This window comes from Vulpes lagopus, chromosome 24 (assembly GCF_018345385.1).
Source record: "Vulpes lagopus strain Blue_001 chromosome 24, ASM1834538v1, whole genome shotgun sequence".
NCBI lineage: Eukaryota > Metazoa > Chordata > Mammalia > Carnivora > Canidae > Vulpes > Vulpes lagopus.
In genome coordinates, this window is record NC_054847.1 from 10583428 (window position 1) to 10655239 (window position 71812).

The 71812-nt window shown below is 47.1% G+C and overlaps 1 protein-coding gene and 1 long non-coding RNA gene across 2 annotated transcripts; both read left to right on the forward strand.

Moving 5' to 3' along the window:
• The first annotated feature begins 6598 nt into the window (after positions 1–6598).
• LOC121481913 lies at positions 6599–50119 on the forward strand. The gene is made up of 4 exons (XR_005985443.1): positions 6599–6699; positions 6843–7092; positions 41698–41854; positions 46572–50119. It is a non-coding gene; the product is annotated as an uncharacterized LOC121481913 (long non-coding RNA).
• A 6909-nt stretch (positions 50120–57028) lies between these two features.
• On the forward strand, positions 57029–59318 carry C1QL2 (complement C1q like 2). Its single transcript, XM_041739811.1, has 2 exons — positions 57029–58013; positions 58615–59318. Exons 1-2 carry the CDS (start codon positions 57312–57314, stop codon positions 58792–58794), a joined length of 882 nt encoding a protein of 293 aa, XP_041595745.1. The 5' UTR covers positions 57029–57311; the 3' UTR covers positions 58795–59318.
• The last annotated feature ends 12494 nt before the right edge of the window (positions 59319–71812 follow it).

A 71812-nucleotide genomic window follows, 5' to 3' on the forward strand; every position in this document is an offset into this window, starting at 1 on the left:
TAAGGTCATGTGACAGGACACTGTGGTCATCAGTGTGGACACCAGCTGCCACCACTGGCCCACTTCTGCGGTTGGGGGCAGCAATGCCACCTCAGGCTGTAGGCCTTCTGCCCTGACCTGCTTCTGGGTGTCATTCACTCTAGGCCTAAATTGCTGGTAGGAGCATCCATTGTCTGAACTTGAGGCACCTGCTGCTGTCCAGCTGCCCAGGCTAAGGAGAGCACATTCAGACCCCTGAAGCTCTTCTGCAGGAGGTAGGGCCACCCCTCCCCAGGACTCACCCAGCAGCCGATTCCTGGCACATGGGGAGGTGATCCAGATACGAGGTCCATCCTACTGTGCATTCTGTCCATTCCTGGCCTCCCTATGCCCACCTGTGTGGGCCGTGATCCAGGCCTCACAGAGCTCACAGCTCATGATAAGGCAGCTTGAGACTGAGTCCCCAGGAGACACCAGCATGGTCACTGGGCTGGTCTCTTTCATTCTGGGAGCGCTGGAGAGGGGAAGGTGGCCCAGTGCATCTCCAGAGAGTGTCTCAATGGGCGCTCTCACCTTGGTGCTCTGAAGCATCCAGAAGTGGCCAGGACCAAAAAGAACTTCATGAGGAAAGAAGGACATGCTACAAAGTAGGGGAGAGCTCACTCCACCCACAAACCCTCCAATGAACCTTTGAACCCTAGATCACTGGAGGGCCTGAAAAATCATACAGTGCCTTCTCTTCCTCTGTGCTGAATAAGACCATCACAAATGGTGTCGAATGATGTGTATGGATTTGCACCTTGCTTTTCCCCTCTTAGCACTGAGTACTGGAGATAGCTCCATATATTAGGGCAGTAAAACTCTCACTCTTTGTGATGGCTGCAAAATATGCCTTATTTATTTATTTATCTCCTTTTTGATGGAAAGTTCAATGATTTCCATCCTTTGCTTTTACAAACAATGTTTATGGGTTCTTGGGTTTTGTTTGTTTGTTTGTTTGGTACCTATATGTGACTCTATCTGCAGGATGAATTCCTAGGAATAGATTGCATGGATCAAGTGGTATGCACATTTGAAATGTTGCTAGATATAGCCAAATGGCTCTTGAGTAGAGGTTGTATCAGTGTGCATGCCCGAGAGCAACACACAAGAATGAGAGCACTTGTCCCACACCAGGGGTATTTGGAATGTGGGTGAGGTAGGGAAGGTAGAGTAAGTTTGCTAGTGCTCCTCAGACACCACCAAAATGGCATTGTCCTGTGTTTGCCTGGGGAAATATTTCATAATTCTTTGGCTGCATTATAAATGCTAATTTTCTGAATGCAAGCTGTTTTGTCAGGGCTTTTCCTTCCCGATGTCAGAATTGGTCTGGAGGGCCTCTGTTAGCCCTCAAGGTGAACGCTGTCAGGGTGATGGAGAGAAAGCAGAACTTTCCTCTGGCCATCCAGGTCTTGTATTTAAAGTTGATTGACCCTGTGGCAAGCTTATTGCTCAGCCAACAGGAAATAGCAGTAGAAATAGGCAGGTGATGCCACAACCGGCGTTCCTCCCCTTGCCCACTAGCTCCATCTGCCAATCCATGTAGCCACATATGCATATATGCATGCATGCACCCTTACATGCATCCAGCCATGCATGTCTGCAGCCACACATGCAACCATGCAGCACCTGGTCTGGGTTAAGCACTGTCCTGTGTGCTTGGAGAGCCAGGAGGGGAGGGGAAGAGGAGAGGAGATAGAAATGGAAATGCAAACAACGCTGTCATGTCTTCTGTGCTGACATGGAGGAAAGTTGGTCCCAATAGATCCCACTTATTGAAGATCCACAGTATGCTGGGCCCTTGCTAGGTACACGGGATGCAGAAGTGGTGAAAAAGTTGCCATCTCTCTCCTAAGGAGAGATCAGGGTCTCCTAGGAAGGAAGGACAGTCGTCTAAAGACCATTATCAGGAAAATGTACTCCATGCTGTGGGAGCACTAAAGAAAGGAATAAGTTCTTGCTGGTGGTGAAAGAATGTCATATTATTTTATCTGCCTTAAATCAGACTAAACTAGCTACAAGTCCCCATTTATCAGGATAGATGAGAAATCCCATCTGTCGTGTTTGGGGCAGGCCTCAGCCAGGGTGGAGACTCAGGAGAAAGCCTTCTGGTCTTCCACTCCCGTTGGTTACTCTGCTAAATTCCCATTCCAGCAGGTGTGGTCCCTCTGCTTCCATGCAGGCTGAAGCTGGAGGTCTTTACCAAGGTCGGGAGCCTCAGGATTTAAGGTCAGCCTCCCTCGGCATCTCCTATGTGAGGCTTGCCTATCTTACTTGCTGTGTGACCTTGGGCAGGTAATTTTACCTCTTTATTTTTTTTAATTATTATTATTTTTTATTTATTTATGATAGTCACACACAGAGAGAGAGAGAGAGGCAGAGACACAGGCAGAGGGAGAAGCAGGCTCCATGCACCGGGAGCCCGATGTGGGATTCGATCCCGGGTCTCCAGGATTGCGCCCTGGGCCAAAGGCAGGCGCCAAACTGCTGCGCCACCCAGGGATCCCTTTTTTTTTTTTCAGTTTTGTTTTTTGTTTTTTAATTTTACCTCTTTAAGCTCCACTTTCTGTTTATGTAAGTGGAGGGCAATAACCATACTTCATCTCTAGGGTATTGTAAAGATTAAGTAAGCTATGCAAGTGAAGAGTTTAGCATAGGATCTGACACATCATACACGCAGAGGAAACACTAGCCATTATTATTATATTTCTATGAGGCAGGTGGGGGTGGGTGGAAAGAACTGATGATGTTTGAACGTCTACTTTACAAAGACCTAATGTGTAATTCAGGACCCAGACCAAATGGGAAGATCTCCTGTTGATCCCTTATTTCATTTTAGCTTAGACTTGGCCTACCCCTCTATAGGCATCTTATACCCTGGAATGGATGCTGTGGGGCGGGGGGGTTGTATCCTTCGGACAGAGGCACTTGCTTCCTCAGCCACCATGAGTAGGGGCTGCAATGGTACAGTGGAGCAGCTCTCTCTGGCAATTGCCTTCAGCGAGAGGCAGCTGGCTTGCCCAAGCCCACACCCTCACCGGGAGCAGCCCACGTTCTAGGGGATGAAAGTGGGCCAGTCCTCTTGCCTCAGTCTAGAAAACTCTGAAGGGCCATCCAAGCTCAGAGCTCCTCACAGGGCTGGCTGAGGACTCTGTTGTGACTGCATCTCAGTTCCACTCTGCCCTCAGCCCAGTCTTGCTTACATCAGCTCCCTTCCACATGTCAACCTCTGGCATGCAGACCCAACCAAAGACACACCTCACATGTTCTCTCCTTGGCTATCAGTTTCCTCCAGTAACACTGGGGAACTTCATGAGGGCAGGAACTATACTGCCACTGTCCATGGCACATGGCATAGAACAACACAGCACATTAAGGTTAGTTCAGGTGCTATCAGAACCCACTGGAGAACATGCCCACAGGGGCCGTCCAGGATTGCCGTCCAGGGGGTGGCATTTTCTGAGCTGAGTCCAGTGCCAACCTCATGTGTACCAACTTGACTAGCCAGCTAAGTACAGAGGATTCAGCTCAGGTGAGGAGCTCCAGGAATGGTACCCATTGGGTGCTGCAGGTTCCTGAAGAGGGTGGTGATTCCAAGCTCCTGGTGCCTTTTAAGCTGCAACATGGTAGATGAGAATTCACAGGTCAAGAAGCATGGACAGTCGATTCCACAGTGAAAAGTTCGGTCATGTGGAGGGAGACAGGCTGACCCTAGGGTGTCCCACCTTTTAAGTGGGAAGATCGGCATGTGGTTATCTCCAATGCAGCTTCTGGTAGAGGATGTGTGGGACGGTCGGTGGGTGAAGCCTTTGCAAACACACCTCTGGAGCTGAGGAGAAGTTCCGGGACAGTTGGACTCAGATTGAACGGGCATAGGGGTAGAGATAAAAGCCAAAACTCAGGAAGCCAACTGGATAAATTCGAGTGAGGGGAGAAGCCTGAAGATCCACCCTGGGGCGAGGAGATGGGAGAAGAGTGTGATGTTGGCCAAGAAGGGAGGGCTGAGGAGAAGAGGGACAGAGGAGCACAGCCAAGGGGGTGTCCAAAGTCAGAAGGGTCAAACTTTGCTTGTATGTCAAGGGGCTGAAGCCAAGGGGAGCAGGGGTTTGATCTAGGGAGGCCTCCGGTGGCCTTTGGAAGGCTGGCTAGGGCAGTGATTGAGAGCACGGGTTTAAAAATCAGAGCTGGGTTCAGCTTGTTTTTTTAAGATTTTTTTTTAATTTTTATTTATTTATGATAGGAACACAGTGAGAGAGAGAGGCAGAGACACAGGCAGAGGGAGAAGCAGGCTCCATGCACCAGGAGCCCGACGTGGGATTCGATCCCGGATCTCCAGGATCGCGCCCTGGGCCAAAGGCAGGCGCCAAACCACTGCGCCACCCAGGGATCCCTGGGTTCAGCTTGTATCTTCTTTACTTGCTGCCTGTGTGACCTGAGCAAATCATCTAACCTCTCTGCTCTCTGTTCGAGACCAATACACTCACGCAGAGTAAAGGACCCAGAGCTGAGAGAGCAGTTGGCACAGAACCTTGCTGTGGGGAGTGGCAGTCACTGGCAGGTGGCATTACTGCAGGTAGAGCAGCTTCTGGGGAGGGCGGGGGTGGGGAGGTGAGGATACTTTAAAGAGGACCAGGGTGAGAAGGGCTCTGTGGGGCTGGGGGCTTCGTTTACGGCTGAGGGAGGGGCCCAGGAGAGGGTAGAGCTGAAGATTCAAAGGTGGGAAGGGGCAGCTGATCCTCGAGGGGTGGCAAAGGCACAGGTGCAGTGAAGGGAGAGCCTGGAAGCATCCTGGGTCCCTCTGGGCTCGGAGGAAGCAGGGCCCCTTGTTGGCAGTGGCACGAAGCCATTTCCCCTCATCATGGGTCTGCTCATAGCCATAAAATATGGAATGACACTGGATTTGGTCATTAAGTAAATGGGATAAAGAAATAATTGGAAAATGGATCCCTGCCCGGAAGGAGTAGAATTGTTCTCTGTGCTATTGTTGTCTATGCCCTCTGAGTAATCTGCAAAGCCAGGCAAGTAAGGACGTCAGGCTTAGGTGTGATGAGAAACTCCGCCTCGAAAAGAGTCTGAAATTACCCGTGACAATGGAAGAGCCTTTGTCTCCTGCACAGAATGAAGGGGGAAGAAAAAAACCCAAACAAACCTGAGTGTTTCCTGGAGTGAGAAGAAAGGGAAGGGAGGACAGGATAGCCATAAGGAGTGCTTGAATGTGAAACCGAAACCCCACAACTTCTCCCAGTCGGGCAAGGCAGTGCTCACCACCCCACCTGGGGGGTGGCCAGGGGGCTGGGATGAGGGGGGCGCTCAGGCCATGGGGGCGGGGTGGGGCTGGAGGAGGTGGCTCAGGCTTCTCGGCCCGGCCAGCAAGTCAATGTACCTGTCTCTCGGCCCCTGAAACTTTGATCCCTGTGCTCTGCTCTCGGCACACGCACCAAACCAGAGCTACTCCTTGGGCACTGTGGACAGAAAGTTGGCATTATGATTATCCACAACACAGCCCTGGGAGGAAGAACTGGTTTCCTTGCCGAGGGGGTGCTGGGAAGATAGATGGGAACCCTTCCCTTTCCAGGACCCCAAATCCTATATGAGGAACCCTTCCTGTTGTAAGAGAATAGCCACTCTGGCGTGCCTCTCTGCTCCCACCTCCAATTGTTAAAGGCCTTCGTGTCAGCAAGCGCTGAATATTTAAAATAAATTTAAATATTTAAATATTTTCTGTTTAAATCTTTAAAATATTTTCTGTTTAAAATTTTAAAATATTTTCTGTTCCTCCCTCTAGATAAAGTCAGGGGCTGCCCCCAGCAGAGCTTTCCAACTTTAGTCAAACACGCAGTACTACACCTCAGTCTTTCTTTTTTTTTTTTTTTTTAAGATTTTATTTATTTATTCGTGAGAGATACAGAGAGACAGAGAGGCAGAGACACAGGCAGAGGGAGAAGCATGCAGGGAGCCCGACGTGGGACTCGATCCGGGGTCCACCAGGATCACACCCTGGGCCGAAGGCGGCGCTAAACCGCTGTGCCACCTGGGCTGCCCCACCTCAGTCTTTCCATCTCTAGATTAGACCAGCATGTCCCTCGGGCTCATGGGCCTCTGCAGCATCAGGCTCACTTCATGTGCACGTATTCAAAATGCAGATTCCTAGGCCTCCTCCAGGGCCAAGAGCTGGAACCCCAGAACCAGAACTGTCGCTAAATAACTATATGCCTGACTTAAGGGGAAAGTCTCTGCTTAGAGGGAGAGGGTTGTGTCGCCTCCTAAAGACACGCCCTACACGAAACAGCCCCATGCACAAAAAGGGGCGAAATCGTCGCTGGCTTTGTGGAAGAAGTGAAAAACATTGAAATTCTCCAAATATGATATGCAAGGGTCCGCTCTTGGTAAACAGCAGGAGCAAAAACAGTTTACTGAAAAATAAAGATAAAAGCAGGACGAGCCAGCCAGTAACAGTTTTTCCCCGCCCGTGTCCGTTCGATGTCCATCCAAACAAATCGCTGGCCACGTAGCAAAAAGGAAAAAGCGCAATACGCTTGTGCAAGTGCATTACTGGCTTTCGGTACCGCACAGGAAGTGGAGGGGCAGAGAGCACATGGCAGGGGCATCAGCGTGTGGCAGACGGCTCCTGCCTGTGGCTGGGATGTCGCAGTTCTGCGCACACTCTCCCTGGGCAGAGGGGTAAGCTGGGCCTCTTCCACCTCCTTTATCTGTCCGAGCCTGAACCTGGGCTCAGTAAAGCTCTTAACTGAGAACCTCGTGCCTCTTAACTGAAAGCCTCACTGTAGAACCTCCTGCCCCTTTCACACCGTCCCTCTCCTCAGGGACTGTGGCCTGCGCTGGAACCTCCTGCTCTGCACCAGGGGAGCACCCGAGCAACATCGCCTGCTTCTGTCTCTCTAATGGGCTCTCCAGCTGGTTCTGAGACACATCAAGTTGGGGAAGCCGTGGACGTGACGTGTGAGATCTGTCTCAGGGTTTGAGGTTGCTGTTGTCTTTCCGGCGGAGCCCCGATGTGTCCTTTTGCCTAGTCCTCGCCCAGCCTGAGACCCCCTGCTACAGCTGCTCCGTATGGTGGGCCTGAACTGTCACCCTAACCCTCCTTTTTTTTTTTTTTAAATTTTTATTTATTTATGATAGTCACACAGAGAGAGAGAGAGAGAGAGAGAGAGAGAGAGAGAGAGAGGCAGAGACACAGGCAGAGGGAGAAGCAGGCTCCATGCACCGGGAGCCCGACGTGGGATTCGATCCCGAGGCTCCAGGATCGTGCCCTGGGCCAAAGGCAGGCGCCAAACCGCTGCACCACCCAGGGATCCCCACCCTAACCCTCCTAAGTCCCGCTGACCCAACTCCTGCCCCTTTGCTCCCAGGCTTCACATTCCTTTTATTCATCTTTGTGTTCAACACTTAACTACATACAGGAAAATCCACACTTTTCATGGCTCAGGAATTTTGACAAATGCATGTAGGTGTGTATTCACTCCCATAATCAATTTACAGGACAGCCCTTTCCTCCCCTAGCCTCCAGTCCCTGACAACCGAGGATTTGTTCCTATAATTTTGTCTTTTCCAGAATGTCATAAAATGTCCATGACATTTCCTGGAACGTCATGGAATCATATAATATGTAGCCCTCCGAGTCTGGCTTCTTTTATTCAGTGTAAGGCGTTGGAGATTGATTGTGTTGTTGCTTGGGCATCACAGTTCGCTCCTTTGTATTACTGAGCAGGAATTTCTTGTCTGCCTGGACTACCGTTCGCTTATCCATCCACCATTGGAAGGACATGGTGGGTAGTTTCCAGCTTTGGGTGATTATGAATACAGCCACTATAAACACTTGTATACAGGTTTTTGTGTGAACATATGTTTTATTTCTCTTGGATAAGTCCCAAGGAGTGGGATTGCTGGGCCATGTGATGAGTTATGCTTAACACTGTAAGACACTGCCAAGCTCTTTCCCACAGTGGCTGAACCATTTTGAATGGTTCACAAGACATGAGTGAAAGTTTGTGTGTATGTATATATAGAGGTACACGCGTATTTGTATTTGTGTGCATGTACACATAAGTAATGTGTGAGAATATTTCTGTATATACACACACGTATTTGTATGTATACATATGTATATATAAGCAGAGTATGAGAGTATGTACGTGCATATGTATGCACGTTTGCATTTGTGTGTACGTGCATACAAGAAATGTGTGAGAGTATGTATGTATATAGACACACATATTTGAATTTGTATGTCTGTATACACAAGCGATTGGATTGGCTGGGAACGCCAAAACAATGTTCAGTGGGAGTGGTGAGTGGACAACCTTTCCTTGCTCTTGAATTCAGGGTCTTCACTTGCGGTCTTTCACTGTCAGGCATGATGTTAGTTGTATGTTTCTCATAGATGCCTTTAATCAAGTTAAAGACGTCCCTTTCTGTTCCTAGTTGGCTGAGAGTTTTCTTTTCTCTCTCTCTCTCTTTTAGGTTTTTAAAGATTTTATTAATTTATTCATTTATTAATTTATCAATTTATTCACACCGAAAGAGAGGCAGAGACATAGGCAGAGGGAGAAGCAGGACCCCCATGGTGAGCCCAATGTGGAACTTGATCCTAGGACCTGGGGATCACAACCTGAGCCAAAGGCAGATGCTCAGCCACTGAGCCACCCAGGTGATCCCCACCCCTTCTTTTGAGAATTTTCTTTTTATCATGAGTAAGTATTGAAATTTGTGATATGCTTGTCCTGCATCTATTTTGATTAACATACATGTTTTCTTCTTTAGTCTTTTACTTGGTAAATTACTTTGATTTTGAATGTGGAACAAATCTTGTGTTCCTGTGATATATGCCATGTGGTCATGTTTGTCCTTTCTATATTGTGTTGGATTTAATTTGCTAACGTTTCATAGATTTTTTTTTTCATCTATGCTCTCATTCTTTCATTCCTGATATTAGAAATTTTTGTTCTCTCTCTCTCTTTTCTTTTTTGGTCAACCTGGTTACAGATTTATCAATTTTATTAATCTTCTCAAAGAAATAGCTTTTGGTTTCATTGATTGTATTGTTTTTAACATATTGCTTCAGTGAAATAATTTGGTTTTTGATCTGATTTTTATTATTTCCTTCCTTCTACTTGCTTTCAATTTAATTAGTCCTCATTTTTCTAGTTTAAGCTGGAAACTAAGATTACTGATTTGAGATCTTTTTTTTTCTCCTTAGTATGACCACTTAAGGCTATGAACTTCCCTTGAAATGTTACGTTAGCTGCATCTCCTAAGTTTTGATGTGTTGCTTTCTTCAATGCAAAACATTTTCAAATTTCCCTAGTGCTGTCATCTACAATGCAGGAAAAACTTTAGAAGTCTGTTGCTTAATTTCCAAATATTTGGGGGATTTCCCAGATATTATTTTGATACTGATTTTTAAAGTCAGTAGGTCAAAAGGTCAAAGAAGATTCTTTGATGTTTTCAATTCCCTTAGACTGTTTAAGATTTTTTTCCTCCCAGATGGACCAGAATATGTTTTATTGTGGTGAGTGTTCTATGTGCACATGCAAAGAATGTATTCTGCTATTGTTGGGTTAATAGGGTCAAGCTTGCTAATAATGCTGTCACTCCTTCTATATCCTTACTAATTGTCTATTTTTTCTCTTAATTACTATCAAGTCTCTGAATATAATTGTGCATTTGTGTATTTGTGTATTTAGTTTGATTAGTTTTCCTTGCATGTGTTTTAAAACTTTGTTTTTAGGTGCATGCACACTCCAGATTAAATGACCTTTTTTTTTTTTATCATTATATAATGTCATGTTTTGTACATGATAATATTCCTTGTTCTGAAGACTACTTTGATATGAATATAGTCACTCCAGTTTCTTTTGATTAATATTTGCATGACATATCTTTTTCCATCCTTTTGCTTCCAACTTATTTATATATTTATATCTAAATTTTCTTTTTTTGAAGACAGTATGTGGCTGGGTCTTTAATAAGAAAATCCAAGTCTGCTATTTGATTAGGGTTTAGGTCATTTACATTTATTTTTCTTTTAGATTTTTATTTATTTATTCATGAGAGAGACAGAGAGAGAGGCAGAGACATAGGTAGATAGAGAAGCACCTGTGGGGAGCCTGATGAGGGATACCAGGACCCTGGGATTACCACCTGAGCCAAAGGCAGACGCTCAACCACTGAGCCATCCAGGTGCCCCTAGGTCATTTATGTTTAATGTTATTTTTGATATGGTTAGATTTAGTTCAAGACATTTTTTTTTTAAGAGAGAGAGAGAGAGAGCACATGTGAATGGAGGAAGGGGTATAGGGAAAGAGAGAGAGTCTTCACTCCCAGTGCAGAGCCGGATGCAGGGCTCAATCTCACAATCTCACAACCCTGAGATCACCACCTGAGCTGAGATCAACAGTCACTTAACCGACAGAGCCACCCAGGTAACCCTAGTTCAACCATTTTATGATTTCTTTTCTGTTTATTCCTCTATTTTTTCCCTCTGCTTTCTGCCATTTTTTGATATATTTATTTATTTATTTATTTTAGTATTTCATTTTAGTTTGTTGGCTTTTTACCCATATCTATTTTTATTTTTTAATGACTGTGTTACAGAATCTAATATATGTAACTATTATTTCTTTGGGCTGCTGTAACAAGATACCATAAACTGGGTGCTTTACAAACAGATTTATTCTGGAGGCCAGAAGTCCAAGATCAAGGTGTGGCAGGGCCATGCTCCCTCTGAAAGCAATAGTGAAGGATCTATTTCACGCCTTTCTCCAAGCTTCTGGTAGTTCCTTGGCTTGTAGCTGCATAACTCCAATCTTTACATGCTGTTCTCTCTGTGTCTGTGTCTTTGTGTTCAAATTTCCCCTTTTTATAAGGAAACAGTCAAATTGGATTAGGGCCCAACCTAATGACCTCATTTTAACTTGATTACCTTGGCTCATACCCTATCTCCAAATAAGGTCACATTCTGAGGTCTTCAGCGTTTGAATTTAAGGGGAGACACTCTTCAACCCATAACAATAATTAACTTTTACAGTCTATTTAGAGTTAATATTTTACCATTTCATTTTTTAAGATTTTTTATTTTTAAATTATCTCTACACCCAACATGGAATGCAGATTCACAACCCCAAGGGCAAGAGTTGTATGCTCTACTGACTGTCAGCCAGGTGCCCCAAAATTTTACCACTTCAAATCAAATGTGGAAGTAACTATATAGGTCCCTTTACCCTCCCCCACCAGACTTTATCTTATAGTTGTCATATGTATTACATGTAATAATACACATCTTACATGAAAACTATTCCAGACACCATTATAATTTTTGCTTTGAACAGTCATAAATAAAGAACTTAAGAAAAGTATTTTATATTTACATAGATATTTGCATTTTTGTTGTTCTTCCTTCATTCCTGGCATTTCCAGTTTTCCTTTGGTATTATTTACTTCAGCCTGCAGAACTTCCTTTATCATTTCTTTCAAAGCAGATCTACTGGTGATGAATTCTCTTAGACTTTTTATTTTCTGCACCCTGTATTTGTTCCCCATAGTTTGTCAGACCTAGATCTCCTGGTCCAGATGTCCAGAGAAGGGAAGGCAGTTAGTTCAGGCCCATAACATAGTTCTGTGATTCAGCTGGCTAGAGAGTCTCAATCTTCCTTCTTGTCTCAAACTCACGCCCTTAAGTATGGACATCCTAGAGCATCTGGATCCAAATCCTTCTGCATAATTTGGATGTTGAGAATCCAGGTGAAGAGAGTGAATGGTGGTGGGAAGGGATTGTGAGAGGGAAAATGGGGAGGGGGTTATATATAGAAACACCTTACAATCACTTGGCCAGTCCCCACAGGGACTATCTCAGGCTACGTGGATATTCTGGCCCTGAGAATCAGAGAGTGGGTTACAGAGTCTAGAGGTTGCCAGAGAGTCCCAGGGGCTTAGTCCATGCCTGGCTGCTATCTCAAAGAAACATAGGCAGCCAAAAGGCAGCTTGTGAAGTTAGTACTCACAAGAGCCTAGTCATCTATGCAGAAGCTGGGAGCTGTGCTTGGACTCTGATTCAAATACAGCCAATCAGGGTTTCTAGCCATCACTATATAGCTGGTATTAGCTCTCTAAATTGATACCTTACCAGACAGGAACAAAGAACTTGACTTTTGGTTACCTTTGATGTTTTATTGTGGGCATGGTTTCCATTTATCTTCCTGAAATGTTAGAAATAATTTGTGGATATTCCCTCACTGTCTTCTTGGAACTATGGCATTGGGAACTACTATTGTAAGGGATGAGTCAAGGATGACTCCAAGATTTACAGTCTAGAAGAAGGAATGGTTCTCCTGAGAGACTGGCATAGGGTACAAGCAGGACTGGGGAAGAGTTGAGATTAGTTTTATTTTTAAAAATATTTTATTTATTTATTCATAGAGACACAGCTAGAGAGAGAGAGGCAGAGACACAGGCAGAGGGAGAAGCAGGCATCGTGCAGGGAGCCCGATGTGGGACTCGACTCCGGGTCTTCAGGATCACGCCCTGGGCTGCAGGCTGCGCTAAACTGCTGGGCCACTGGGGCTGCCCCGAGATTAGTTTTAAACATGGAAAGATTGAGACGAAGAGGGAACCTTCAGAAAGAAGCATATAGGAGGCAGGCAATTGGATTAGATTTTTATCTTCCAAATTTTAAGCAGCTAGATTTGCAAGATAAGTTCAGGCCTGGAAATAGAAGTTGGGGAGCCATTGCTTACAGGTGGAGAAAAAACTGAACTCCCTAGAAAATTTCCAGGAATTTATGATGCTGGGAAGGGATGCCAATGTCTGAAAAGAAAGAGTTGTTAGTGTTCTTAGTCCAGGCCCCCATCCAAATTCACCTTATTGTAACAATCTGAGTGCCAAGAAGATAAATATTTTAAAAATTGGAGGGTATTATGGGTTGTTTTGTGTCCCCCCAAAAGATAAGTTGAAGCTCTAAACCCTGGTATCTGTTAGTGTGATCTTATTTGGAGAGTCTTTGCAGATGTAATCAAGTTAGGATGAGGTCATGAGGATAGTTCTTAATTCAATATGTCCTTATAGGAAGAGAGAAATTTGGATGTAGATGCACAGGGAGAATGGCACGGGACAACAGAGGCAGAGATGGGAGAGACGCTGCCACACTGAAGGCTACATACAGGCAGCAAGGCAGGATTCTCCTCTACCAGGTTCAGAAGGAATATATCTTGCCCACACTTTGATTTGGGAATTCTAGCCTTCAGAATTGTGAGACAATAAATTTTCGGATGGTTTAAGCCATCTAGATTGTGGTACTTTTTAATGACAGCCCTAGAAAACTAATCTAGGTGGGAGACTTCCTTTTTCTGAGAAATGTTCTGGTCTCCTCCTGTGCAGAGTGAAATAATAATGGCCAACATTTATTGATCACTTACAATGTACTGGGCGCTGTTCTGAGCACTTCACATGATTAACTCAATCTTGTAATGAGATTATTCTCGGTATCCTCACTTTATAAATGTTAAATTTGATGGTAAGTGGTTTGTCTACAGTCCCCTAGCTGGTACTTGGCAGAGCTGGAACTTGAACCCAGTTCCCCGTGGTTCCAAATCCTTGCTATTTTAAGACCATCTTGACATTTTTCTCTCAGTGCTAGGCTGCTTTTAATCCCTGGACATTCTGCTCGACCCTATACCAGTTTAGCCCTGCTCTGTGGACACCCCTGGGCAGACAGGAGAATAAAAGTCAGAGCAGAAAAAAAAAAAAAAGCCAGAGCAGAGATGGGGCAAGATAGCAGTAAAGGGAAGATGAAGAAGAAAGAGAACAGAAAGAAAACTTTATACTCAGCTTCCTAAGAATCAGGAAAATAAACATCAAGGAGTGGTTGGACGCTGAATTGGGGAAACAAAACTTCAACAAAACTGCATGATGGTGAATACCTAAGAATCCTGCAGCAGAGGCAGGGAAAAGGCAAAGCAGAGAAGTAACTCAGCAGGGAAGGGCATAGGAAGAAGAAAGACCTAAGGTGATGTAGAAAGGGGCAAGGGCTGTGCCCAAATCCTCATCCTCTCTGGATATTTTGAAATGTCTGCTGGTCTTCAGGAGCAGCTAGTCATCTTCTCCATAAGGTCCAGTAACCATTCACTGATTTACTCAATAAATGTCTGCATTTCTTGTTCCTGAGACCTCAGATTAGTCCACGAAGTAAGAACCGATTTCACACCGGTCTCCTCAAGTCTCTCCAGGGTAGGAATCTCCAAGAGGTAAACTGTGTGCCAGTTACTTCCTTCCTCTTTAGCTGCAGACTCCTGAGCCAATGGCCCCAGTGTTGCTAATGCTCAGAATGGATATCTGGGTCTCAGTTCACTGAAGGCAGTTCCTGATGAAGAGCCCTGTTGGTCCTAGGGACTCTAGTGACCAAGCTGAAGGCATTCATTTTCCCCTGCCTGGACCACTATCATTGCTAACATTGACCATTGCACCTTTGCATCCTTACCAGTTATGGTGAACTAGCTCATCTGGTGTTTATACACTGTTTTCTTGTTTCACGTTTATTGAATGCTTTCTAGCATCAGATCCTGTGTTAGGCACTAGGAATTCATGAGTGTGTAAGATTCAACTTTTGTCCTCGTGGAGGACAGGGGATTAGATTGGAAAAGAACTTCCAGATTATTCAAGCTGTGTTCTGAACAATAGACATGGACTCTAAAGCCTTGTTACAAACTGTGATATGGGTGTTAATGTCCCCCATTTTCCAATAGATGAGGTCCACAAGGGTTGGATGTCTTGTCCAAGGTCACACAGCTGGTGAGCAGCAGAGAGGGTATGTCTGGCCACTGGATGTGCACCCACCCAGGCAAGACAATCAATACCCCCAATGTCATTACACTTTTGCAGAGCTGAACAAATGGGTTGTGGCCTTGCCTTCTCTTTCTCATTGATGGCAGAGGTAGCTTGATTTCTATTTTTTCATTAACTGTCTCCTATCACCACTTTAAAAGTAGAAGTTCTGCCATCTTTTGTGCCCTCCTGAGCTACCATCACCTTTTCATCCTTCACCTGCAGTTGGCCTCCACCCTCCATCCCCTACATGCAGGACCTGTTTACCCCAAGTGGTTTAAAGCAGAGTGGCTAGGACAGTGACAGGCACAAAGTGCTCCATGACTACTAGACATGACAGAAGAGCTTTGTCCTTGAGCTAGAGAGTCTGAAAATCAATTGTTTCAAGATGGTAGAGTGACCATGGGCAGACATCTTTTTTGGGGCCTAAGCAGAAAATAAAATAACAGAAAAATATAAAAGATGATGACTGCATGACTAGGCTTGAAAAGAAGAGAATTTTCTTGGTTCAGTGCATGTCCAGTGTCTCCATCAAAAGAAGTACATGGTAGGCCTCAGGAGCAAGCTTGATAGTATTTACAATTCCCTCTGCTTTTGGGGAATGTGTATGAAAAGGATATACATTTTTTTCAAACACATAGGGAATATTTACTAACATTGACTATACACAGGTTCCAAATCCAGTTACCCCAAACATGCAAATAAACTCAACACCAATAACATACAGACCAAGTTTACTGACCACACAAACACTGGAAGCTAGATATTAATAAAAAAATCCATTATCCTCACACCTCCATATATAAGTAAAACCACACTTTTAATCTCAACTGGAAAAAAATCCAGAATTTTAGAACTAAAGAGGAAAAATATAATTTTGGAGTTGAAGAGCTATAAAAGCCTTTGCGTTCTAAAATCTGTGGGTTGTACCCACATAAATATTTGCAGACTTAAAAACATTTATTAGGAACAAGAAAAATTGAACATTGACTTCTACTTTCAGACAAAGAATCTAGAATTGCACTGTTCAGTATAGCAAGTTACTAGCCACATGTAGCCATTTAAATTAAAATGAATTAAAATTAAATAAAATTAAAAATTCAATTCTTTGGTCACACCAGCCAGACCTTGAGGGCTCAATAAACACACGTGTCTAGTGGCAGATAGAGAATTTTTTCATTATGGCAGAAAGTACTGTTGGAGAGTACTGATCTAGAAAAAATGGAAAACATGATGAAGGAGAGAAGAGGAAAGTAACAGACATAAAAAGTAAAATTCAGCATAAAAACAAAACAATGGAGTTGCTTGATAAATCCAAAGGTTTGATCCTTAAAAGAGACCCAAATAGAAAAACCTGGAGAAAATACTATCAAAAAAAAATTAAGAAGTCACAGATAAATGAAAGGAATGGAAAAGGAGGCATAACAAATACAGAAGAGATTTAAATACTAGAGTATGATGAATAACTTGGTGCCAATAAAATTGAAGCCTAACTAAAATGATTTTGAGAAGAATAAAAGTTATCAGTTATCAGTATTGTCCTAAAAGAAAAGAAAAACTAAAAACATACCAATAACAGTGAAAGGAATTTGGATTAGATTCAGCCCTACCCTGCTAAAAGTTAGGTCATTAGGTTAATATCATTTATGGATAAATTCCTTTAAATGTCATAAAAAAAAATTCCTTTAAATGTTCAAGGAACAAGCAGTTTCCCAGAGTATGTAGAATCTATGGAAAGCTACCCAACTCACTTCAACGTGTTAATATACCAGACTTGATTAGGATAGAACAAGAAGAGAAAATTATAGATTATGATCATTGATGTAAACATTAAAAACCAAAATATTTCTACACTGAAACAAGCAACTCGTTAAAGTATTACTACATCATAATCAAGAAAGGTTTATCCCAGTAATATAAAAATGGTCCAATATTAGATTATTTGTCAAAGAAATTCTACATGTAATAGATTTAAAGTCAGGATAATGATATCCTCTATCACTACTACTACTGGATACTGTGCTAAATGGTGCAATAAGACAAGAAAAAGAAATACAGGAATAAAGAAATAAAAAGAAAAAGACAAAGTATCATAAGTATGGATGATAGTATCACCTACACAGAATTCACAACAAAAGAGCTGACAAACTGTTTAAACAAGTACAGGGTTTAAGATTAAAAGAGTAACCAGATATAAAACCAGCATACAAAGGGGCACATGGATAGCTCAGTTGGTTAAGAGTCTGACTCTTGATCTCAGCTCAGGTCTCAGTCTCATGGTCGTGAGTCCAAGCCCAGAATCAGGATACATGCTGGGCATGGAGCTTACTTAAAAACAAAAACAAAAACAAAAACAACATATAAAAACCTATATAAATATATCTCTATATCTATCTATCTATCTATCTATCTATCTATCTATCTATCTATCTATCATCTATCTATCTCCACACATACACACCAACTATAATCAATCAGTATCTATCTATCTATCTATCTATCTATCTATCTATCTATCTATCATCTATCTATCATCTATCTATCTCCACACATACACACCAACAATAATCAATCAGTAATACACTAGTAAAAAAGACCATCAGAACTATAATGCAAAAAATAATAAAAGCAAACAGCACCAAACAAACAAAAACCTATAATGTTCTTTGGAATTAACCTAGTGAAAAATATATAATACCTTATGTAAAAAATTATAAATTTTTTTGAAGAAATTGAAAGAAGACTCAGGTAAATGAATTGGAAAGCTTAATATTATAAAAAATAATTTTTCCTAAATTAATTTATAAATTTAGGAAATGTAATCCTAATGAGATTGTCAACAAAATTCTTAATGCAACCCAGGCAAATGATTTTAAAATTAACCCAGAAAGTTAAATGGACAAGAACTATGAAGATAATTCTGAAAAAGAATAATAATAAGTTAAAATAACTATCATATAAGAAGACATGCATTAAAGCTATGGTAATTCCAACAGTGAGGGTAAGGTAAATAAAAATATGGAGAGCCTATGTCGATACAGGTACTTGTTAGATGAAGGAACTTGATGTCATAAATCAATGAGGTAAAGAGAGACTATTTAATCAATAGTACTGGGATAATTGGCTAGTCATCTGGAAAAATTAAATTAGATCTTTACTTCATATTGTAAACAAACAAAAAAATTCCAAGTAGATTAAAAACTTAATTGTAGAATAATAACAGTAAAAAGTCTTAGAAGATAATATGGGGAAATATTTTTATGGGAGTAGGAGGGATTTAAAAAAACACATGAAGAAAAACATACAGCAATAAATTGATAAATCTGATATCAGAAGGAACAACTTGGACATGACAAAAGAAAACATGTAGTTAAAAGATGTGTAATAGAATATAATAGAATGAATTGGCCATAGATGTAACAGAGGTTTAATATACAGAGTATATGGAGGGCTCCTACAAATCAAAAAGAAAAAGGCACAATCCAGTAGAAAAAATGAACACAGGATATGAACAATCAATTCATAAGATAGAACATACAAATGGCCAATAATCATGTAAAAAAATGACCAACCTCACTAGTAATCAGGGAAACCCAAAAACAAATAGTGGTCAGAGAATTCTACTGTGATTATTGTATTGGTTAAAATCAAAGTTGGGCAGTATAAAATGTTGGTGACAAGTACTTTGTATCCTAATACAGGAAATGTAAATTGTGTAGGCAATTACAGAGGACAGTTTTACTTTTATAATGAAAAATGCTTATACCCGGAGACCCAGCATTCCATTTCTAGTAATCGAACTAAGAAGCATCGCCATTCATGAGCAAGGAGCATTAATAGGGCACATATACTGATAGAATGAATTAATTGGGCCAGAAGTGAAAGCACTGAACCAGATCAGTGACTCTCAAACTTCTTGGTCTCCGAGCCCATTTGCCATCTTAAAAATTATGGAGGACCTCAAAAAACTTTTAAAAAAATGTGTGTATAACACACATAGATATTATCTACCAATATTTATAGCATTATAAATTACAAGGCTGAGGAAGTTTAGAAGTATTTATTAATTCATTAAAAAAACCCCATTATAGTTGACACTTCAACAGGGCAGGGGTTAGGGGCACTGTTCCCCTGCACATTTGAAAATCCCCATATAACTTTGACCCCCCCCCCAGAAACTTTACTAATAGTCCGCTGTTGATGGAAAGCTTTACTGCTAAAATAAACAGCCAATTAACACATATTTTGTATGCCATATGTATTATATTCTGTATTCTTACAATAAAGTAATCTAGAGAAAAGAAAAAAATATTAAGAAAATCATAAATTTGGGCACCTGGGTGGCTCAATCGGTTAAGCATCTGACTCTTGATTCCAGCTCAGTCATGATCTCAGGGTAGGAAGATGGAGCCCTGTGCAGGGCTGGGCACTGGGCGTGGAGCCTGCTTAAGATTCTCTCTCTCTCATTCCCTATACCACACATTAACATAATATATATATTAATACAAATAATATTTTAATGAAAAACATACCTCCGTTTTCCAAAACAAAAATATTTTAGTGATGAGAACAGTATTTTGCATCTTTTTGCAAATCTCTTTTAACTTCTGGCTTGCTAGAAGAGAGCTGGATTCTCACATCTGCTTCTGCATATTACACTCCCACATATAATGTAGTTTCTTGAAAACTCCACTGTAAACTGACGAGAGAGTAAGAGTGAAAAAGACTAACTTCACTGTGATTCTGGAAATGGTTTGACTCCAGAAATGGTCTCAGGGAACTGAGTCCCCAGATCACATTTTGAGAAGCACTCAAATAGATCAATACAGATTTGTTTTTAACTATATATATTTATATTTATATTTATATTTATATAACTATATATATAGGTTGGGCTTATATATATTTTTTAGTGGTTGAGCTTGGGTTCCACCAAAGGCCTGAGACAAGGGATTGCATTCAGATAATGTATTTTGGTAAGTGATTTCTGGGATCAGGCATTGGAGATCTGACAAGAATAAAATGGGGAGGCAGGGAAAGCCAGTTGGGATGTGTGTTATTAAGCCAATAACTGCTGTGGGCAACTGGGACTGTTTAATTGGGGACCCCTGAGAAACTATGTAGAATATACCATAGAATTATATGCCTGAGACCTGTGAAGTGTGGAATATATTGATTAATGGGTTCCCACCTCCCATTGGTCCAGGATTGCCCCAAGGAGGGTGAACTCCTTGGCACTTCTGGGTTTACCAGTGCAACAGAGTGCCTGGGGAGGGGTGAAGACATGCAAGGTGCAGCTGAAGTGAAGCCATCAGTCTCCACCGAGGAGCAGTTGGTTACCACAGCAACTATGTGCAAGACAGGACAGGAGACTCTGAGATGGGGTGTAGTAGATATCCAACACACGATGTGGGGGAACAAGCTGCAGAATAACACAGCAAAATGCCATCTACATAAATAACAAAAGACCCATGTAATAGTATATATTTTCTTTTTTTTTTTAAAGATTTTATTTATTAATTTTTATTTTATTTGAGAGAGAGAGAGCCCAAGCAGGAGGAGGAGCAGAGGGAGAGGGACAAGCAGACTCCGTGCTGAGTGCAGAGCCCGTCGAGGGGCTCAATCTTAGGATGTTGAGCTCATGACCCAAGCAGAAATCAAGAGTCAGATGCTTAACCAACTGAACCACCCATGAGCCCCTATATTTTCTAAGCACACACATATAAATCGATTAGAAAGTATTGGATTTATACACAAGATTGCAAGGGAAGAGATCTGGGTTGCAAGGGGAGTCATTTAAGAGAATTTTTTTTTTTTTCTGTGATTTTTCTACCTTTTCTTTCTTCCCCAAGCTTTAAAAACAAAAGATTAGAAACTCAAAAAGAGAGTCACTGAACTTAATTTATAGAGTTTGTCTGTTCACTGCCTTTCTCCAGGCAGGACAAGATTCGAGGTTCACGCCCAAGCCAAGGAAAGAGAGAGGGGCACCTGGATAGCTCAGTGGTTGAGTCTGCCTTCAGCTTAGGGCGTGATCCCGGGTTCTGGGATTGAGTTCCTTATCAAGCTCTCCGCAGGGAGCCTACTTCTCCCTCTGCCTGTGTCTCTGCCTTTCTCTCTGTGTCTCTCATGAATAAATAAATAAAATCTTAGAATGAGAGAGAGAGAGAGAGAGAGAGAGAGAGAGAGAGAGAGAGAAGCTCATGGAGTACGGGGTTTCTGCAGGAGGGAGAGAATGGCATTTCTTCCATAGCTGAATGCTTGTCCCCTGGGGTGCCTGAGTGGTTGGCTAGTGAAGAAATTTAGGGTACTGTGTGGCCACAGTCCATGACAGTTTGAGACTGTTTGAGGATAAGCAGAGAAGGGCTTTTGCTTCCTCTCTGGAGAACTCTCCAGGTGGGAGACAGATCTGGAGCTGTGATGTAGGGTAAGGAGGGAGAGTCATTTGCTGAGATGGGCTTCCACTCTTGGGCAAGTCAAAGAGGCATACGTTTTCTAGGAACCAAAGGGACCCCCCAGAGTTTGGGCTTAAACTGTCTTGAAAGAAACCCACTCAAGAGACCTGCCTTCTGTAGAGGAGAAAGTCCCTCAAGGAAAAGGCTACGAAGAATCAACCACTGGGAGCTGGACAGAGGCTATCACAAACCATCAGTGCATCACTCACATTGAGAAACTCCTTGGGGAGGCAACAGGTCCATCCTTCATCCTGTGCCAGGGGTGGGTCCGAGCAGGAGGAAGGAAGAAGCTTATGCCAGATGGAGTCTTGCTCAGTGTAGACAAGACTAGCTGTGCTTTCATTGTTTGAAAATGCCACTGGGGTTAGGATAGCTCAAAGTGACAGAAAAGCCACAGGACTGCCTGAGCTGTCCTCTGGGACTAGGAGGGCGACACTGACAGAGCCAAACCAAAGAATAGCCAGGCGATTAAAAACAGAGCCATTTCTCATTTATTCCTAATGAGCTCTGCCCATCAGTCAATGAGATATTCTTTGTGTTTTAAAATAGGTATACTGTTGAAAACTCTAGAAACAAATATGTCCAAACGTTACCTGTGATTAGCAGACTGCTGATTGTGTATTTAACCTCAGTTACCTTGTGTGTTTCCTATGAAAAGCCAGTTTTGTTCAGGCACCAAGCTCTGTGAAGTCACGTGGGTCAGGAGCACTGGGTAGTCTAAGCCCAGTCTCAAAGGGGCTGCTGCCATTCCCTAAGTGTGTTCTGGAAACTGGTGGAGGCTTTGCAGGGAGGGCCCCTGCTATATGCACTGAAATGAGAGGGAACTATAAAATGCTAAATATCCCACCATATGTGGGACAGTCCTTCTTGAGAAAAGGTTCCCATGTCCCATGTGACTTTTGATGTGTGTGAGACATTCATACAGGTTAGAAAAGAACCAATCATTTCCAAGCCTAGAGCTTCATTGTATTTGACATTAAACTCCAAGTTTCTTTTTGCACATTTTTGGTACACCCTGACTTCCTTAGCGATGTAACTGCCATGTAAGTCAAGGGAAGATTGCATAGTGTATTGCTTGAAACTTTATCAAGAGTTCTTCACCGTTCTGGAAAATCGTGCTGTTCTGTGGCAATGGCCTTGTGCTAGTTGAGTCATCTTCTGCATCTGTCTGCATTTGTGGCTGTCACAGCCTTGGCATTTCCGTGTGTCGCTGCAAGCCGCTCATGACTCCATTCACTCTAGATGTATGTAGCCTGGGCATTGGCTTATTAAAAGGTATATTCATTTATTATAAGTTACTTTTAATTTCTCCTTTATGTTATAATTAAAGCATACTTTGGTTCTTTTTTGAAATGTGTATTTATAGGTAAATTATGTCATCTATGAATTTTGTTTCTGGATCGAAGGGGGGTTGTTTTAAAATAATTATTTTCAAGATGGCTAGTTGGGTCTGATGGGTTGAGGCCCACAGCTTGCTTTAAGACGACCAGAGTGGTCCTTTCCCCTGCCGGCACCTGGCTCAGGCATGGACATGTCATGTAATTCTGGCCCGAGGAGGTATGTAGGCAATGTTTGTAAAAGGGCTTTGGGAAAGGTTTCTTTACTCCTAAAAATATACCCCAGGAAGAAATGGCCTCTTTTCCACCTCTGGGCACTGTCCTATTTTATCATTTGTCTGACTCTTGTCGCCATGAGCTTAGGAATCCTGAGGACCAAGTCGACAGGCCGAGACGACAGAGCAGAAAGATGGAGAGGACTTGGTCTTTGGTCATATTGTTGAGCTGCTCAATAACCAGCCCTAAGGCCACCCCCCTATTTGCATTTAATCTGCATGTATATCAGTTGATATGAGGTGGCACCGTGGCTAAATGTCATTGTCATTTTTTTAATTGATAAAATTTGCTTCCTCAGACAAAACAAAACAAAAACAAGCTCCCCGTCCAGAGGAAAAAAGTAATAATGCACATGATAGGAAATGAAAGCGGTATGAAAGTATTTATCACGAAACATCAGCCTCCTTCTGCCCTGCTCCCCCTGCGTCCATCATCTGCTCAGCCCTTTCCCGGGGGCAACGCTTTACCAGTTCTTGCATAGCCTTCCAGAAATACCCTGTGCATACACGAGCGCACTTCATTTTCAAACATATCATCATATATTGTAGGTTCTTCCCTTCTTCTTCTTCTTTTCCTTGTCAAATGATGATAGAACTAAGAAAGCAAGTATCTGATATTTCCCTACAAGGAGGCTAATTAGGAAAGTGTTCTTCTTGGCATGGTAAAGTGGAAAACTGTGTAAATAATTCCTTCAACCCATTTTTGACTTTTATTTATTTTCTTATGCTGTCATCTTACTTTCAAAATTTGAGTATGTAATGCCCTTTATATAAATATAATCCAGAGCTTTTAAGAATATAAAGTTAAACTTCTTGGCATAGGGGGAGGTGGGCAGTGCTGTGGTTGGGAGCACCAGGCAGCCTGGAATGAACAACCTCCTGTGGGTGCCTCTACCCTAACCTGAGGCACCCAGAGGGTCTGCAGGGGGCAGGTGGTGTGAGGAGAGCCCTGGGTGAAGAGCTGCTTCACCCTCAGAGCCTCAGTGTCTCCCTCTGTGGATCTCTAATAGGCTCTTCCCCCCCCCCCCCAACTCTCCCATTTAAATAAATAAAAAAAAGATTATTTATTTATTTCAGAGAGAGAGAGGGAGAGATCCTAGGACCCTGAGATCATGATGTGAGTTGAAGGCAGATATTTAACTGACTGAGCCACCCAGGCACCCCTCTATCCTCCCATTTTATTTATTTTTATTTATTTTATTTTATTTATTTATTCATGAGAGGCACACAGAGAGAGGCAGAGACACAGGCAGATGGACAAGCAGGCTCCATGCAGGGAGCCTGACATGGGACTCGATCCCAGGTCCAGGATCACACCCTGGACTGAAGGTGGCACTAAATCACTGAGCCACCCAGGCTGCCCTCTCCTCCCATTTTAAATAAAATCAAGCAACACATTTTGCTTTGCTTCCTGACCTTCTCTCTAGCCTTCCCTAACCCGCCAAGTCTCTTGAAACATCTCCACTTTCTGTCTTGCCAACCATTTCAACCCTCCATTAGGAGACTGTCTGGGCTGCCTCTCTGGGGCTCGGGGCAGATGGGCCAGCCATATGGGGAGGGGGGGGCAGTTACAACTGGGCTACTGAGGCTGGCCATGGGAGACTCTATAGCCTTGCTTAGAACCGAGGCAGCATTAGTCTGGGATCGCCCAGGGTCCAGCTGGTGACAGGACACCAGCCCTGGTCTCAACCACCACCCCCTCCAAATCCAGGGACCGCATCCTTTGACGGATTCCAGGGGCAAGAGGAATTGGTACAGTAACAACCCACGGGGCACAGTTACCACCCATGGCAGGGTCCCAGGGAAAGGGGACGGTCCTCAGAGAATTCACAGAGAATAATGCTGCTGGAGAGTGTTCCATTTTTGTGGTGGTTGTCATTTGACACACACATAACATGAAGTTTACCATCTTGACTGTTTTTAGGTGTACAATTCAGTGGTGGTAAGTACGTTCACCTTGTTACGCAATAGATCTCTAGAGCTCTTCATCTAGCAACACTGAATCTCTGTACCCACTAAATATCTCTATCTGCCTCCCCCAGCCCTTGGGAACCAGAGGATCTCTATAGCCTCCTCCCCCTTTCTGTTTCGGTTTCTCCAATTTTGACTACTCAGGTGACATATGTAAGTGGAACCATACAGTATTTCTCTTTCTGTGTCCAGCTTATTTCACCTAGCACAATGTCTCCCACTTTCATCCACGTTGTCGCAAATGACAATCTCTTTCTTTTTTAAAGGCAGAATAATATTCCATCTATCTATCTATCTTTCTTTTTTTTTTTATCTATCTTTCTATCTCACATTTTCTTTATCCATGTATTCATTGACCGACAAGTTGTTTCTATATCTCGGCTATTGTGAATAATTCTGCAGTGAGGATGGGAGTACAGATATCTCTTCAAGGTACTGATTTCATTTCCTTTAAATATATACCCAGATGAGGCATTGCTGGATCATGTGGTTGTGCTATTTTTCATTTTTTTGAGGAACCTCCATATCCATAGTGGCTGCCCCAATTTGCATTCCCACCAACAGTGCACAAGTCTTCCCTTTTCTCCACATCCTTGCCAACCCTTGTTATCTCTTGTCTTTTTGATGGTAGCCATCCTAACAGGTATGAGGTGATATCTCGTTGTGGCTTTGATTTGCATTTCCCTGATGATTAATGATGTTGAGCATCTTTTTATGTGTCCCCTTTGGAAAAATGCCTTTTCAGTTTCTCTGTCTGTCTCCTTTGGAAAAATGCCTTTTCAGTTTCTCTGCCAATTTTTTAATCAGATTATTTATATTCTTGATATTTAGTTGTATGTGTTCTTTATATATTTTGGATATTAACACATTACCAGATACATGGTTTACAAATATTTTCCCCTAATCTGTAGGTTATCTTTCCATTTTGTTTGTTTCTTTTGTTGTGCAGAAGCTTTTAAGTTTGGTGCAGTTATGCTTGTCTGTTTTTGTTTGCCTCTGCTTTATTATTTTTTTTAAAGTAGGCTCCATGCCCAGTGTGGAACCCAATGTGGGGCTTGAACTTGCAACCCTGAGATCAATACCTGAGCTGAGATCAAGAGGCGGATGTTTAACCGACTGAGCCACCCAGGTGTCCCTTTGCTTCTGCTTTCTGTGTCATATCCATGAAGTCATTGCCAAACTCAGTCTCCTGGAACTTTTCTTCTGTGTTTTCTCCTAGGAGATTTTTAGTTTTTGGTGTAACATTTAGGTCTTTAATCCAGTATGAGTTAATTTTTGTATATGGTATGGGGTAAAGGTCCAACTTCATTCTTTTGCATATGAATATCCAGTTTCCCCAGCACCTTTTGTTAAAGAGACTGTGCTGTCTTCATTGTCTGGTCTTGGCAGCCTTGTTGAAGATGATCTGACCATATATGCAAAGGTTTATTCCTGGACTTTCTATTCTATTCCATTGGTACATATGTCTGTCTTTATGCCAGTACCACACTATCTTGATTACTTTTGCTTTGCACTAGGAAAGTATGAGGTTTCAAATTTTGTTCTTTTTCAGGGCTGCTTTGACTATTTGGTATCTCTTTAGATTCCATATGATTTTTAGGATGTTAAAAAATTCCTGTAAAAATTGCCATTGGGATTTTGGTAGGGATTATGCTAAATCCATAGATCACTTAGGTTGTTTGAGCCTTTTATAATATTAATATTATAACCTAATATCAATACTAGTGCTAATATTAATGCTAATACTCAGTAATATTAATATTGAGTCTTCTAATCCAGGAGAGGGTGTTCAGTTTTTCAATCTGATCTCCCAAGTGTGGTATGGGGGATAGTATTGTAGGTTGCTGGTTCCCCCATATGGGTGTCCATGGTGACATGTCTTTGCTCAAAAACAGTCTTGGAGGGAGTGGGCAACTCAGCTAGTTGGACCAGGAAGGTATTACAGTGCTGCCTGTGACCTCCAAATGGACCAAAAATGGGGCAGAGCACGGGTGTGGAATTCTCTTCTATTCCAGTTCTATGGAACACCAGGGAACCTGCCCTGACAGAGGCTTACCTGTCTTGCTTCATGGTGCTCCTATGATCTGGGAGCTGGTGGGAAGCAAGAATAGGGCCATCTATATGGGTTCCCCCCCCTCCCCCAAGCCCAGCAGTGTCCCCAGCACAGAGCAGAGTGCCTGCTGCATGGCAGGTTCTGAGAATGTTTTTGACTAACTGGCTGGGGATGGAAGCCTGGTGCTGGGAGTAGGAAGTTTGGTGGGGTGCTGACCCATATACCCCTTCTCACTCCCTGCCAAAGTGGGGAAGCCAGACATTGGCCATACCCTGGCACCTGATCCAGCTTTTTTCAGGGCTTGAGAATGCTCACAAGTCATGTGAGCAGGTTACCTGTTGCCTCACTCTTCTTATCCTCCAGCGCTTCCCCTGGTAGCCTCGACAGGAGGAATGGCCTTGCTCAGTTTTCTTCCCAGAACAGTGGCTCAGCCTGTTCTGGGTGCATTCCTGTTGAGGCAGAAATCTGGGCAGGCCAGTGGGTCCCCTGCATAGACGAGCAGAACAAGAGAAGGAAAGATGAAAGTCAGGTGTGGACAGGGCCTGAAGACATCTACCTGGGTGATGGTGGCCAGGGACCAGACTTAAGGGTGGCAAAAGCCAATGTCAGAGATCATGCCATTGAGTGTGAGAGCACAGTTCCCAGAGAGACAAGAGCTGGACCCAACAAATGAAGGAGTGACAAGGCGGAGGACCCAGAGACTAGAAGACAGGGAGACTCCAGTGGGGGCAGCCACAGAGAGAGAAGAGGACTTAAAACCAGATCAAGCGTGGGGGTCACTCTGAACCGCCGTCTCACTGGATAGGCCAGAAGGTATATCAGCAGCTTAGAGGACAGTGGAGTTGGCATTTATGTGAGGAGTGGATGGAGGCCAACGGTGCCTCAAAGAGATGGTGAGATGGGCAGCCCCATAATGGGGGCAGGAATTTGGAAGAAGGGAAGAGTGAGGATCCTGCCAAATAATCCAATGGACTTAGGAAATCTCTGTTCCAGGTTTGGCAGATGGAAGCATACTGTGGGTGTGCAGGTGGGGGCTAGGAGGTGTGGAAGGCTGATCTCTGTCTCTGAGAAAGTCTGAGTAGTCTGTATCCCAATGCATGACACTCCCTTATGCTCTGCTATGAGATAAACAATCATGATGCAAAGATATTTAGATGTCCAGAGAGAGATGTGGGAGATCTTTGTGTGTAGAGGGTACAAGAGACAGCTGGGAGCCTGGGACAGCTTATCAGATCACAAATGTCACAAAACAAAGACATTTTTAAACACTACTTGACCCTGTCCCAAGGGCTCAGGAGCCAGCCCTATCTTGGAGTCCCCCCTGACCAAATATGGGATTAATTTGAGCATGATTAATCCTAATAACTACAATGAATTGAAAACCACCTGATATACGTAACTCCGCGTGTTTAAAATGAGACTTCTGAAACAAAACCGAACTCCCAAGAAACCCAGATCTATTTGATCACTGCAGAGGATGCCAGTAAATGAATATATTGCATGAAAACTGGTAGATAAAGGGAGAGAATGAAGCACCCTGCCTCTCCATATAAATCATACCACCTGGTGACCAAACAGTAGATGAGAGAAAGTATCTCTTCATAAAAGCACATGAGGCAGAAACAGTAGAATTGGAATATCACCATGCTGCAACCTCTGGTGAAATAGAGATCTAAGCACTGAGCATCAATCACTTCTATCACCATAGTTAGGTACAACGTGCCTCCCTGTGGGGGAGAGCACCATGCCACCTTTGGAATAGTCTTGCCAAGAATTCCAACCCTAACCTGATTAAGATCCAACTGGTAATTTGCAGAAATGCAGAAGACAGGAATGAGTAATCTTCGCCGGGTATGAGGGAGGGTGGGGTGGGGGATTTGCAGTCAGCAAGATCCAGACTCTGGGAAATTTAAGAGGAAAATCAATCCAGTTTTTTTCAGCAGTTAAATGACAGCACTGAGAAAGGGAGATAAACAGAGACAGAGACAGAAAGAATTGAGAGTTGAGGGAACCCATAGACTAATAGAAGCTTAAAAAATATAAATCCAACAGCCGTGCATGGATCTAATTTCTATTTTGATTCAAACACACTGTGATAAGAATATGGCATTTGTGGAACAATTGGAAATTTGAACAGTGATTAAATATTTGATGACATTTAGCAACTATGGTTAATTTTTTAAGGCAAAATAATGGTATCGTGGCTATTTTTTTTTTTAAAAAAAGAGTTCTTATCTTTTAGGAAATTTTCCTGAAATATTCACAAATGAAATCATATAATGTCTGCAATTTACTTCAAAATAATACAAGAGGAGTATAGTGGGTGCCAATATATGTGAAACAAAATTGTCCACGAGTTAATCGTTGTCGAAGCTGAGTGAAGGGCACAGGAGGTTTTATTATATTGTTCCATTTTTGTGTATATTTGGATTTTTTTTCCTTTAGAAAAATCAAGAAATTCAAAAAGGGTGAGGTTGGGACCAAACTCATGCCCTAGTTCATAATCCTGCTTCTGTCACACCAGTCATGCAACTTCGGGCAAGTTTCTTAACCTTTCTGAACTTCCATTTTCTCATCCATAAGACAGGGATGTGTTATTGGTGAAAATTAAGTGAGTCAATATTTAGAAAGCATGTGGAAGTGTGTGGAACATAGCAGGCACTTAATGTTAGCTGTTTTGTTGCTATTTTGTTTCTCTAGGAGTTTTTTGTGGAGACATTAGTGCTTTTGTTTTTGTTTTTTAAAAATATTTTATATAAATTCAATTTGCGAACATATAGTATAACACCCAGTGCTCATGCCATCAAATGCTCTCCTTAGTGCCCATCACCCAGTTACCCCATCCCTACATCCATCTCCCCTTCTGCAACCCTTTGTTTCCCAGAGTTAAGAGTCTCTCGTGGTTTGTCTTCCTCTCTAGTTTTACCCCTCTCAGTTTCCCAGTGGAGACTTATTTGAATGCAGGAAGGTGGTAGCATCCCGGCTTGGGTCACCCTGTCAGGGAAAAGCACCCCCACTCCTTGACCATATGGTCTTATCAGCAGGAATCAGCAGAGGTGGGGGAGGAAGAGTCAACTACAGCTTGGGGTTGACGGGTCCAGCTGCCCCTCCTCAGTGGGAGCCTCCCCTCTACCTATCAGCAGAATCAATTCCTCTTTCTTGTACCACAGTGGGCCTGTGCACACTCTATGCTGGCATCATCTCCCTGCATCCTTTACCTCTGCGGGTCTCCACCTCACCTGGAGCTCCTTGAGACAGGGCCCGAATGTTCTCCATGGTCCTGTGCCTACTGCCCAGGGCAATGTGCTTTCCTGCAGCTGTTTAAGTCTGCAGGGGAGCAGAGGGGGTGACCTAGGGACTGAAGGTTGTGGGGCGGGGAGGAGGGGAGGGGAGCATGGACACCTGTGTGTAGAGGGAAGAGTGTAAAGGCCCTGGGGACAGCGACATCAAGTGGTCACAGGGCGAGAGCTTCCTCCCACTGATCCTTCACACCAGGACCCAGGCATGGGCAGGCAGCCCCAGGCAGTGGGACTTGGCCTGTTACCTTGGAAATGGGACTTCTGTGAGTAGAAGCTGGGTAACAGGGCTGCCTAGTGCTCTACTCTACACAGAACAGAAAATGTTGGGGCAGTCAGAACCAATCCAGGGTTTATTAACAAGGTGACACATTTGTCAAACACACTCTCCCGGACTCTGAAAGCAGAGATGGAGCTAGAGACAGGGCAGGTAGAGAGTGGCTGATCTGGGACAAAGTCATCCTGGAGAGGCTCCCATCATCCCTGCTCTCCTCCTGTGGCAAGGAAGTGGGTCTTGGCCTCTCTGAAGCCAAGGAGGGGCCCAGGAGAAGACATCTCAGCCAGTGGGGAACCTGGAAGCAGGGCAGGCCAGCACCTCATTCCTGGTGGGAGACAGGCGGGTGGCAAGGAGCTGGCTGAGGTGTCCTCTCTGGGATGGAGTGTGGGAGGGGCAGCAGAAGGGGCTCCACGGTAGGAATCATCCATGTCAGAGGATTCTGCAGCCATGCAGTTCTTAGAAAACCCATCAAAGGATCTGCTCATGCCCCAGAGAGTGGCATTAGGGCATCCGACACACAGGATGTGCTCACCCTACTGGCAGTACCTGGTCAGGAGGGGACAACCACTCTTCTCACTCCATCCTCTCAGCCCAACTCCCTGAAGGAGAAAGGGGAGGAGGAGCAGAGGGGAGATTGGGGAGTAACAGGCAGATCCAATGTCCCCACCTCCCACCTTGCTGTAGGACCCAGAGGCCTGGCCTGGACAATGGCAGAGGAAACAAGTGATTGACTAGAGGTGAGGGTAAAGTTATAAAGAGAACTGGACTGGACATTGGCCTAGAATGTCCTCCAGGGACAGCATCCAGGTGAAAAGTGACCAGGAGGGAGAAAGTAAGGCCATTTATGCTTTAGTGCAGTTTAGTCTGTTTAATAAACGAGTTCCAGTTATCATCTCCTTCATTTTGTAGACAAGGCAACAGAGCACAGAGCCGCATAGACACCTCCCTGAGCTCACACAGCTAGTAAGTGCTGCCAGAGGCTCCAAGACAGCCCCACTGACCTTTGCCTCCTGTACTCACCCATACCTGGGTCTCGTCCCACAGCTGGCCCTTGTGGCCGACATAGTGTAGCAGAAATGAGCAGAAGTGAGAGTGTGCGGCCTCCTAGGCTAGGTCAGGACAGGCCTTACCTCTTGTATCCCTTGCTCTGGGGGAAGCCATCGCCATGCCATAAGTTCTCTCAAATAGCCTGTGGTAAGGAAACAAGATGGTCCCCCCAAGCCTAGGGCCAGCACCAGCTTGCCAGCCAGATCATATATATATGTATATGAAATATGTTTTACTTGAGTATAGATGGCATGCAATGTTACATTAATTTCAGGTGTACAACATGGGGATTCAACTCCTCTATACATTACGCTGTGCTCATCATGAGTGTACCTACCATCTGTCACCATACAACGCTTTTACAATACCGTTGACTATACTCTCTATGTTGTCTTTTATTCCTATGACGTATTCATTTCATAACCATTTACAAAAATAAGCTCAAAATAGATTAAAGACCTAAATGTGAGACCTGAAACCATAAAAATCCCAGAAGAGAGCACAGGCAGTAATTTCTCCGACATCGGCCATAGCAACATTTTTCTAGATGTGTCTCCTGAGGCAAGGGAAACAAAAGCAAAAATAAACTATTGCGGCTACATTGAAATAAAAAGCTTTTGTACAGAGAAAGGAACCATCAACAAAACAAAAAGGCAACCTATGGAATGGGAGATGTTTGCAAATGACATATCTGATAAAGGGTTAGTATCCAAAATACATAAATAACATACAACTCAACACCAAAAAACCCCAAAGAGTCCGATTAAAACATAAGCAGAAGACCTGAATAGACATTTTCCCAAAGACGATGTCCAGATGGCCAATAGGCACATGAAAAGATGCCCAACATCACTAATCATCAGAGTAACACAAATCAAAACCACAATGAGATATCCCCCTCACATTTGTCAGAATGGCTAAAATCAAAAACAGAAGAAACAACAGATGTTGGTGAGGATGCAGAGAAATGGGAATCTTCGTGTACTGTTGGTAGGAATGCAAACAGTTCGTGTAGCTACTGTGGAAAAGAGTATGGAGGATCCTCAAAACCAGAATTACCCTATGATCCAGCAATTCCACTACAGGGTATTGACCACAAAGGAAACAAAAACTCTAGATCAAAAAAATATACACACCCTGATGTTCACTGCAGGATTATTCACAATAGCCAAGATATGAAAGCTGTTTAAGTGTCTACAGATAGATGAGTGGATAAGGTAGATGTGGTATATTGTCTACACAAATGGAATATTATGAAGCCATATTAGAGGATGAGATCTTGCCATTTGTGGTAACGTGGATGGACCTAGAGGGTATTATGCTAAATGAAATAAATCTGTATGTTTTTTAAACCGAAATAAGAAATCAGCTAAAAAATCTAGCTGATCAGAACGCATGCAGTTTCACACACTCAGGTAGGTCCATTGACCAAACAAACCTCCCAATGTAAGCACAGACTTAGAAAGGTGTCTGCAAAGTCACCAAGGACTGACCAGGGTCCTGACCAGGAGAGCACACACGAACAAAACGAAGGTGGCAGAGCTGACATTCCGCTCCTGGGAGGAACTCCAGACACAAGAAGGGGGAGAAGATGTGACCCACTAATCAGATCTGACATTTTCAATCACCTTGCTCTCACTGTGTTATTACTAGTATCTTTTAGTGAGAACATGAAAGGGCTTTTACTGAGTGCTATTAATGAGTAAAATGAAAACATTTTCTGGGAAATATTTATCTTATCAACATATCTTCCTCTTTAGTGTATAATTTTGCTTGTGCTTTCTAGCGTATCTATGTATTTATTGATGATCTACTTCCTATATAGAAAAATAAGCAAGTTTGCATATCTTGAGGGTGACCAGAAACATGCATAATTGTGAAAGGTGGGAACTCATGACATCATTCTGCCTCCCTTGAAAAGGGCAGAAGCACAAGGACACCACCATCCCAAAGAGAAGCACTTTAAGGGTGAAGGTGGGTAACTGGAATGTTGCAGAGCAGAGCTTCCCACTGGACGCCCCCAGTATTGCTGATAGGCCCTGATGGGTGGTATGTTGGTCCCCTGTGACCTTGGAGGAGGAGCTGGGGCAGGTCACCTCCAGGAGAGAGCAGCCTCGTCATTTGATCCTGGTGTGCTGTGACTTGTGACAGGTGGGTGCACCATTCAGAGAACTTGAGAGTCTGGATGTGTGCACTGGGCTTCCTTTACCTGCAAGTCTGATGGCCTTGGTGGGGGCCATGGCTATGTGTCAAGGGGCAGGAGCCACGTGGTGGGCTGAGACCAGAGCAGGGGGTGAAGATGAGACCAGCCCCTGCTCTCTGTGAGTTGGAGGTGAGTGTCAGGTGGGAGAGGCATCAGGTCAGGGCCAGGCTGGGGGCAGTCCCCAACAGGAGCCTCAGAGGGCCATTGTCCCCAGTCTAATAGGAGTAAAACATTGCTGACAGATTTAGATGTCCAATCTCCCCTGGATGGCTGAACACTTAGGTGGGTCCAATTTCTCATAATTATGTACAAGGTTGCAAGGAACTGCTTTAACAGATGTGGCTTTAAAAACATTTTAATCTCTTTTTTTTAAAGATAATTTCTGCTGGCCTTCTTAGTATCCAATCTTCTGCCCTTCACCCTGATTTTTTTTTTTTTTTGCCTCTTTTCTTGAACCTGCCTCTCCTTCTCCCTTCTTCTACAGGTGGGATTTGCCATATCCTAGTTATACAGCTCTCAGACAAGTCACTTGATCTTTCTACATCTTGTTTTACTTCTATCTTTAAAAATAAGAAAAATATAGTCAAAGCATGAAAAGTTTTTAGGGCAGGGAAAATAGTTTGTGTGATACTATAACAATGGATATCGGTCATTAAACATCTGTCCAAACCTATAGAATGTATGACACCAACAGTAAACCCTAATGTAAATATGGACTTTGGGTGATAATGATGTGTCAGCATAGGTTCATTGACTGTAACAAATGTACCACTCTGGTGGGGGGTGTTGATAACGGGGGAGGCTGAGCATGTGTGGAGACAAGGAACATATGAGAAATCTCTGTACCTTCCTCTCCATTTTGCTATGAACTTAAAACTGCTCTGAAAAATACAGTCTTTAAAAATATGCAAGAAAATACCAACCCTAAATGTCTCCACAGGTTCATTTACAAGGGTTAAATTTAGAAATAAGCCCCAAATCCATCAAAACAAGATTATATAAATCAAGTGGTAAATATAAATAAAACACGTGTAAGCCAATTCATACGCTGCAGTGTGGTGCTTTTGCTCAAATAATAAGGGTAGAGGGACGTCTGGGTGACTCAGTGGTTGAGGATCTGCCTTTGGCTCAGGGTGTGATCCCAAGATCCTGGGATTGAGTCCTGCATTGGGCTCCCTATAGGGAGCCTGCTTCTTCCTCTGCCTGTGTCTCTGCCTCTCTGTGTCTCTCATGAATCAATCAATAAAATCGTAAAAAAATATAAGGGTGGAAAAATGCACATGTGATCGTGCATGAAACTGATAATTAGCAAGAAAGTTGCCAAATCACATACATAGTACAATTCCCCTTTTTAATAATCATTTCCCTGAATATTAATGCACTGAAAATGGATATACAACATGGTGTACTTGGGTGGCACAACTGGTTAAGCCTCTGACTCTTGATTTTGACTTTCATGATCTCAGGGTGGTGAGATCAAGCCCCGGGTTGGACTCTGCACCCAGCGAGGAGTCTGCTTGTCCTTCTCCCTGCTTGCGCTCTCCCTTCTCTCTCTCTCTCTCTCTTCCTAAAATGAATATATGAGTCTTACAAAACAAAAGGATGCACAATAAAAGGATAAACTATTAATTAAATAATCCCCTGGGGACTGAGGAGGAGAAATATTTGGGGGTGTTTTTTCACTTCATATTCTTTTTTTTTTTTTTTAAGATTTTACTTATTTATTCATGAGAGACAGAGAGAGAGAGAGAGAGAGAGAGAAAGAGAGAGAGAGAGAGAGGCAGAAACATAGGCAGAGGGAGAAGCAGGCTCCCTGCAGGGACCCTCATGCGGGACTCGATCCTGGGACCCCGGTTTCATGCCCTGAGGTGAAGGCAGACGCTCAACTCCTGAGCCATGCAGGCATCCCTCACTTCATATTCTTACTTAAATGTTTTTAAATCAATATGTAACAGAAATAATTTGGGGGAGAAAAAACCTCGCTTGTCCTCTTCCCCAAGTGCTGAAACTCTGGTGACATGCTGTACGTGAAAGCTCTCGGGATACCATTTCTATCATACATAAATACGGAAGGATAATTTTTGTTTTTTCTTTTTCCCTTTTCATAGTTTTCCTCTGTAGAGAGTTTTTAATTTCTACCCTGTACCATGATTTCTGTCTCTGAGCCCCTGTGTCTTGTCTCCTTCCTCTGTAGTTCTCCTTACCCTTCCCAGCCTGTCCCTTCTTGTAGATAATATGTGACAGTGATGACAGTTTGGAGGAGGACGACTCTCTACCCATTGCAGTTCTCTGCTCCCCACTCCCCCAGCTTCACATTCGGCCCAGAGAAGGACTTGGCTAAAGACACAGACACAGACTCCCCGTGGCTGCCCTTATTACTGCCCCTCACCCGCCCCCCCCCCCCCCCGGGGCCCCATCGGCAGGTCTCTGGATGCTCCTGGCCTGCGGTGCATGGACTCCAGAGCCAGGACGCCCAGGACCAGAGCCCCCCACCCCCCAGCTGCCACCAAGAGCCCACTTCCCCAGAGCAGGGCAGGAGCAGCGCCTGGCATGGCCAATGCGGCCGAAGCCCTCAGGATTTGCTAGGAGGCGTTGTGCTCAGAGCTGACAGATGGAGTCATATGGGCAAACTAATTATATTTTTCTTTTTTTTTTTCCTGGGCGTTTGTGAGTCTGCAGGAGCTTAATTTATGTATTAATTACACCTCAGAGCTAAATGAGGGGGCTGGAGTGCCTCAGACAGCCTTTGCATTCATTAGGAAACATTGCACACACATTTGGCTTCGCTTGGAAACAGCTGCTAAAGCTTCCTTCTGGGGAGCGTGCACGGGGGTCCTCGGGGGAGCAGAACTCTTTGGGCAGCGCAGGTGGGTGGCCCAGGTGGAGAAGTTCTAGGCCGAGCTTCCATCCAGCCTTGTGACCCTCTGATTAACCTCACTCACCTCCCCACCGTGCCTTCTCCACTGAAGGGGGACAGATCCTTGCTGCGCTGCCTGGCCCAGCTGCCCTGGCTGCTGCGTGGGTTCCTCTGATTGGGTTTGGGATGGTTGTGTTGCACTGAGTCGCTGTCTCCCTGTTGTGGCCCTACAGTGAGGCCATCAACCTGTTGACAGAGGCTGGAAGGGAGCTGCTTCCAGCAGAGTGCCCCCCCCCCCACCTCCGTGAGCCGTATGCCTAAGGATGGGCCTCAGGTAGGCAGGTGAGAGGAGAGGGATGGGGCTGGCTTTCTCTTCTTGAATCTGTACTTGGTGGCGTCTGGTAGACTTGGTGTGGGGGCTCAGGCAGTGCCCAGTGGGGGCACTGGGTGAGACAGGGCCCTTGCAGTGGTCAAGAAGGTGGCAGGGAGCAAGCCATAATTTTTGTAGCTGGATTTTAAGGACTTGGGGCTCCTTAACTACCCCACCCCCCAGGCCCCCAGTTCTTTCTCAAATCTTGCTGCAGGATCCCTGTGTTGCTATCTCATGTCGTGGGTGGGGATTTGTGGGAAAGGTTCTGAGCCTACTTTTTGGCCAGTTTTCATGGAGCAAGCAGGCCTCATGGGGCACGGTTGGGGATTGTTGATATTAAGGTAACCAAGCAGAGGAAAGGATGGAAGCCCTTGGGGTGGGGACAGCAGCCTCCCACCTCTGAGATGCTCTCAGGGCCAACCTTGGAGGGTCTGCATCTGGAGGAAGTATTTTTTAAAAGGGCTCAAGAAAGGCACCAAGTAGGACGCTTGGGTGGCTCAGCAGTTGAGTTTGCCTTCAGCCCAGGGCATAATCCTGGAGTCCCGGGTTCAAGAGGGGGGGCAGGGAGGGCAGGAGTGTCCTTAGGAAGCGAGCTAGAGCCCTCTCACAGAGAGGCCTGTCATGTTCACCCAGTCATCACCCTTCTTTCGTCCACTCAACCAGGGGCAGTATGTCAGGTGGGGCGAAAGCCAGGTGGGGCTGGCACTGCTCTAACCATATCCTGGAATCAGATGCCCACCGGTGTCCACCTGGGCAGGGAGAAGGCATTAACTTTTGGCTTCTCTACAGGGGCCTAGACACAGTGGTCCTGACACCTTCCCCAAAGGATCCTGGGCTTGTAGACACCTGCTTCTTCCCATCTCCTCAGGCCCTGGCATCAGCCTTCTCAAGACAGGATGGATGGGAGCCTGCTTGACCTTTCTGGGGAGTGTGCTGCCTGCCGGAGAGGTGGCCAGCATGTTTGACAGATACTGCTCTGGATCCAGGCTGTCCAAATGCATTTGTCTCATCCCCCTGAATCCAGCCAGCCCGGGAGACAAGTCTAACCCTTCCTGACAGAATCAGTTCAGCCTTGTTCTCTGAGCAGGGCCCAGGGTGGGCAGGGGGCTGGCTGGGGCTGGCTGGGCTCTCTGACCACTGCTGCCAGGGGCCTGCGGGCCAGGGGAAGATGCAAAGGAGCCCTGGTGGGCCCAGCAAACAGGATCCAGCCCCGTGGGCAGAGCTAGAGCTGTTAGAGGCAGAGAGGGGTCTCCGCCTCTGTGGCTTCTTCCAACCCCAAGGCCAAAGTAGAAGGTGGTTAGGGAGAGGGGCCTGCTTTTTCTTCCACCCTCATCCCTATCCCTGTTCTGGGGAAAAGCTCACGGTTTTTGGACTCAGACCAGCCTGAGTTTGAATCCAGGATGTAACAGTGTGGAGGAGAGGCAAGAGGGATTGTCTGGAATTGGAGAGCATGCATGTGGACTCCCCACTGCAAGTCTAACCTGCCCACCCCACTAGGCCTGTCTTTGGGCCAAATATGATTCCTTCTGCATTTGAATGTGTCACCCTGCAGCCAGTGCTGGAGAGCCCACCTTGCGGGGCTTGTCCCCTTTGCCTCAGCTTTGCTGTCTCTGGCCTCTTTAAGAATTGGCGGAGTCTCAATGTTTATGAAAGCTCACCTTTTCTAGGCAGGAACTGCAGACTGTAGACGTCACTTGGGGGTAGGATGGGGTGAATGGGGGTCTGGGCTGAAAGTTGGGAGGGCGGTCCTGCAGCTGCAGAGAAGGCTGTCTGGAAGGGAAGGCAGGCTTGTGTCCAGGAGTGTTGGCATTGCCAGCCCATCCGGTTTCTAGACTGCTGAAAGGGGAATAAAAAGGGCCATGGAAGAGCTCATCTCTGGGTCTTTCCAGATGTCAGATGGCAGGACCAGGCAGCTGATATGTGAACAGAATCCTAATCAGAAGCCATGCCAGCAGCACTGGGTGGCTCAGCAGTTGAGCATCTGCCTTCAGCTCAGGGCATGATCCCGGGATCGAGTCCCATACCAGGCTCCCCACAAGGAGCTTGCTTCTTCCTTGGCCTATGTCTCTGTCTCTCTCTGTGTCTCTCATGAATGGATAAATAAAATCTTAAAAAAAAAAAAAAAAAGGATCCATGGTCAGCTATGTCTCCTGCCCCCAACCTCACAGAAGCCAGTGACAGACTGGATTGCCAGGTAAGGGCTGGAGGTCTGCTCCTGGTCATTCATTGGAGAAACAGAAGCCCTGCTGGGGGTGCTCCAGAGCCTGAGACACTTCAAGAGAGGCAGGTAGAAGCCCAGGACCTGCCATATTCTTGGGGATCAGAAGACAGAGGAGATATAAACTCCTGCCCTCAAAGTATTATCAATGCAATGTCCCCTTCACCGTGCACAAAGCAGCGAGCGATGAGGGCACAAGCCCAATCTCATGTGGCTCTCCTATGCTGCAAGGGAGCAGAGCCTGAGACCGGAGGGCAAATACCAGGGAGGTGAGGCCAGGAGACACCAGGGGGAGTGGAGAAGCAAGGTGAGGCTGGGCTGGGCGAGGGGTGCCACATGCATCTCGGGGTTGTCTCTAGAAGGAGTGCTTCTGTACCAGCTCCCACCGTCTGCTGGCTAGGGGCTGGTCCAACTCCAGGCTTCTCTCTTCCCTGGAAAAGGAGCAGAGCAGGTCCTGGCAGCCACTCAGCATTTTCTGCATCTTGGACACAAAGATGCAGGTGCTGGCAGTTGGAAGGGTGGCCCTCTGTGCACAGAGGTGGCATGGACCCGAGGTGTCTACAGCATACCGCTAGTCCCATTGTCCAGATGATGAAACTAAGGCTCACCGAGGTGCCTTGTACAGGGTCCCCTGGCTGATGACAGCTGGCCTGGGGTCTCTTTTTGAGGCCCCAGTCTTACCATGTGTCAAACGGAACTCGTGATACCTAGGATCATAACCATGAGGGCCGCGCCCTCCCCCTGCAGGGGCCTTGTGAGAGTGGGCAATGATGGCTTTGGAGACTTGCTTCTAATGTCCAAAGCTTTGTGGAAGGCGGCAAAAAGGATGTGAGGCTACACATAGAACTGGGTTCAGATGCCACTGGTGCTACCCGATGGCAATGTGACCTTGGGGAAGTTGCTTAACCTCTCTGAGCTTCTGCTTCCTCATCTATAAAATGGGGCAACTAGCCTATTTCTGGAGGAGTTGTTATGAGGATTACATAAGAAAACAGACGACAAAGGGCTGCATACATGCCTTGCATCCTGCCCCCCTGCCCCCCCTTCAAACTTCATCATAATTCTGTAGAAAGGTGTGATGTTTAAACTCTCTGGTTCTTCTCTAGGTGGTAGGTAGTGCTGGTGGGGTGGAGGCCTCCCCATCACTGGGAAGGGGCCTGAGCTAGATGCGGGTGGTGGTTCCCTGCTTAGTTCCCTTCTGGTCCCAGGAGCTCTCCTGTTACTGGTGAGCTGTTTCTTTCTGCCGGAAGGCTACTTTATGAGTCACATAAACAGGGACTTGACAGGGGTTCTTTAGAACAAAAATTTCCACTGTCTTTAGAGAATCTGACTCTCCGGTTTCCAAATTAATGAGGGCTCAGATTGACCCAGGGTCTGGCAATGGTTCGTTCCCACTTTCAGCATTCCCGACAGGCTCTCTCATTCCCCTCCTCTCTCCTGCTTTATTTCTACCGACTGAAAGTAACCCCCCTCCTCTCTCGGTCTGCTCATATTTTACCAGGCTGTGGGGTTCAAGATGCCCTCTCCTGAATGCCCTTTGCCTTTGCATGTGGCCCCCAAAGCCATTCTTTTCTTTGCTTTTAAAGATTGTATTTATTTATTTGACAGAGAGAGAGAGAGAGAGCGCGCGCATTAGCAGGGGGCGGAGAGGCAGAGGGAGAAGGAGAAGCAGGCTCCCAGCTAAGCAGGGTGCAGGCCTGATGTGGCATTTGATCCCAGGACCCTGGGATCATGACCTGAGCAGGAGGCAGGTGCTTCACCGACTGAGCCACCCAAGCGCCCCCAAGCCCTTCTTTTCTCATCCTCTGGTTTATAAAACCCGGATCAGTTGTCCCCCTGTTCTCCGGGAACCCTCCCCGGCCTCCCCAGTCAGAACCAACCGGTCCTGCGGCTGAGGCCTTACCTGGATGAATCCCAGCGGGGGACTGGGCGGTAATAACCGCCCGCTGCCACCAGGGAGCGCCTAACAGAAAGCCTCGAGGGGCCGCGTACCTCTGGGTCTCCTTTCAGTTTGGACCCCAAGTAGGAAGTGACCCTTGCTTCGGTGTGCAAAGGACACCGGGCCATGGGGACAAGGATGTCTGCAGACACTGTCCTCAGAGAGACAGGAGCTGTGGCCCCACCTGCATGCACCTGTACCTGTTCATGGAATAGCTGAGAAGGAGGGCTTCCCATTGCCCTTCCCAGAAGGAGGGCTGGAGCAGAAACCTGCCAACTCAGGGCTCAACTAAGGTTCTCAGCAGAGACGTTGGATCAGTGATGCTTAAAATACATATGCTCCCTCATAAAGCCCCTGGCTTATGAGGCCAAGAGTCAAGTCTACCTGGCAATTAGAATCAAGATTCCAGTCCAGAGTGGGTCAGACAAACCCAGGAGACCCCTGCCCAGATTCCACCCTGAGGAGGCTCTTATTTCTCTGGGTGAAGGCTGCACCTGATGTGTACTTCTGAGGGGCTCTGGTCACCTTCCTGTCTTTTATCCCCTTCAGACGAGGGGACCCTCAAACCATGTCTGGTTCACCATGGTGTCTGGGGTGAGGCCTGGTCCAAGTCTATGGGGCACGTTGGAGGGTCCCAGAAGTCTTACACGAAAAAGATGGCAGTGCCCTGAGCAAGGATCCAGATGAAAAGCCTCATGGAGTAATGGTGAGTTAAGGGAGTGGGTCTACTCTTACCCCTCCCACCAAGTCCCCTCCCTCCACGTGAACCTCTCCAGACTTCCCTGTCTTCTCTTGGGTGTGATGATCAGTCGTCTGTGTCAACCTGGGGAGGCTACGGTTCCCAGTTAATCAGACGCTAATCTAGGGTTGCTGTGAAAGTATTTTACAGATGTGATTAGTGTCTGTATAATCAGTTGACTCAAAATAGGGATTACCTCAACAATCTGGGTGGGCCTGAGTCAATCAGTTGAGGGACTTTCAAGAGCAGAGCTAAGGCTTCCCTGAGAAGAAATCCCCTGGTGGACAGACAGCAGCTTCAGCCCATGCCAGAAAGTTCCAGCTTGCCCTTCTGGTAGCCTACTTTATAATTTTTTTTTATTTGCCTAGCCGGCCTTCACAGTCACTTAAGCCAATTCGTTCCACCAAATCCCTTAACATATATGCCCTGTTGGTTTTGTTTCTCTGGTGGAATCCTACCTGTTGCAGATGGGCTGGGCAGGCTCCCTGTGCCCAGGAAGGGATGATGAATCAGAATGACAGACACTTGATATCAGGGCACTCACTGTATAGCAGGCAGTATGCTGAGACTGATCACATTGAACCCTCCAAGCATCATATGTCACAAGTAGTAGTAGTCTCCCCATTTTATAGATAGGCAATGGGGGCACAGAGGAGTTAAGTTCTGTGCTCAAGGTCACACAGCATGGTGCAGGCCAGGATCGGAAACTCTCAGCCCCAGAGGACAAGTTCCTAACCTTTCCCATACTAACGACCCCTTCTGCAGCCTGGTGAGGCCATGGAGCCCACTTCTGAAAGATTCTTTCCTATGCATAAAGTAAAATGCACAAGTTAAAAAGAAAACAATGTTTAAAGATTATCAAAATATGTTAAAGCACAAATTTATGATGCGATGCCGGGTGTGCTTTTTCTATTAATGCTTTCTGTTAACTAGACTTCAGAGGGCCTATATGTCATGTGAGTCTATGTCCTAATATCTGTAATTTCTGTTCTCTGCCGTGAGAATATCTGAGATGCTTCTCGGTGGTAAGCTTACAAGTACTGCTAACACTTCTTGTGGTTCTTTGCTTCCTTTCCTAATGGAAGAAAATACTAAATTCCAATTAGGGTGATAATAAAGATGTGTTTCTTCCCCATCAAAATTCACAGATTCCCCTAATAATCTCAGATTGGAGGGCACATTTTACCACCCCCTGGGGGCCTGTTTGGCAGAGTTTTCAATGGAACTAGTTCATGATCACAAGCCGAAGCCCGGGCGCACAGCAGGCACACAGCAGAGACATCTTCCCCTTTCTCCACTCCAGGACTCAGAGAGGCACAAGGAGTGAGGGTGCCATAGGACGGCACAGTCACCTGGAATGACTCTTGGGCCGAGCTCAGCCCCTGTAAGCCCTGAGGGCTGGCTCACGCTTGCTCTGGCGCTGGTGACCCCGGGCCTGGGCCTGCTTGCATTCCCCACACATCCATGGTGTCATGGGGACACCTGGTCCGGAAGCTCCCTCGCTATTCCTCTTGGAGACAGAGGCCATGGCCACCCATGTTTCCCGCAGACCCTTCCCGTGTTTGTGTCAACATGGGCCACACTCAGCCAGCTGGCTTAGCCCCTTGCATGTAGAGTAGCTTTGCTGCCTGGTGGCTGAGGAGGGCCAGGCAGAGCGTTTCCAGGCAGGCAGCGAAGAAGGGACCAAGGGTGAGAGGTAGGCTAGGCCCCCTTCCCTGGCTCTGCTAGAAAGGGAGCCCATGAATAGCATCCCCACATCTACCCCCCACCCCCTGAAACCATTAGGCCAGCGTGATGAAAAATAAATCTCCCAGCAGGACCACATGATCTTGGCCTCAGCCTGGCTCCCACCTCTACCCTGTCCCCTGTTTCATGACACTTCTCTCACTGGGAGAAGGGCAGGGAGAATGAACTAAAATGCTCTGAGTGCTCATTACCCTCCAGCACTTTGAATTCATGATCTTATCTACTCCTCTTCACACCTGTGAAGTGGACGTGCTGCCATGACACAGATTTGACAGGTGAGGAAGTGCTGCTTGGAAAGGGTGTCACCCTGCAGTAAGAGGCCAGGATCTAAACCCGGCACCAGCACCAGGGTCCATTGTCTTTCACCTCACATGCTGCTTTCCTCTTGCCAGCCTTTACCCATCTCTGATACCCAGCTCTCAGGCCGCACAGGTGTTTCATCATTCAGAAATTCTCTGTCATATTAATTCAGACTAAAGTGTTAGTAACACAATAGGTTACTCTCTCCTGGTAGCTATGCTCACTTTCAGAGAATGACTTTGTTGTATGGCACAGAGGCTGAGCAGGATTCTTCAGGGTCTTGTAGGACAAGAAAGGTATGAGGCCTGGGTTGTGGTGGGTTGGAGCTGAGAGCTTAGAGACCAGTGTTGGCAGCTGGGGTGGGAGAAGACCACCATGCCCAACTCCACTTGAAACATTATTTGCACTGAGAGGTCCTCACCGGTTCCACAGGTCCTTGTGAGTGAATTGCACTAGCCTCTGGGGGAGTCCCCTTCTCTTGGGAGGGCCAGTGAACTCCAACCCATAGCTATGATTCCATTTTTGCTCTCACTGGAAGGAATAGGAGAGAAGAGCAAGAGCAGGGGAGGCATCTCTGCTCTATGAGTTGGGGACTGGCTGAGTGCCTGGGGGACAGGAGCTAGGGCCCAGAGAGAATGTCCCTGCTCCTGGTCTGCCTCCTAGGGCTTGTCCAGGGAGATGCTCACTCCACTCGCCTTCTCCCATCTTGAGCTCTAGTGATTATCTAACAGAGGGAGAATGAGGCCGGGAGAGAGAGTGACTGTAGATTCTTGGGAGGGCCTGGACTTGTAGGAGGGAGGCTTCCTTTAGTGATATTAATTCCTTGCCCTCAGTTTGTTTTAATTGAAGTATAATTGCCGTACAACGTTATTTAGTTTTAGGTGCACAGCATATTGATCTGACAATTCTATACATTACGCGGTGCTTGCCAGGATAAGTGTAGTCACCATCTGTCACCACACAATAGTATTACAATATTATTGTGTATATTCTCTATGCTGTACTTTTCATCCTCGTGGCTTATTTATTTTATAGCCAGAAATTTATATCTCTTAGTCCCCTTCACCTATTTTGCCCATCCCCCCACCCACCTCCCCTCTGGCCACTACTAGTTTGTTCTCAGAATTTATGAGTCTGCTTCTGTTTTTGTTTGTTCATTTTTGTTGTTTAGATTCCACACATACGTGAAATCATATGGAATTTGTCTTTGTCTGAAGTATTTCACTTAGCATAAGTGAAGGTCCAGCCATGTCATTGTGAATTCCTGCTTTCATTTTTGTGAGATGTAAGCTTCTGGAAGTTTCCCTCCTCTCAGTGCATGCTCCAGAATCTTGCATGAAGTTAACAGGCCAGTCAGGTTATGTGTGCTTAGGGGGCAAGTATCAGGGTACTTGAAATTGGATTGTTAACACACTTGCCTCTCCCTGCACCTGCTCCTGCATATCCCTTGATCCTGCTTTCCTTTTCCTCTCTTTTCTTCACCCAGAAAAGCCCAAAGTATGTGTGTGCACGTATGGTGTAGAGGGGAGAACAATGGGCAGAGTTGACATTTGCCTCCAGTCCTCCTTCAAATCCCAAGAGATAAGGAGCATTGTTAACTTTTTAAGAGGAGGAATAGGTTCGGGGAAGAGAAGTGACTTGCTCAATGTCACACAGCTGGTAAGTGGAGGGAAGGAAGGGACATGAGCCATTCATACTTTGCATCTCATCATGCTAGTGAACAGCAGAGGACTTCATGTGTCACTCTCCCTGGCAATGTGCAAGCATGAACAATGAATTAGTTGATTAATTATGCCCATGATGAGCACCATGGCTGTCCCAGATGTTATGCCATGCACTGGGGTACTAGGGATAAATAGATTGTAGTTCTTGCTCTCAAAGAGCTCATAGTACATTGGGGGAGGTATATAATGTAATGATTGCAATTGATTGTGGCAAATTCTCTAATAAAGGTGGATGACAAGCCAAGATGTTGCTCCAAGATTATAGAGCAACTAACTACTAACTTCTGCTTCAGAGATTCATGGAAGGCTACTCCTAGGAGGAGACTTGAGAATTGGGTTTTGAAGGCTAAAAGAAATTCATCAGGAGTTTGAAGTAGTAAGAGGAATGTTCCACGTGGAGAAAATGAAACAGCTTGTGCAAAGGCTGTGTGACATTTCTGTGGAAGCCTCCGGGAGATAATGCCTTAACCCAGCATTTCCTGGACTGGGTTTCACACATATTAGTGCCCTTGCAAATAATAGTATCAGGCAACAGTAGGGCTTACTCCATGCTGGGCACTCTTCTAAGAACTCTCAATGTATTAACTCATTTAATTTTTACGCAGCCCTCTGAGGTAGGCTCTATTGTTATTCACATTTCACAGAGGAGACAGCAGCACAGAGAGGCTAAGGACCTTGCCGAAGGCAAGACAGCTAGTCAATGGCAGAGCCAAGATTGGAATTCAAGCAAAAATGTTCTAGAATCCATGTTCTGATTAGTACATAAAATGTGGCCGAATATGTCAGAGAAAAATAGCACAGTGACCTTCGGCCTAGTAAAGACTCTGGAAAATACATCAGCAAAACAGACACACACATGCACATTTTTTGACCAAGAGTTCTCCAAACCAGTTTTTTTTTTTTTTTTTTTTTAGCAATACACTTTTATTTTCCTTTCAAGAATGAGCACATGGAAAATCCTTTGGGAATTGCAGTCTTGTCCCTGAATGTGACTCCTGTGGAAGCTGGACCCCTTGTTTGGGGGCTGGAGGACTTCTCTAGTTCCTGATGATCCTGGTGCCACCTTCTCCCAGAGCTGCAGCACCCCACCACCCCCCAAAAGACTCTACCAAGACCATGTGCTCCTTCCACACACTTTACAAGGCAGGGAAACAAAAAGCATTCAAGTTTGAAGGAAGCCCTTTTGGTGTTGTCACAGCTGCACTTTTAGCCTTGTGCTTCATTTCTCTCTCCTGACTGGGAGGAGAAGGGTCTGCTGGAGAGGGTTCGTGGTTGCCTCATTATAGCTGAATTTCATGGTGTGTGTGTGTGTGTGTGTGTGTGTGTGTGTGTGTGTGTGTGTGTGTGAATGGAAACAACATTGGGCAAGAAGCCAAGAGGAAGGGAAGGTGGGAGGCAGAGAGGGAGGACCAGTTCTTCTCCTACCCCAACCTCTAGCCCAGCTAACAAGGGAAGTCTCTTGGGCAGGGGTGAGGCTTGGAGAGGGAGGGCATATGTACAGTGTCCAGTGTTTCCACAAAGAGCTGTGGCTTCACATTAAAGCCTGGGAACATGAGTTAGTTCTTGGATTTCTGAAACCTGATCCTTCCTGCCAAAGGAAGTAAGGCAGCCACAGCCATTAGCACCACGGACAGCGACAGGCCTGCCAGGTGAGCCCTGGGGAAAGGCTGAACTTGCTCAAGAAGCAGACAGACATCGGTAGGACTGGGTTTTAATAGAATCGTTGGATATTTTTGCACTGCATAGATGGGATCTTAGCTGTACTCACTGGCATCTATACCCTGCTCTGCTCATCTCTCATCAAATGCACACAGGGTCCCAAAGGAAAAAGAAAAATGCTTGCTAGTGACCCAGAAGACAGTACCAAAGGGAGGGTGATGGAACCAGGAGATATACCCACGTGCTCCAAGGGTGCACAGAGACGACTGAGGTCCCAGGAGCACTGTGGCACTGTATCAGATTCCCTGCCTCGTCCGTATCTCGAGAATTAGCCTGGAGTAGCTGCCCATAAATGGTGCAGCGGTAGAGTGCCCTGCTCCAGGGCTAAGTTCTACATCTGCCTGACAAAGGGCTGAGTCTCCCTCTAGGGGAAATCCTTCTGGTCTCAGAAGAACTTTTGAATCTAAAGCCTTCTTCCGTCTGCAATCAATAGGTATGTTTTCAGGACGTGGAAACTTTATTAACAGCACAAGAGAAGCACAAGCCTGCGAGGAAGAAAGCAAATAAGCCTCCGGTGGCCTCTGGAGCTACTGGCAGCTTGCTGTGCTGCCCAGGGGGAAAAAAACACCCAGCACTGGGCTCTCCTGTCTCATTCTGCTCTGTCATAAATGCATGTTGAGTGTTCAGTCCCAGGGCTAGCCCTGTGGGGATGAGGAGACCAAATGGCAGGGTCTTTGCTTGAAGAACATCCAGCCTCCTAAAGGAGAAAAGTCACTCAGAGAAAGCAAGATGATGCAAGAGCCATCTGAGATTATCACTTGTCACATGTGTCCCCCCCAGCCCTGGAGCATAAGTGGGTCACATGTTGGTGAATCTTACCAGGGAGGCGAAAGAGGAGGATGAAAGGTAATCTGTATAGGCTTGCTCAACCAGCAAGGAGCAGAATGTTTCTGCTTTCAGCTAGATTTCCCCCTTATCTTGTGCACAGTAGGCACTCAATAAATATTTGCTTCATGGATGAATAATTAAACTGTACCACCTTGCCTGCTAGAAGACTGGCTGGCACACTGTGGGAATGAGGCTGGCTCAGTGGGGTGCCCCAGCTTGACTCACTGTCACCTGGGGTTTCTGTCTCAGCTGTCTTTGGCAGCTGGGAATGTTATGGGGCACTTGGCATCTGGAGAAAGCAGAGCAGGGGCAGCTATAGATCACAGCCCCATAAAGACCCAGCCAGGGCAAGCTCCTCAGAGGAAAGATAATTAAGGCCCCAGTCACAGTCTCTGTGGGTGGGTGAGGGCCGGGTGAGGGCTTTCAGGGGCTGGCTGACCCTCTTGATTCAAAGGTGTTGCTGCTGCTTCTGGGCTAATGGGCCTGGCAGGTGCTTCCTCATTGGTCTGAGTAGGGCTGCCTGGATATCTTCAGGGGCTGAAGCTCGAGGGCTATTCCCCACCCCCTTCAGCTGTGAGCATCCAGAGCTAGTGCTTGAAATGAGAAGGAGCCCTTGGGTCACAGTGGCCCAGCTTCAAGGAACGGTGGGAGCTTGTGTACTCAGCCTCACCTACCCTCTAGCCCACGACTCAGGGGCACTTGTTCCTCCCTGAAGAACTGGGTATTTGTACTCATACCCCTGGTGTAGTGCCCAGCATCTTCCCTTCAAGCGATCACTTAGTAAACACACTGGAAGCCTGAGGAGCTGGGGGTTGGATACAGAGGGCAAGGCTCATTATAATATCTCCAGATAATATTATATATTATATCATTATAATGTCTTCAGAAGCGGTGCATCAAGAAGATGGAGAGGCATCTGACTTCAGCTCAGGTCATGATCCCAGGGTCCTAGGATCTAGTCCATCAATGTTGGGCTCCCTGATCAGGGGAGAGTCAGCTTATCCCTCTCCCTCAGCTCCACCCCACCCCTCATATGTGCTCTGTCTCTCTCGAATAAATAAATAAAACCTTAAAAAAATAGCCGAAGGGCATAGTGATTAATATTTGTGGGGACTGGAGGCTTGAGAGGAAAGGTGGTACCTACAACTTACTGTCTATACCAGCCCTGCACAGATCCCTTTGCTTTTAATAGCTCAGTCTCCTCACCTTGCCCCAGTCACCCTTTGGAGGGCTCCACCCCCATTCTCCACCCAGATCTCTTGACAGTTCAAATCTTACCCGTCCTTTAAAGTTATGCTTTGTCTCTTTATCTTTGGACAGGCTTCCTAAATGCTGTGGCCATGGTGACTTGATTTTGGCAGCCTCTTCCTTTCCTATCTATTCTCCTTGTCTACACCACCTAAATAGATATCTTACATGGATGTTTGGGTGCTTTCTATTTTTTATTTAGTCTTGTCCCTCCAACTGGACTATAAGCTCTTTAGCAAGGCCATCATCTTGAATCCTCTCTCTCCTGCTCCTAGTCACTGCACCCCATCCCACCCCTGCACAGCAGTGTTCTGCATATGGTAGGTGCTTAATAAAATTCTTACTGAGAGAATGAATGAGCAAATAAATGAATGCATAAGAAAGGAAGGAAAGAAAGATGAGAAGAAAGGTGGGGTGGGGGGAGGAGGGAGGGAGAGAACAAAAAATCATTTTGGTTTTTGCAAAAGCTAGCAGGAACTTGCATGGCTGGTAAAGTTAGTGCCCCCTCCTTACTCTCCTTTCTTATTCTTCTACCATACAAAGTGTCTTTTTGAGCAAACCGTGACATGAGATAAGGGAAATTTTCAAGCAATATACAATAGTCAAGAACTATATTTATTGAACACTTACCATGTTTTTATTTTCTTTAAAGATTCATTTATTTAAGAGAGAGAGAGATGAAAAGAGCGCATACCCACGAGATGAGGAAGAGGCAGAGAGGGAATCCTTAGGCAGACTCCCTGCTGAGCGCAGAGCCAGATGTGGGGCTCAATCTCACCACCCTGAGACCATGATTGGAGCCAAAACCAAGAGTCTGATGCTTAATCAACCAAGCCACCAGGCGCCCCTTACCATGTTCTTTTGTGTGTGTGTGTGTGTGTGTGTGTGTGTTTTAAATAAATTTATTTTTTATTGGTGTTCAATTTGCCAACATATAGAATAACACCCAGTGCTCATCCCATCAAGTGCCCCCCTCAGTGCCCATCACCCAGACACCCCCACCCCCCGCCCACCTCCCTTTCTACCACCCCTAGTTCGTTTCCCAGAGTTAGGAGTCTCTCATGTTCTGTCTCCCTTTCTGATATTTCCCACTCATTTTTTTCTCCTTTCCCCTTTATTCCCTTTCACTATTTTTTATATTCCCCAAATGAATGAGACCATATAATGTTTGTCCTTCTCCAATTGACTTATTTCGCTCAGCATAATACCCTCCAGCTCCATCTATGTCGAAGCAAATCCCTTACCATGTTCTTATGATAGTTCCTGTCTTTATAAGCCTTTCATTTAGCTGGGAGATAAAGGTAACACACACGAAACCTTTATGCAGAATGGCCTAGTAGCTGGGATCCCTAGTAGCTGGGATACAGAGCAACTATTGGGAAAATAACATACAACAATGTTATTTGTAAATATGTAGATTTATCTCCATTTCTTCATCTGTAAAGCAGGGCACACATCTCATTAAAAGAATGAATGTATCTAATACTTTTGGTGACCAGTCCCTGGTGGTAGTCAGTGCTCAGTAAACATTACTTGTTGCTATTATTGCTAAAGACATCAAACTTCTATCGCATTTCTGTTCTGAGTCAGTTACTAAAGAACTTCAGGCACTGGATTATCCCAGCTCCCTCTTGATTGTTAATTCTCCCCACTTCATATTATATCATTTTTACTAGCAAGTAAACATGTCCATCTTTCTCATCATTAACCTTACTTCCTGAATCCCACAGCAGCATGTGGCTGCCATCCCAGTTCTCTGCCCCCTTCCTTCTCAAGCTTCTGAAGAGTTGTGTGTGGGATGCCTGGGTGGCTCAGTGGTTGAGCATCTGCCTTTGGCTCAGGGCATGATCCCGGAGTCCTGGGATCGAGTCCCACATCGGGTTCCCTGCATGGAGCCTTCTTTTCCCTCTGCCTGTGTCTTTGCCTCTCTCTCTGTGTCTGTCATGAATAAATAAAATAAAATAAAATCTTAAAAAAAAAAGAGTTGTGTGTGCATACTGTTTCCATTTCCTCATCTAACATGCATCTCCAGTACACTGCAATCCAGTGCTTTCCCCTGCCTCTGAAGGATCTTATTAAAGTGCTGTACTGGGGCGTGTGGGTGGCTCAGTCTGTTGAGCATCTGCCTTCAGTGCAGTCATGATCCCAGGGTCCTGGGATAGAGCCCTATGTCTGACTCTCTGCTTGGTTCAGAGTTGGCTTCTCCACCTCCCTCTGCCACTCCCCCTTGTTTGTGTGTGTGCATTCTCTTTCTCTCTCTCTCTGAAATAAATAAAATCTTTAAAAAAAATTCCTGTATTAGTCAGGCGAGGCCAACTGCTATAACAGATAACCCCCGCAATTTAGTAACTTAACATAATCCAGATTTATTTCTCACTCAGGTCATTGTTCAGTGTGGGCTGGCGTGGGCAATAGAGGAAAAGAAGCTCTGCTCCATGCAGTCATTCAGAAACTCGGGCTCTGTTCACCAAGTGGCTCTGCGGTCCCTGGGACCTCAGAGCCTCTGTATCTAGCTGCCAGATAAAGGAAAAGAGAGCTTGGAAGATTGCGTGGAAATTGTAGGGTCCAGGCCTGAAAATGGCTTCTAATCACTTCTCACATTCTCTTGGCCAGAATTCAGGCATATGTCCTCACCAGTCTGCAGGGGAAGCTGGGAAACACAATTTGGCTGTGACCAAGGGGAAAAGGAAATGGTTTTGTGATCACACAGCGTTATCCTTCCCACAATCCCCAATAACTTCTATCCACTGGCTATTTTTTGTCTTCATCTTACTCTGTCTCTTAGCAGCTTTCCAAATAACTGATCATATCTTCCCTCTTGAAATGCCCTTCTCTGTAAGCCATCCTTTTAGTTTCCTTACTTGCTCTGGCTACTTCTTCTCAATCTTTGTTGCAGATTTCCTGTTCTCTACCCAGCTTCAGAATGACTGGGGTGGAGAGTTTGTTCATCATGAGACTGGGTTCTCCCTCTCTCCATCCCCCATTCTCCATTCTTCCCTCTCAAGACTACAAATAGCTGTATCCTGAGAAGTCTCTGGTGTATATCTTCAGTTTTGACCTCATCTCTGAATACTAGACTCATACACTGCCCAGGTGATGCCTCATTCAAATATATCACTGATATCTCACACCTACCATTACCAACCTGAGCTCACAATTCCTTCTACCTCCTACCTCCCATCTGCCACAAGAAGTTATTCTTCCCCAAATATCCCCCTTCTCATGTCCATTCACCCAACTGCTGAAGCCATATCTTAGGAGGTGAACTTGATTTCCTCCTCCTCTCTTAACTTCCACCTTGAATCCATCAGTAAGACCCATGGATTCCATGTTCAAAATGCATCTGGAATTCTCTTCTACTATCCCACACCAAGCCACCATTAACTTTTGTCTGGATTACACAATAGCCACCAAACTGGTTTCCTTATTTCTAGTCCCTTCCTCACACCATTCACCGAATGGCAATCAGGCCTGTTCTTTGCAAAATGTAGATGGCATCATGCCACTTCCCTACTTAAACTCCTTCAGGGACTCTCAACTACACTCAGATTAAAATCTACACCTTTTAACATGTACCCCCAGACCTTTGGTAATGTGGCCCCTGCCTACCTTTCTGACCTTACCTCATGTTTCCGTTCCCTTTGGCGATGGAGGTAGGAGACTGGCCAATATGTTCAAGATGATGTTTCTAAAGAGCTAACAGTCTATTTGGGAGCACAGACCTAATTTAAAGAAAAACAGCCATGCCAGGTAGGAGCTATTCAAGTATAAACCCAAGTAACACAAGTAGAAAGAGGTAGAGGGAGTCAAGGAAGCCCTTCAGGATAGCTAAAATGGACAGGACCACACCGGTACTGTTCACCACTAGGCACTCAGCATGTAGCACAGTGCCTGGCATACAGTAGGGGCGAATAAATACTTGTGGAACAAATGAATGACATGATTCCTAACCTACTGGCACTCACAGCCTGATGGGGAAGACTAATAAGGAAACAAATATTTGGTCGTATGATATATGATGACAGACACATGTATATTCAAGGTACATTTCTTTTCCTTTTGAGAGAGAGAGAGAGAGAGAGAGAGAGAGAGAGGGAGAGAGAGAGAGAGAGAGAGAATGAATGAGCAGTGGAGGGAGGGTGGGGCAGAGGGAGAAGGAAAGAGAGAATCCTAAGCAGGCTCCACACCTAGCGCAGAGCCAATGTGGAGCTCGATTTCACGACCCTGAGATCATGACCTGAGCCAAAACCAAGAGTCAGATGCTTAACCCATTCAAGGTACTTTAAGGGTACAAGGGCAGGAATTGTCAACTCTGCTTGGAGATGGGTCAGGGAAGACTTCAGACAAGGACGTGACACTTAGCTGGAACTTGAAGGATAATTAGGGATGAGACTAGAGAGATAAGCAAGGAATGGCATCCCAGGTTGAAGACACTGGAGGACGGATGAATGAAAAATGGGGCTTATTCCTGGTACGGGCCATTAGAGTGCCAGATAAGACAATGTGTGACCCCAGGTATCAAACTCTGTATCACAGACCACAAGGGCTTTGTGAGAAGGTGGAGGCATTAGTGGAAGAAATGAGGCTGGCTTACTAGTGGCAATTTGAGGCAGATTTAAGTCACTATTGGGCCTTAAATGTAAAACCATGGTCTAAATGGAAGGCAATAGGCTAAGAAAGGCCATAATTAATATTAATGAGAAGACAGCCACCCATGACAAGAATCACTCAGGGAGAGTAGAAGCCAGGCTGATAAGCAGGGGTGTTAAGTGCTCCTGCAGGCCACTCTGTCTGGCTCTGCCATGGTGAGAGGGAGGGAAGGGGGCAGGGGCAGGACCTGATGACTCATGTGGTCTGGGGCATTAGGCTGTTGGCTCTCACCCTGTTCTAACTGCCCCTGTCCCGGCTCCTGGTAGAGGTCTGGCCTTGGGAAGAAGCCCTCCTCCCTGCAAGGCCAACAGTGCTCCAGGGGGAAGGTTGCTTTGCCTGCAAGGGTAAAAGCCTGGGTCTTAAATGTTTGCCCCTCCTTGCCTCTTCCCTGCATAGATTCTGCAGGGGCAAAAACATGGGGATTTGGGGATGGTGGTCTGCAGGGCTTGGGAATTCAAACTGAGTGATGGTCTGCCTGGAAAACATTTTTCCAGGTGGAACTGGTGACCAGAAGCATTCTGCAGAGTTTCGGTGGAGGGCAGGCAGCCAGAGGAGGGCAGTGTGGGAAGGGTGGTCTAGTTCCTCTTTTCTGCTTTAGGGAAGGACAGAGCATGTGGGTGGTCTTGGGTCTCTCTCCTTTTTAAATCACAAATCTACCCCCCACCCCACTTACTACCCACATGTCTCATCTTAGTGATCTTGATCATGGTGAAGGAGGAGGTCTACGGTATCAAGAGTTAGTAATAGTAAAGCTCACTTTTACTAAATCAGCTATTATTCTAAGGCTTTTATATTAATTAATCATTTGATTTCTCAATAACTCTGAGACAGGTAATTTTGGCACTCCCATTCCTCACACATGGAGACTGAGGTTCAGAGTAGTGAAGCAATTGGCCCAAAGTCATGCAGATACAAAGTTGCAGACCCAGGATTGGGACCAGAGGGTGTGGCTCTTGGAATCACTGTGGTTCCCGAGTTTTAAGGGGTGGCATTAAGGAAGGGAATGGAGGGCTCCCAGGACTCAGCATGCCAATGAAGAATGTGACCAGGAGCTAGCTGGCAACAGTTCACTGCCAGGGTGGCAGATCCCCTGGTCAGGGAATGAGGAGTTGAGCTCTGTCATTTGGATAGGGAACACTGGGCAGCACTGTGCACTTTCAAAACCTCTGTTTTCTCATCTGCATAACAAGAGAGTAATTGCTAATCCATAAGCATGTTGGGTGGAGGAAGTGAAGGAGCACGTGCAAAGCACCTGATGCATCAAAGTGGGTGCCCAATAAATGAATTCTTTCTGCCCCTTCTCCCCTGGGTAAAGTTTGCTTCAGGCTAGGTTCAGTCATCTTTTCCACAAATATGTACTGAGGCCTGTATGTACCAGGTGACAGCTATGCCCTGGGAAAAATACACGTATGGAGAAAGAGGCTGGAGCACCGTGGGGGTGCGGTGGGGAAATGACCCAGAATGACCAGAAAAACAAAATGGATTTTTAAGTAACCCAAAAGAACACAAAACCTGATAAATGAATGTTCTTCTCAAAGCAATAGCCTCAGGAGGGCGCATGGTTGTTCCAGAGATGCTGATGCGTTGCCAAGCACTGGTATCAGCGCTTGGACTTTCTTCCCAGGCCCCACAGGGTGCGTTCCCATGTTGGGGAGGGCTGGGGCTTTAGGAAGATAGGCTCAGAGAGGGAAATGCCCAAAGTCACACAGCTGCTCACGGCCAGAGCAGAACCAGAAGACCAGGGCTTTTGATTTTGGAGCTGGAGGTCTTCCCAGTACGCAGGAGAATTTCCCGTCCTTTCTTTATCCTCACATGCTGCAATGGAGATGGATAATTCTCTAAATCTGGTGTCAGTGCTTATTCAAAACTTTGGCTCAGAATGGCTTTAGACATTTTTTTTTTTTTTAAATACACAGCCAAACCCACCTCGGTAGTAGGGCACTGGGGATGTTCAAAGGAAACTCTGTGGATCTGCCCGGTAGTGGTGGGCTCCGAGTGGGAGCTGGGTGTACCAAGGCTACCACGGAGCGCTGGGTGTTAAGGATTTGCATTTAAATGATCTTTACGCAGAAAATGAGGGCCAGTGATTCTCTTGGTAGAAGAAAGGGGCCGAGGCTAATAGACTCTTGTATCCAGGGCTTTGGGCTTTCCCAAGACTCATTCGAAGATTTGGTGGGGTGGTCTTCTGGAGCCTATATAACTTGGAGTCCTCGGACTGGGCGTGTGAAGGACCTTCCAAAAGCAAGATTCACGGAAAGTGCTTCGTTCCGGGGCCTCAAGGGATTGAGCTTCTCCTTGACTTGCTGGGTTGGAATCTGGTCCCGCTCACAGGCAGGGGGACGGACTGGGGTCGCCCGAAGGACCCTGCCAGCTGCCAGCTCGGGGATTCCAGGAACCTTGGGGCGGGGCGGGGCGGGGCGGGTCAGGCCCGAGGGCGCGCGTGGGCGCGAGGGTGCGGCGGGTGGGAGGCGCGCGAGGGGGCCGCGGCGGGTGTGTCGGGGGCGCGGGGGCCGGAGGCGCGCGCTGCGCCCACTTGTGGCTCCGGGGCGCCGCGGGAGGAACCGCGCCTTCGCCGCCCCTGCGAGGACGCCGCGGGGTAGGAGGAGGACCGGAGGCTGATGACATGAGGGCGCCGTCTCCCGAGTGATGGCAGCGCGCGTTGCCTCGCCGCCTCCGCCGCTCAGCCCCGGACTCCTTACGTCAGGGTAGCTGGGTCCCCCTCCGCGCGGAGCCAGCGAGCCGCGGGAGAGCAGAGCAGAGCGCGCAGCCGAGCCGGGGCGCCCTCCCCGCGCGCCGAGCCCCGCCGACCCCGCCGAGCCGGCCGGGAGGCAGCGCCGCGGAGCCCGCGCGGGACGCCGCAGCCGCACCCGCACCCGCAGCCGCACCCGCCGCCGGGACCCGAGGGGCGCCGGGCTCAGCCTGGGCGCCCCCGCCATGCGCGCCGGGCTCCGCGGCTTCTCCGAGCAGCCCCAGCCCCTGGGCCGAGGCGCCTCCCGCTAGAAGTGGTCGCGCGCCCGGAGCAGGGGGTCGCCACGTCGGGGGCGCGGCCGGGACCCGCGGAGTCGGCCCCCGCGCGCGGGGAGCGGGGCCGCCCGCGCCGCCCCACCATCACCTCCCCGGGCGGCAAGGAGGAGCTGCTGGCGGTCGCCTCCCGGCTGTGGCAGCGGCGGCGGCGCGCCTGCCTGGCGACCGTCGGCGTGCTCCTGGCCATGGCGCTGGGGCTGCTCATCGCCCTGCCGCTGCTGCTGCAGGCGGCGCCCCCCGGCGCGGCGCACTACGAGATGATGGGCACCTGCCGCATGATCTGCGACCCGTACGGCGCCGCGCCCGGAGGGGGGCCCGCGGGAGCCAAGGCGCCGCCGCCCGGACCCAGCACGGCCGCCCTGGAAGTCCTGCAGGACCTGAGCGCCAACCCGCCGCCGCCTTTCATCCAGGGACCCAAGGGCGACCCGGGGCGACCCGGCAAGCCGGGGCCGCGGGGACCCCCTGGGGAGCCGGGCCCGCCCGGACCCAGGGGTCCCCCGGGGGAGAAGGGCGACTCGGGGCGGCCCGGGCTGCCCGGCCTGCAGCTGGCGGCGGGCGCGGCGGGCGGGGTCGGGGTCGGGGTCGGGGTCGGGGTGGCGGGCGGCGGAGCCGGGGGCGGCGGCGACTCCGAGGGCGAAGTGACGGGCGCGCTGAGCGCGGCCTTCAGCGGGCCCAAGATCGCCTTCTACGTGGGTCTTAAGAGCCCCCACGAAGGCTACGAGGTGCTCAAGTTCGACGACGTGGTCACCAACCTCGGCAACCACTACGACCCCACCACCGGCAAGTTCAGCTGCCAGGTGCGCGGCATCTACTTCTTCACCTACCACATCCTCATGCGCGGCGGCGACGGCACCAGCATGTGGGCGGACCTCTGCAAGAACGGGCAGGTCAGTCACCCCAGCCGCCGGCCCCGCACGTCCCCGCAGGCGACCCCCCCCCCGCCCCGCTCCGGGCGCCGGGCGGGCCCTGGGACTGAGCGCGCCGCGCACCCAGCTCGGCGGGGCGCCCCGGTCCCGGGCAGGCTGCGTCCCGAGCGCCCGGGACCCCGCCACCCCGACTGCACTTTCCAGCCACTGGCTACCCGCCGGCCGCCCCGTGGGCTCTTCGGAAGCCTCATTCCTCCTTAACTCTCCCTTTGCGCCCGCGTCTCCCCTTTGCCCTCCACTTTTTGGTTTGGTTTTGTTCTGTTTGTTTCTTCTCGGCCCTGGTCCCCTGGTTTTTCCCCTTCCCCGCTGGGTCAGGGTTTATGAAGCTCCCTCTCTCCTTCCTTCCCGGGCTTGACTAGCCTGCTGTGCAGAGGAGGGGACGGGAAAGGAGTTGGCCAAGTTGGAGAGGGAGAGGAGAGGGAGAGCAGAGGGAGAGGGAGAGAGAGGAGCCTGGGTGGGAGCGTGCACCCTGGGGCCGCGGGGGTGGAGGGGCGCCAGGTGGGGCGCGGGCAAGGTCCAGGCAGGGAGCCCCGGCCCACCTGCTCTGGCGGCTCGCCCCCAGGTCCGGGCCAGTGCGATCGCTCAGGACGCCGACCAGAACTACGATTACGCCAGTAACAGCGTGGTGCTGCACCTCGATTCAGGGGACGAGGTGTACGTGAAGCTGGACGGCGGGAAGGCGCACGGAGGCAACAACAACAAATACAGCACGTTCTCGGGCTTTCTTCTGTACCCGGATTAGGAGCGCAGGGAGCGCGAGGCGGAGTGGCTTCGCGCCGCCCGAGGCCCGCGGCAGAGAGCTATTCCCCGGCTGCAGAGGACCACTCTCGCTTCATGACACTTCCTGACATCTACGGAAAAGACACATCCCTGCCGTCCTCCCTGACCCGCTCTGACCTCAGTGTGTCTGCGGACTCTCACCCCGGTTCCTCTGTGGGCTGTCCCCAACCGTCCCCAACCTGGGGAGGGAGAAGGGGATGCTCAAGTGGCAAGTGGCGAGGTGAGCGTGAACCCTAAACCCCCAGAGGCGGAGACAGCTCAGTTCAGACTTTGCAAACCTGATTGGACTGGACAGGCCGGGCGGGAGGCCTGCCCTTCCAGCCCCCCTCCCTTTCCCAGTGCCCTGAGCCGGATGAGATAGGCCAAAGTGAGCAGGAGCTCCCTGGGGCATCCTTCTTTGTAACCCAAAATACACGTGCAAATTTCCCTGTCCATCAGCCAGAAACTACCCGCAGCAGAATCCCAGCAAACGGAAAATTCACCTGTCCACCGCACTCCCGAGTCAGACCCACGTTGATGCATTAAATTATGTTTTTAGACCTTGGGCTCTGACTCTCTCTCAGAGGGGCCCCAGGATGGGGCCTCCAGACATCTACTTTGGCTTGAAGATCTCACCTGGCCCTGAGTAGCCTCATCTATGCCCTGCTTGCCAGCCACTGCCTTGGCCCTGCCACCTGGGGTGGGGGAAGAGACGTGATGAGATGGGGATGCGGTCCCCTGGGCTGTGGCCCTGAACTGGAAGAGCCCAGAGGAGTGTGTGTGGGGGAGTTAGAGACCCCAGGAGAGGATAGGCTTGTGGGAGGAGGTCAAAGGGCAAGAATTTCTGGAGAAGGGAGCGGGAGGAGGAGGCACATCTGCAAATGGGAGGCATGAGTGAGGCACTTGCTCACAGGTGATCTTTGAGATGTTTGCCCCTAAAGGGAAGCACAGAAGTCCCCCGCAGAAATGCACCCACTCAAGCACATGGTATACTCAGCACTGGCCCATTTGCTCACACACCAGCTAGATCCACATCTCTCAAAAGAGCTGGTAAACAGAGACAGTCCTGTGAACCATCAATTCTCTGAATTCACCCAGAACCAGGTGGTGAGATAGACACTTTTATGGAGGGACACCCTTTTTCTGGGGTCTTCCCTTCTGTTTGCACAGTGGTGTGGAGCACCTGCTCTGAACCCGAATGTGTTTCTTTGGTCCCCCATCTTTACCTCCCTTTACCACACTCACGAGTTAGAAAACACCCCCATGTGGTTTTACTTTTTTCCTTTTATTTTTTGTTTCGTTTTTAAATCGCTGAGCTCTGATAAACAGTAAGTTATCTACAAAATAACTGGCTAGCAACCTGTCAGCTCATTTTGACCAGTTGTTTGAAGAGAAATGTGTGCGCAGAGGCAACCCTAGAGTGTGTGTACCTGGATAAAGTTGGAAATACACAGGTGCACGCACCCCTCCAATGGATATAATGTCGTGTTTGTCATCACTAATCCAAATGACACGACTGCACACACACACACACACACACACACACACACACACGCATCCATCGGTCCATGTCAGTGTGGTATGTGACAGTGTTCATGGCTGGATGTCTGCCCCCAAATCACATTGTGCTGAACTTTCATTCTTGGAGGATGCTGAAAGCTGTGAGTCCCATCTGAGAGACAATTACACCCCCTGCCTTGAGTGCTGTCACTGTCGCAATTCCTCTTTATGCTCTTATTTTATTTGAATAATGTTTTATTGCCATTCACTTGAATATTAGTGATGATTGTGTCTGCTTTGAGTCCAGGGATAAAGTGCTCAAAGACAGCTGGGGGAAAACAAATTATACACACAGACACACACACACACACACACACACCTAGACACACCTAGACACACAAACCACCATCTCTCCAGTTCCAGACCCAAATGGAACCCTAGTTCCCCACTCCGCCCCACTTCATCCCCCTGATCGCAGAGCCCAAACCCAGCTGAGGCCAGGAACTGGGGAGGGCAGAGTGGGGGCCATCTACAGTTGCATACATATCAATTTCTGATGCCTTGTCGATTGTATCATCCAGAAATGCGATTAAAACCAAATGTCTGAGACCCAAATGAAGTCTAATTGCTATGGATCTGCAATCCCCAGTGGGCCCCTAATCCTTTTTGACTTATTCCTCCCCTTCCTCCGATGAGATGGAGCTTAGACACAAAGCCCTCGGTTTAAATTTCAAAAATTAAAATTGACATGCAGCGGTGGCTTTCCTGGGAGCGGGAGGAATTTCTAAGGAGGTGCCCGAGCCCAGCTTTATCCTCTGCATTAAGAAGCAATTTGTACTTCTAACAAAACCGCCACCACTCCCCTTCGGTGGAAGGGCAGTAGAGATGCCTTGCCCGGGTCTGGCTGTTCACGATACTTAGACAAATTTGAATCTGAGATTCCTCCATCTGTATTCCCTGATGCAATTGGGCTTCTTGCAATTCTAATGCCCGGGCAGCCGGGAGGAGCTGCCAGAGGTGTCAGCTGCTAAGAGGATGATAGATTGATGAGGTGGCAGGCTGGAGGCAGGAGCTCACCGGCCCTGGACAACCTCCCTCTCTGTCTGCAGCCCCTTAAGACTCATAGACATTCATGATCCCATGATCTCTGGAGGACACCCTGAGACAGAGGTAGGGAAGAATGAGGACACCAGGCCTCCCACCATTGCCACCTTTGCGTGCTCTCAGTCTTGGAGTGCCCGTGGGATGCAAGAAACCATTTGCCCCAGACCCTTACCTTTCTCATCAATAGTTGAGTAGAGAATTATCACCAATTGTACTTAGAAAGTATGTCTTCATTTCCTAATTGCTTTCGGGTCTATTTTCTGTGTTTTTAGGTTGGGATTATTATACTGGCATCTCCCAGGAAGTAAGAAAGCTTTTATTCTGTTCATCTGAGAGGGGGGGAAATTGGGCTCCAAGAGGTCTAGTGACTTGCCCAAGTTCACAAAGCTAAAGGCCTGAACCAGGACTTGACCTCTGACTGCACAGACCAAGCACATCTACCTCCCAGAGTTCACAGACAGGCCTTTGAGAAGAGATCAAATGAGTGGGACACACTTCCTGCCCTTTCTTATGTCCTTGGATGTAGGGAGTCTCAGCACACTCCAAAGGGTCAGATGAGAAGAGCCAGCCCCACTTTTTTGGCCCAGGCTGCCTGCAGAGAGCACCCCAGACAGAGGCTTCCACTCCTGAGGATCGGCTGAACATCCTGGCCTTGGGGTCACTGTTGATGGTCCAGTAGGACCCATAGGTCACAAACTCCAAATGCTCTTTTTGGACCTACCTGTCTCCATCAGCAACCTCCATGCCCCTTCTTCTTAGGGTCTCCCGATCACCTTCCCTTATAATAACTCTCCCTTATTCCTTTTGATGGTGGGGAGGGGGCACCTTGCAAGTGCAGGAGCATGGCTGTCCCTGAATGGTGAGAGACCCCTTGCTTTTTCCCAGAGTGTACATCTATGTGACTAATTTTTTGTAGGACTGCCTGAGTGCGTGAGATACACACACCTGGCCCTGGAAATTCCAGTGGAAGTTATGCCGTCTGCTACATTTTCCTCCTACCTGTGTGAGCAGATGGTTCTCTGGGGCACCTGAAACAAAACATCCAGATCCCCCTCTGCATGGAGCTCAGATGACACTGTGGAGGGGCCATATTATGGAGACCAGTTGCTCCAGACTTCACTGATCATGCAGTCCTATTGGACAAACATTTTTTGAGCACTTGCACCCAATCTATGTATTTGACTTGTGAATAATTTATGTATAGTAATGTCAATCCATACTTTAAAAAAAATTCTATCTTTTTATATTCGTATTCATATTCATCAACAGATCTCCACACAAGTCAGTAACTTTCTTTCAGCTCACTAACCAAGTTTGGAGAAAGGTCTCCTCTCACTGGAACGAAAAGAAACAAGGGTTAATCCATGTGTTTCCCTCCAGTTTGCCATTTTTCCAGAATCTTAGGCAAGAATATATATTCTTTTATGTGGCTGTACACTTTAATTCTTTGCGTGCACAGCTTCAATCCATATGTTAAGTATTAGGAATGCTTGATTTTTCTCTCTTTTTTTAGATTAAAAATAAATAAAACTCGAGTTTCAGTATTTCCTTTTTACACCTGATTTTGAAGCTCTGATGTTGGCATTGGAGCCAACCCATGGAATCAGGATGGGCCAGGGGTTGCAAGGTCTCTCTCAGGCCCCTCTGAATATTTGGGAGAATTAACTTGGCAGGAGGAAGGGAAAAATTCTGGAGGAAGGTTTTGGTCTCCTGAAATTGTCATATTCTGATTCCCTTCAATGAATGGGAACACTCCTCAGAGGAGTATGGATCATAGTAGCAATCGCAGAAATAATACAAGCAGTAGTTTTTAAAAATAAATTTTACTGTAATAATTTCAAATACTCAAAGAAAACAGAACAGTACAATGAACTCTCATGTGCTTATCATTAAGCTTTAATATTCGCCAAATCACGGCCAATCCAGTCAGAACTACAGCTTTCACTTATGAAGACCTTATGATGTGCCAGGAATTGGTGCTAGGGCCCAGTTGTTTCCTCACAATGCCCCTGTGAAGTATTACTATTAGCCTCACTTTACAGATGGGGAAACTGAGGCTTAGAGGGTTTTTGTGTGTGTGTGTGTGTGTGTGTGTGTGTTTTTTGTTTTGTTTTGTTTTTTGAGGCTTGTGCAAGGTGAAGACCAGGACTGCCTCGAAGTTGTGTTTGGCCCCAGAACACAGACTCTTTTGAGAATATGGGTGTGGCTGGGAGGTGAGATCTTTTTTTTTTTTTTTTTTTAATTTTTTTTTTTTTTTTAAATTCATTCATGATAGTCACAGAGAGAGAGAGAGAGGCAGAGACACAGGCAGAGGGAGAAGCAGGCTCCATGCACCGGGAGCCCGACGTGGGACCCGATCCCGGGTCTCCAGGATCGCGCCCCGGGTCAAAGGCAGGCGCCAAACCGCTGCGCCACCCAGGGATCCCTGGGAGGTGAGATCTTATAGACAAACCATACTCAGCGCTCACTGATACAAATCAGCCTCCGCATCAAGCACTGTGAAGGTGAAGCTGCATCAGAGTATTTTGGGGGAGGCTCCCTACGAGTCTACTCTTCCCTGATATTGCCATCAGCTTTTCCCCGCACTTCTCATTCTTCCCCTCCTCACTGTCCCCTACACCACTCAATGCTGTTGCCCCCTGGGTTGGCTTCCACTCCTCCCTCGGGGCTCAGCTGGCAGATCACTTCTACTACCCCCCAGCCTTACCCCATGCCCAAGGGCTTCTTCTTCTCCCCTTCCCTGGTCAACAGAACCATGACCTGCCCTACCATGGTGCTGGCCATGCTGCTGTAATGACATGTTTGGTTGTGTGTCTTCCCCATGGACTGTAGGCTCTGTAGGGTAGACCCAACACTGTGTGAGTCACCACTGAACCTCCCCCCCCTCTACTATTTAGAATGGTTCTGGGTACACAGTAGGTGCTCAATAAAAATTTACAAAATGGATGGATGGATGGATGGATGGATGTATGGATGGATGGATGGATGGATAGGGGATTCTGAGACGGTAGATTTTGGAAAGAATTCCACTCGGGTGTTTGACTTTATAATGGGATCGAGGGGATGTTCCAGCAGCCAAATACTGCTCTTGACCAATCTGTCCCCATCTGCCTCCTGGGCGGCCCTGCATTTGTAGGGTTTGGATGAATGTGCAAAGGAACACTAACTGCAACGCTCAAGGCCATAGTCACACCTCTAGAAATCAGCAGAACCTTCCAGTTGACATGAATTTATGACGACTGCCACCCTGTGGCTTCTGGGCTGATTTAATCCCCTCTCCAGAGCCCCCCGCATGGCAGTTAGCCTTCTGGGGCTGCTTGGGCAGCAGCCTCACTTCCAGTGGGGGTCCGTCAGTGGGTGCTTTTCTGTCAAGATTCTTCTATTTTCTCCAAATGCAAAACACCATTTGAAAAATTGTTGACACAATAATGCACTCGCAAAGAATGTAAACAGTATAGAGCAGTAGAAGAGAGAGAGTAAAAAGTCCCCCTCTCCTTATGCAATCTCCTTTCCCCAGAGGTAATTTCTGTTAACAGCTTGGTTTGTATTTTTCCCGTCTTTGCAAATGCATGTATGTGTGGTTTTGTGCCTGAAGAATATAAACCTCTAAACACTGTTCTGCACCCACTCGTTCCCTTAACCACCTCTCGAGCAACTCGCAGGGGGCAGTTGGTGTGCCTCTTCTCTGTTGACCGGGGCGAGCGCCGTTGTACCCCAGACAATGAACTCAGGTTGCTAAGGCCAATCTTCCTCCACTGGACCTGTCAGCCACTTCTGGCCTTCCTGCCCTGGCAGGGAACAGCCTCGGCTAACCGGATTGCTCTTCCCACGTCTACCCTCACGGGAAGATCCTACCTCATTTTTGAAGCCGTATAAACAGCATCTTTATTCGGTGTGTAGATTATTCAAGCGCTTCCCCTCCTGTTGTCGCTCTCCACCTCCTGGCATATGGTCTCCATCCAGCAGCCCCTCCCCTGGGACTGGGTGAAGCCAGGGAAGAGATGAACTCCAGCCAGCCCCAGTTGGCTCCGGCTGGCACTGGGGGAGGGACGGGGACTCCCGGTTGTGTGTGAACAAGGGCGGGGGGAGACATCGAGCTCTGGGCATCCTGATCTCCAGTTAAGATGGTCCTTGGCGTGGGTGAGCTTCTGCCTTTGGCTCAGGTCATGATCCCACGATCCTGGGATCAAGTCCCGCATCGGGCTCCCTGCAGGGAGCCTGCTTCTCCCTCTGCCTATGCCTCTGCCTCTTTCTGTGTCTCTCATGAATAATGTGGTCCTTGGCTGCTGCCCATGTCGTGTTGTTCCAACTTTGGAACCTTGTTCAAGATGCAATACATCAGCAGGTAGGAGAAGTTTCAGGGAGTCAGGGTTACTGGAGCCCAGGGTCCTGATGGTGCTAGAGGATTTCCTAGACAGACTACCACTCTTGGTTTCGATGCTTGGGCAGCTGGTTGGCAGAGCTGTGATTTTTTAATGCTGTGTGTTCGCTTGCCCACATGGGCTTTTGTGGGAGTTAGTAAATGACGTCTCTTCTTCCAGGTAGATGCAGCTTTTTGCAGTTTTATGAGTGAGAGGCAGGCAGGAACTCGGCACCTATTTGGCTACTCAGCTGTGTACCCAGGTCCCCAGGCATGAGGTTCAGAGAATGACCCCCTTCTCTTTCCCCTTTCTCCTTTGCAGTTCGCCTGTCCAGGGCTGGGTGCTGCTGCCTCTCCCCTGTACCCTGCACCCAGGGAAGGGGAAGGAGGCAGGGCAGGTCAGGCATTCTCCTCTAATGCTTGGTGACTCCAGGCCAGCAGAAGAGATTGACCCTGGCAGAGGGGTGCCAGGCCACACTGGGCATCTGACGTGTGCTTGGGAACTAGACTGAGCAGTGGGCAGCAACTGCGAGCACTAAAATAGCTCAACCCTTTAAAAGCAACCAGGTCATGGACACAGAGTCTGTAGAAAGAAAAAAAAAAAAGTGGTTTTAACCATTTTTTTTTTTTTATTGAGCTGAACCTTTATCTGTGTTATCTTGCTTAATCTATACAAGGAAGAAAGTGAGGCTTAGCAAGTTAAATAGCTCAAAAGTTCTCGAAACTCTGGGAGAGGGGCAAGACCAAGGCACAGAGAGGGCTGGGTGATTTGCCCAAGATCACACACCAGGGCAGTGCCTCAGATTTTAAGCTTAGATCTGTCTGATTCAAAGGCTCCACAACCTATAATCCAATGCTCTGTCCCTCGTACTGGCCCACTGGTGATCTGAGGCTTGCGTATAACTTCTCTGAGCTATGGTTTCCTCTCCCATAAAATGCCCTCTATTTCATAAGGCTAATGCGGGAATGAATGAGCTAATGGATGTCAACTGTGTTAATGGGAAGTGCTCCATAAAAGTTAGTTATTACCTGCATTCAAACATTTGTTTTGAAAAAGTCACTTTTCTACCTGTGTCCCCAGCCACTTTTCTCAGCTACTAATATTCAGTGGAACTCAGCAATAGTCTTTGAACTTGGATTCAAATTCACCTTTACCATAAACTGGCTCTGCTATATTTTGACAGATATTTAACTGGCTAAGCCTCACTTTCTCTGTCTGCAAAATGGGGCCAGTGCTCCCAACACATGGATGGCTGGGAGCAGTTAATGAGATGTCATAACACAGTATGAGGCACAGAGTAAGCGCTTGAGACCTGGGGATGCTTAGGTGTTGTCAGGGACTCTTCTGTCCTAGCTGACACATTTTTGGAAGCATCAAACCAAGGCTGCTTGGGATGAGAAGGGGCAGGATTTCAGTGTTAATAGCTGGTATTTATGAGCAGGTCAATGTCTTAGGGACCACCCAGGGTATTTCCCAAACATGTCTGGAATCCTTCTGGTAAGCCTGTGAAGTAAAGATAATTGCACCCATTTCACAGATGAGGAGATGAGAGGCCATTTTCAACAGTTGTAATGTCAAAGCCAGAATTCAAACCAGTGCTTTTTCCATTGTTCATGTCTTGGCCCTCCAGAGAGAATGAACCCATGTGGTAAACAGTGGCTGGCCTGGTCCCTATACATTGGTTATGTATGCAACGATCCTGTACAGATCCTAGTGGGGCTCCGTTGTTGACTCCCAAGCTAATAAGCCCCTGCATAATTGAGCCTGGAGCCATGACTAAATCTCAGGGCTCTGCTACATGAATATGCAAACTCCCATTGACGGCCCAGCTCTATCACAGCCTGATTTCAAATTGACAAGCACAGCCCAGTGGCTCAGGGCCTCTTGCCATGCATAGTAAGAACACCCACTAATCCCCACTAAAGCTCCAAGGGCTGGGTGGGGGGAGGCTCATCACAGCCTATTCAAGAGGGTATGTTGAGGGCATGCAGCCCAGGCCTTGGACTCCTTCAAGGCTTGCCCTGCCTCCACAAGATCGATATGGACCTTACAAGTCTTTGGAAGGCTGGTTTCTTCCTTCTTTCCCTAGCTCCAGGATGTGCGCCCCAGAGACCCAGCTCCTGCTCAAGGCCACAGAGTCGGATGGGAGAAGTTCAACGGGAAGAAGTCTGCTGGTTTCCAGGCTTTAAAAGCCAGTTTTGCCACATTTCATCTGAAATCTTCCCAATCGATATCCACGGTGTGCCCAGCACTGTGGCAGGGGTCTCAGGAATAATAATGATCAATGATAATAGTAATAGTACTTCCTCCATTGTCCAGTGCCTTCTGGGAGGTGTCAGTGATGAGTGTGACCTCATTTGAAACTCTGAGGCCCTGCAAGATGGATGCTTTTCTTTTCATCTCATAGCTGAGGTCATAAGTACTAAGACTAGAGAAGTTAACTGACCTGTAACAGAGGCCCACAGCTAAGAAGTCATAGATTCCGAGTTCATGCCCAGATCTCTCTTGCAACAAAGCCCCTCCTCTGCCCCACAGAGATGCTGAGGTGTGTGGTGAGCATGGGGAAGGGCTGCTCAGATGGCTGTTTTAGGTCCTGGGGATTTCGATCTGGAAGTGAGAGGGCCCGGGAAGGACCGAAGTGATCAGGAGGGTTTCCTGGAGCTGGTGACCTCTGGGTTGGGGTTTACCACCTAAATTATAGTCATCATCCTTATGAGACTGCAATGGGTTTGAGCAGAAGAGACTTACACACTGAGGATTCGCTGGTTACATATTCATTCTCCAAAGATGCATTGATTTATCTACATTGAGCTCTGTGGCGGGCCCTGGGGTACAATATATCATGAGACTTGACCCCGTCCTGCAGACACTCTCAGTGGAGGAGAAAAAGCAAAGCAGGGCCCAGCGCAGGGAACCTGTTACCTGGAGAGAGTGGAGACTGCAGCAAGGAGGGAATCACTGAACCCAGGGTGGGACTGGGAGAGGAGAGATAAAGAGGCATCGAATCTTCCATTTCTTGGAAGGCCATATTGAAGTGAGGGACTGGCAGGAGCTTGAGGTGCTATTCTGGTGGAGAGGGACCAGCATGGGCAAAGACATGGGAGGGGTCTCGTGGAGCCTTTCTGTCTCTGTGTGGGTGCACATATGGAATGTATATGTGTTGGAGTAGGTGCGATTTATATATTTGTATTTGTATATAAATCACAGTATATTTGTGATTTATGTGTGTGTGTTGGTGAATGGTGTGCTGCAGGTTTATTGTGGCCAGGATGCTTGTGCATGGGATGGCGTATGTGTGTGTGTGTGTGTGTGTGAGGACGTGTCGGTGGGTGGTTGCTTGTGTATATGGAGGGAGGCAATAGCATCAATTGCAATGGTGCTGTATCTGGCCGAGAACACCTCACTTATTGAGCCCTTCTTACCCCACTTTGGAAAGATGGAAGAGTTGTATGCCATTGTTTAGTTCCCCTTGCCCCCAACACACATAGTTAACATCTATTTGAAATGTGTTTAGAGTTTGTATTTGTGGTGAGCTGGAGAGCGGGGAGGAGTCCAAGCCTGAGGACTGCATGATGGAGGAGGCTGGGAGAAGCAATACCTCAGGGCAGGGGTGAAGTGGCCTAAGGGACCCAAAATCATGATGTTCCAGAAACACTACTGCAGGTACCTGCATGTGACCCAGCAGCAACTTAACACTTTTATTTTACTTGATACTCTCTGAAGCATGCTGGCAACTATCTGTCTATTGTCTCAATTGTAGTGATGCCCCAGCATGGTGAGATTACAGAAAGCTCCTTCCCATTTTATCTCTATAATGACCCTGGGCACTGGGTGGGGCAACTCTTAGTTTCTATTTACCCATTACAAATAAGATATGGTAATGATGATAGGTTAAGATAAATGAAGTGATTGCTCCAAGGCCACACAGCTGGCAAATAGTTGTGCTAGAAATGACTGCCCAGTCAGTCCTGTTGGATTCTAAGAGCTTTTGTTTGCTCAATGTGAGAAGCCCAGATGTGGTAATCATGAGGGGGGAGGGAGTAAAAAGATAGATTCCACCCTTATTACAGGCTAATTAGAGCAGACACTTTCATTTACCCCAGCCCTTGCATAACCTCCTGGGTATAACTACTAGGTCATACATCCATCTACTCATCCATCTACCCATTCATTCACCTAAGCATGCATCTAATCATCCATCCATCCATCCATCCATCCACCCACTCATCTATCTATCATCCATCCATCATTCATGTATCCAGTGTGTACCTGTGTGCCAGGCCCTGTGAGATGATCTCTATCCATATGAACTCCAGTCAAATGGCAGCTTCCAGAAGCCTCCATCTATTCCTTTCTCATTTTCTTTAAGTGGCTCCCCACTGAGGGACATGGGGGTAGAGCCGTTGCCCAGTTCATCCATCAGTGAGCCAGCCCAGCAGGAAGCCTGGCAGCTTCTGATGGGTCTACTTCTAATCAACTGGAGCTGAAGAACAAGCAGTTCCCCACCAATGAGGATAAAGTTGTAAGGCAAGATCAGCTTCTTACAAATATGTGAGGTAGCTGAGGATTTGGCTCTTCTCCTGAGGCACAACCCAAGGTGCTTCCTGCCTCTTCTGCAAGATGATGAGAGTCTGGGGCATGGCACACCTGGAGCTTCTCGCCTTGAGTTTGGCCGTATCATGTGCCATGTGAGCCCTTGCTTGGCCCTGGCAGCAGGCTGTAGCTTTGGCTTCGCTGGCCACCTTTGCTGAGTGCGATGTGGATGACCGTAGTTTGCATGTGTCCCCCACCCCCCATTTCTAGAGGAGCATGTCACAAGTCCTACACTGTGGGCAGCATGGTGTTGGGAGGTCTGGCTGCTGAAGGTGAAACTTAAGACTGTCTTATTCTACTTCTGCTGTTAAGTTACCAAACAAAGGGGAACTTCTTGATGAAACAAAGAAGCAAGCCCATCACTTAGCCTAGTGCACATGGGATGCAGGAGGAGGCACTTTCACAGCTGAGCTCCAGGACTGAGGGACATGAGAGCCTTTCTCTAACATGTGTGTTTTGGGCAGCTAGCTAAGTCCCCCTGCCTGCCGCTAGCTGCCTCCTTTATATCACTGGAATAACAGGGCTGCCAAGTTAGGGGCCCTGAAGCCCCAGCCCTTAAACAGCAAATAAATGTTTTCACTACCAGTTCATGACTGGAGGCTCCTGAGGGCCGGGGCCCAGCCGGGTTTTCCTGATTAATTCTCTATTATTGCCACTGCAGGAGATGGGGCGGAGGAAGTCCAAGATGATCAAATGGCAGTCAACCACATTCAGCTCCTTGTTTGGTAAACCTCCCATATCTTCTGGCACTTCCAGGGTAACCTCCAAATCCCACAGCTGGTGGGCTGTACAATCATGATCCAGCCCTGCCACCTTGCAGCCCCCGTCTCCCCATCTACTACAGCCGGATGGAGCTTCTGATACCCTCACGTGGAGGCTTTTTCTTGCCTCTATTCAAGCGCTGGTGTGAGGCACAAACGTAAAGGGGTGCCGAAAAACCTCAGTAATTAAAATAAATAGTTTTAACGCAATATTTACAACTTCAAAATCAATCCAACCCATGATAAACAAAGTATCAAAATTTTAAATAAAGGTGCCATCAGGTCAGGACATTGAGCGTATGTTTTTCCTTCAGGGTGGATTTGTGATTCTCATCTTATCCCAGATGAGTACCAGGTTGTAGAAGGGGGGGTGAGCAAGAGGAAGAATGGAGCCTTGAGAATTCAGGAGGGGAATGATCAACTGCATTAATCTTAAGAATAACCCTCTTGTTACTAAACATCCATCATTTACTAAGCACTTCCTCAGTGCCAGGTACCATGTTGTATGCCTCATATTTGTGATGTCATTTTTTTCCTGCAGAGGTAGGTGTGATTAAGCTCATTTCATGGATTTGGAATCCGAGGAACAGGAAGGGCAAGCAGCTTACCCAGAGTGACATAGCTGGGTGGGGGAGGAGCCGAAGCTGGAATCCAGATCCGGCTCCACGACCTCTTCTAAGAC

What these genes read in the sequence shown, in the direction of transcription:
- C1QL2 (XM_041739811.1), top strand. Translation starts at nt 57,312, where the DNA reads ATGGCGCTGGGGCTGCTCATCGCCCTGCCGCTGCTGCTGCAGGCGGCG. An exon ending in ACCTCTGCAAGAACGGGCAG is followed by an intron (nt 58,014 to 58,614) that starts GTCAGTCACCCC and finishes GCTCGCCCCCAG; the next exon opens with GTCCGGGCCAGTGCGATCGC.